General features: G+C 29.2%; 2 protein-coding genes across 4 annotated transcripts in view; both read left to right on the top strand.

Moving 5' to 3' along the window:
- LOC107448209 (nucleolar complex protein 4 homolog B) overlaps positions 1–23,238 on the top strand; it is a 26,405-nt gene extending 3,167 nt beyond the window's left edge. For both annotated transcript variants that reach the window (XM_043047448.2, XM_043047447.2), the window contains exons 3-14: positions 5,149–5,249; positions 5,332–5,436; positions 5,525–5,662; positions 8,425–8,515; positions 10,957–11,039; positions 11,126–11,237; positions 12,564–12,624; positions 12,710–12,820; positions 13,930–14,090; positions 16,997–17,079; positions 19,449–19,562; positions 23,065–23,238. In XM_043047448.2, coding sequence (XP_042903382.1) covers positions 5,149–5,249; positions 5,332–5,436; positions 5,525–5,662; positions 8,425–8,515; positions 10,957–11,039; positions 11,126–11,237; positions 12,564–12,624; positions 12,710–12,820; positions 13,930–14,090; positions 16,997–17,079; positions 19,449–19,562; positions 23,065–23,175 — 1,271 coding nt within the window. In that variant the 3' untranslated portion in view covers positions 23,176–23,238. The remainder of the gene's footprint in view (positions 1–5,148; positions 5,250–5,331; positions 5,437–5,524; positions 5,663–8,424; positions 8,516–10,956; positions 11,040–11,125; positions 11,238–12,563; positions 12,625–12,709; positions 12,821–13,929; positions 14,091–16,996; positions 17,080–19,448; positions 19,563–23,064) is intronic.
- Positions 23,239–35,744: 12,506 nt separating this feature from the next.
- On the top strand, positions 35,745–65,850 carry LOC107448210 (ataxin-2). Of its 2 annotated transcripts, none has more exons than XM_043047442.2 (19): positions 35,745–36,110; positions 37,890–38,030; positions 39,620–39,675; positions 40,279–40,321; positions 40,814–40,867; positions 40,946–41,017; positions 42,403–42,595; positions 44,162–44,289; positions 44,400–44,488; positions 45,838–46,014; positions 47,320–47,585; positions 48,481–48,663; positions 49,298–49,347; positions 49,436–49,642; positions 53,861–54,092; positions 55,554–55,738; positions 59,885–60,002; positions 62,204–62,728; positions 65,707–65,850. In XM_043047442.2, the coding sequence occupies exons 3-19, from the start codon at positions 39,632–39,634 to the stop codon at positions 65,712–65,714; spliced, it is 2,574 nt and encodes an 857-aa protein (XP_042903376.1). In that variant the 5' UTR covers positions 35,745–36,110; positions 37,890–38,030; positions 39,620–39,631; the 3' UTR covers positions 65,715–65,850. The 2 variants fall into 2 exon arrangements, with proteins under 2 accessions (XP_042903376.1, XP_015918817.2); XM_016063331.3 differs by having other exon boundaries at positions 35,766–36,110; positions 62,186–62,728.
- The last annotated feature ends 6,239 nt before the right edge of the window (positions 65,851–72,089 follow it).

Raw genomic sequence — 72,089 nt, 5'->3', positions numbered from 1 at the left:
TTATTGTTAAAGGTAAATCTGAAATATGACTTCTAAAAAAGACATTAAGCATAAAGTAAAAATGTATCACTGTTTTTTTTTTCCATGATACTATTGTAACATAATTTATGATTGAAAAAAATAAAAGTGTTTTTGGAAGCTTTATTAATTTAATAATGCTGACATTAAGTTTAAGAAATCAAACATTTATTTTTCTCACAGTTTCAGATGCCTGACCCTATTGTAATGTAAGATAGGTGACTGCAAACTATGAAATAATTCTATAAGTTTAATCCATGGAATAGTAGAAAGTTTGATTATATCCCCATAATTTTTAGTATTGTGCATGATGGAACTTGCAAGAAATAAATATGTTTCCCCTGTTCTGCTCATTTATAAAATTCTAGACAATATTGTTCAAAAATAATGTGAATATTTATTGCTCTACCCAATGCTAGAGTGCATTATGAACTTAAAAACACAGCTTTTTTAGGAAAATAATTTATTTCATCCTTCTGCTCCAATAATCCTGCTCATTTTCCGGTTGTTATACAGATTTTCTCATAATGTACTTTAACAATTCTTTTGGTTTGTAAACCAATCTCTCCCGCTATGTCAATTTAGGTGGTATAAATTTCCAAAATGTTTTGTTGATATGCGTTTCATTCATTATTTTCCCCCCATTAAATTTTGAAAAATCATTGAATGGGCATTTGCTCCAAAAATGAATTTGTACTGTTACTATAAATGGTCCTAAGGCGACTGTGTCTAGCAGTAAATCATCTGAAAGTAAGGCAGAAAGCATCTGTAGACTTAGGATTTACAAGTTCATGGAAAATAGCAGCTCTATCCACACCCAAATAAATTCCAATAATTTTGGATTTTGCTCAATCAGTGACTCAGTCTATTTGCAAAAGTGAAGGTTCTCTTGTCAAATCTTTAGCTTAAAATCACTTGCAAATAGTACAGTTGAAGAGAAATGCTTTCCTAGTCTTAATTATCTAAAACCTTTCTCTTAATATAATTTGCATTATTTGAATTCATGCATGGCAATTTTTACCATGGAAATTTTAAATCACTAACTCAGTAAATCCAAATTTTTCAGGTAATAATATGCGATTTAAAAATTTTTATCATCTCGGTTAAGTATTTTTATTTTTACAAGCAGAATACCTTTATCATTTATAAGAGTTTTGATATAATTTATTCTCAAAGTTTTCAATTTTAGACGATATTAGTTTAAAGATTTTACTTTCCTCGTAACCGACTTTGCAGTTATTTGCAAATCTATAAACTCATGCAAAAAATTCTAATCATTTTATCGTAAATTGTTTTATAGTTTAGAACACAAGGAAGTGGTGTACTTTCATAGATCAACTTTCTCTATTTTTGTCTTCTTCCTGTGCAGAAGAGCAGGGTATTTCACCAATAGGACATCTTTCCGGGCCTCTTACTAACCATGAGGTGCCTTTCCATTGAGATGGAATCATTTACTTTGCCAAACATCCACACGATAAAAAAAATTCAGCAATATTGATTTTACCAGGAACACATTTCTGAGGCTGGCCTCGTCTTAACACCCAGTTTTTTTTAAACCTATTTTCAACACAAGCAAACCAAAGACCTTGCTCTTTTATTCACCAAAGAGCTGTTGTAGAATTAAACCGAAATGTTACTTTTAAGTCTGGCAATATAAAAGCTTAATGGAATTCATTAGAGTAGAACGTATACATCACGGCATTAATTCCAATTTCGTATCAATGTCCGTTATATCTAACTATGATTAAACAGAATTTCCTGTCAGTAATTTCCCTACAATTTTTGCACCAATAATTCAATTTATGTTTCTCTTTCAAAGGAATCAGTAAAATATATTTAGTTTTATAAATTCATTTGAAATAAATTCTTAATTTAAAGAACAAAACCACAAATAATTTTTAGAGAAAACTTCAAAACTGCAAGCGAAGGTCTGCCTTTAGTTAATTACTTCAATTGAGAACATGTCATGTTCATTAGGTTTTGTTTCACTCCTCCCAAAGGACATGTGTGTAACTGTTTCATTTATAAGCAGCGAGACTCCAATTTGAATCATAATATTTTTACTGGCGTAACTACTTTGAGATCCAGAATCCATAGTGCAGCGAATAATTTTTTCACGACTTTGATACTGAATAACAATGTAAAGAGTCTGTAAATATACTATTTCGCCTTCTCAGCAATTAGAAAGTTATTGGTCTTTTGAAACAATTTTTAGCTCATTCTCTTTTGGTTTAGTACAAATATCAATGTTATTATTTTTACATTGAGAACAAGTTAATTCACTTTTAATGTTACAAAGCTTATGTGACCAGATTTTTTAAACAAGAAAAATATGCACCATTTTTTTTTAATAATAATTGCTGTTTATCTTCCAATGGCATATTTTTTTTTGACAAAGCATTTCACTGCAGTGTAATTTGTCACAAAAAAAAAAATTATACGCAGTGTTTTCATTACAGAATAAAAATGGGTGAGAATTTCTCACCCTTTCTCAAAAACAGGGTGAGATTTCAAAAAATTACGTGAGATTTCTAAAAATAAAAAACAAAAATAGACTTGGGAAAAAAATATTTCGTTAATTATAATAAATTTTTAAAGCATTAAATATTTTTGCTGCATCATTATATGGAAAAGTTCTATATCTACTTTTTCATCAGCTATTCTCATTAGGTTGCTCAAATGCTTATCAGTCAATCTGTTACGATATTTTGTCTTCATCCGGTTTTGGGTGGTAAATGACCTTGCAACAGATGCTGAATTATTCGGAATCACTAATTAAATTTGTAGCATTGTGCACACACTTTCCTATCCTCTACATCTGCCAGCATAGGTTCTTCACTTATTTCTGTTATGGAATAGTGAAGTTCGTTGAAGTTNGTCTTCATCCGGTTTTGGGTGCTAAATGACCTTGCAACAGATGCTAAATTATTCGAAAACAGTCGTTGAACAGTCGACTCAATTTCGAGTTTACGACTACTAATATTCAACTCCGTAGCCTTGTAATTTTGAATCCAATCTAGCAGTCCCTGGAGCAGATGAGGACCGTTATATTAATACTGTTTGTATAAATAAAAAGAACATTTCGTAAGCTGATATTATTTAATTGATGTTTATATTGAAAATATTTCTTCATTATTTTTGCTTTCTATTTAATTATTTTAAGTACATTTGCTAAATTTTTGTGCAAGAAATTTTTTTTCATTATTTATGTACATTTTTGACTTATATTTTTAAGGATTTATTAAAGGGTCTATTAAANTAGCGTCAAACTAATGAAAGCTTTATATCAATTAGCAATTAGTTTTAGATAATTACAATTGTAGAATAATTATCTTATTATAGAATGAAATGTTTTAAAAGACAAATATCTGTTAATTTTTAACTAATCAACGAAATCATCGAGAAAAAAAGGAACCAATATTGAAATCTAACGAATTTATTATTTTTAATTACTGATAAAGTTTGTGACAGAAAAAACAATTTAAAGCCTGATAGATTTCAGAATTTTAGAAACACCTTCTAGTTATACTATTACAATCAAATAGGTTTCGATGTCTTTCATCCCGGTCTCATTAATGATTCAGTATATTTCCATATCATTTTTGTTTCGTTCTTACTTAATATTAATTTGTTTGCGACAGTTAATTTGTATACCTCTTTTACCATTTCAAGGAGTTTAAAAATATAATATTGAGGATTTTAACTTTTTTGTATGCCTCTTTTATTACGTCATCATCACACCCACACGTAACTGTCTACACTAAATATTGCTATGTAGAATGAGATAGTAAAATAAACGTGTGTAGTTATTTAAATTCTTATTCAAAAGTATTAGTTAATTTTTTTTTTTTTTTACTGACAATTTCTGTACTTTTTTAGATATTTTAAAGTGCTATTTAAAACTGCTGCATATCACATGAAAGCATTAAATATATCATTTGTACAATTTTAAAGTAAAATAAAAGGGAATTCTGATCCTTAGAAACAGATATTAAATAGTCTGATGATCGAATGATGGGGCAAAAAAAAACTTTTTTACCTTTTAAACTAAAAAATTGTTTATTTGTAAATAATTTATTAATACTCAAATTGCTTGAAAGATGATATGTTCCCTTCTAATGACAACAAAGGTTTTTGTTTTATTCAGTCATTTATTTATATTTATTATGTCCGACAATGTAAAAAAGGGGAAAAAATGCATTTTTGGTTTCTGAGGGCCCCCAGCTCCAATTAAACCTTAAAAAAAAGAGGGGGGAAAGTAGGATCTGAGGGGCCCCAAGCTACAGCTTATTTAGCTTATACGTAAATCCGGCCCTGTTGAAACTATAAGTAAATTAACTAAGATAGTTATATGCTGAATTGTAGTACTAAAACTTTTTTACCTGAATATAATTCACCCTACAATGGGGAAGAAATTGTGAAGAAACCTCTATAATTTGACGAAAAACTTTTCTAAATGCTTTTATTTGCATAATTGTTTTCTTTCTTGAAAGCCCATTTGAAATGTTTAACAGCTTGCAGATTTATGAATTTTTTATTAATAAAACTTATACATTTAACTTCTTTAAAATTTCCATTGTTTTCCTCTTTATTAACAACTATTAAGGTGCTTTAAGGTGATAAAATATCATAATCGCAATTTAAAAATAGACTAATCTACTTAATCTACCAGAACTGCTTTCAAACTTTGCATGTTAGCAAAATTCCTTCAATTTGCTAGTGTTGGCAAATTACAATGAAAAAAAAAAATTTATATGAAGAAAAGTTAAGATTATAAATTTAAAATTATATCTTTCAAGTTCCAAAACCATGTTTTACTTGTCTAAAAACTCTCGGCAAATTGCCCTGGCGCGTTCTGGTCCCACTTTATCCTTGGTTATATGATGACAGTAACCTGACTTAAGAAAGGATGATATATCGAGATAACAGAAAAGACGCATGGCCTTTAAGCTTGCAACCCTCTTTGTTCTATTGATTAAAAAGTTATAAAATATATTTGAACCCTCTATCAAAACTTTGTGGGAAGTATCAAGTCTCATTGGAACATCAGTATGTGAAACTTAACTGCTTAATTTGTAGACAGTTGATATATAATGCAAAGTTTTGTAAAATTAACTTTTGTTTTTGTAGATACAAGTGAAGAAAAATTTAAAGATTGGCTACTAGCCAGATATGCTGATTTTGTTAGCCATTTGCTTGCTTATTTATCTCAATCCGAGAAAGAAATTCAGGTTTGTCAAGTAGGATCCGTAAATATCAATTATTATATTATGAAATCTAGATTTTTTTGTTTATTGAAATTTTCTATTTTAGATCAAATCACTTGAAGTTCTTTTAAAATTTATCACATTAGAAGCAAAATATCCACTGGCTAATGTTGAACAAGAAGATTGGTTCTTTCCAAAATTATTATTTAAGGTTGCTTATTTAAAATTTTCTTTATATTTTTTAAGCTATTACTAATAAATTTTAAAATTATTTCCTTAATGTTTTTTTTTCCTTCCAGAAAATAATCGCTGTATTTGTTTCTGAGGATCTTGACCAATGTGAAACGATTAAGCATTTCAAACAGTACTCATCATACGTTGATATTAAATTTTATACTTTACAAGCTGTTGCCAATATCTTATATCAAAAAGAAAAGGTTTGTGCATTTATTAGAAATAGTTCCTATTGCTGTTATAAGCAATGTGGATGAGTTTAAGAATTTTTTAATTAGTATTTATATATATGTAGTATTGTAGTAATTGTAGTTGCAATGCATTAGTCAACATCTAGTATTAGTTGAATATTTTAGTTGATTTTCTATTTTATGTGTAACTCTCCATGCTGTTTCTTATTTATTTTTAAATATAAGAAACCTTTAATTAAATTTTAAAAGAATATAACTGAGGAGTAGGACTGGGCAATATAAGAAATTCTATATTGTGATGCATCGTCAGTTTTGCATCGCGATATAGTATTTTTGAAATTCATTTACTTGTAAGGCGTAGAAAGTCGGATTTCTGTCAAAACTTCGTACTCAGATTGATTTAAATCAATTTATGAATTTGATATATATGTTTAGCTTAAGAAAGATATTAATATTTTCTAAAAATGATCGCGCAAATAACGAAAGATTTCTTAGTTTAAAAATAAATAATAAAAAAATTAATAAAATTGAAATTTGTCAATATATTTACCTAACAATATTGAAAGACAATTAAGAAACACGATTATGCTCTTTAATAAAACGAAGTACTAAGTGATTTTAAAAAAAGAAGTCGCAATCGCAAACATTACAAATTTTTTTGAATAAACGAAGTTGATTGACTTATGTCCAAATCCAAAAGAGGAAAAATAGGTTTTGTTATAATTTTGATATATATAATTTTATTTATAAAAATGAAAACAACTAAAGATTTATAAATTTAAAATCAGTAATAAAAACCCATTAAATTATTATTTTATCCAAAAAGTTTTTAATAAATTAAAATAAAGTAAAAAATAGCCTAACAAATTTAATTACTTTTTAATTTAATTCTTTATGGGCACCTTAAATTAGATTTCCGTTTGTAATAAATTCAATAATGTAAAATAATACTTAAACATATAATATCAAAATTAATTTTCACATTTAAAAATAAAAAAGAAAGTTTTGTTTCAAAAAAAAATTTACCTAATTAATTAAGAAACATTTCTTTATATATTCTTTTCAATAATAGATTATGTTCAGAACAAGGTAATGACGGCGATCACAAAGTCAGTCCCACTGAAAATAATCTACAAGAAGCGATATCAAGTCGCGACAAAGAAGAAAGAAAAAAAACTAAGAGGTGCGGAAACAAACATGCGAGATCACGATATATGTTCTCAAAACTGATTCTGGTTCTACCACTCATCAATCAAAGCCGTTTCGATATAACGATACGAACATCGTCTTCCCCAGCGCGGGTTGGCATCGGAACGTAAGAGATCCTTGCGTGTCTTGTATCGCTATATTGTTCGTCGTCTTTACTCGATGGCTTAAATCAGATTTCTGGTGCATCCCTTAGAACGAAAATCACTGTATCGGCCTGTTGATACAGGTGTTAAATCGATATGTCACGATATATCGATTTATAGCCCAGTCCTACTGAGGAGCTAAAGAAATTTTGAGTTTTTTTTTTTAAATGTTGGAGATTCCTTTGATATTTTCTTTTGAAGAATAGTAAAGTATTTGAGCAATCTATGACATGTTTTTCGTTAATAATATGTTAATGACTGAAATGACACTAAGATCTTTAACTTTGAAAAGTAATGAGAGGTATTTCCTTGTTTTAATGATTCTTTTAAACTTCTAGAACATTAAGTTAGCATATAATTACAAACATATAATAATGAATACTAATATGTTTTGCAAAATATTTTCATCTAAAGTACCACTGAAATAAATATGAAAGCTTACTAAGAAAAGAACTTAGATTTTAAATCATGAAAGCAAACTTTAATCACAAGTGATGCTAACTCTAAATTCAAGAGTTGCAACAGACATATTTTAAACATCAGCGTGACAATTTCTCATCATTATAATATGCCTAATGATTATTTTCTTGTGTTTTCAACTTTCTTTGCAAAGGTAACTGAATGAAAAAGCTTATTAAAGAAGCTTATCTCATTTAGTCAATTTTATACTTTTTCAATTTTGTAAATTAATGTTGAATGTCATAAAGTCAACTATAAAATTACTTTAGGAGATTTTTACCTGAAATCTATTTTATATTTATTTGAAAGCAAACAACAAAGTCATAATTTTAGATATAAGTGTTAAAAACATATTTTTTTAATGATAGCATTCATGTGGAATTTTAAATTTTCTTCTCCGCTATTTTGAATAACATTAATTTATTTCCGAAACCTGTAAATTCACAAATCAAAACAGAATTCAGAAGGGAATGTTATCAAAATCTATCGGATAAAGTAATGTGGAACTAAAAATCATTTAAAAATTCATTGTGTAAGGAAACAAAATTTTATCATACTGATTATTATTTATTACAAAATTTTTATAACATTTAAGCAGCTATCAATTTCAAATTTTGAATAAGAATCATGCCACAAAATATTCAATTTAAGGAAACATCTTTGATATGAATATGCACTAAGGTTTTACAAAAACTTGTACATTTCACGCATACTAATGAAAGTATCTAATGATTTTTATTCTCATATTGTAAAGGAGTTTTAAAAAGGTATAGTGATTAACTAGAGTTATGATAAAAGTGTTTATTTGTTAAAATGTTGTAAAAAAATATGTGATTAGTTTGCTGGTAATCTTAGTAGTTACTTAAAAAAAAAAATTATACTTTTGAAACCAAATCGGCAAGTGTATTTTAGAATGTACTTTTCATTTGCAATATAATTTACGAACATATTTACTTTCTGCAGGTAAATGATATTTTTCTATCAAATTGTTTTCATCTGTTAACATTATGTTGTCCGTCATCAGAAGATTCAACAACTCTACTTTCTACAGAAGGTAAAAAGTTTGTCAAAATCAAAATCTAACTTACTTCATTGGGACAAATGAGTCAATGCATTCTGTACAAATGAATATATGATTCGTCCATCCTAAAGAGGTTAAATGTTTTGCTGTATTTAGAAGTGGTTTTAAGTAGTGTGCTACAATTTTCAAAATAACTTGTAGTTCCTACTTTTTTTTCATATTTTGTAATCTAGTATGCTACTTTCTGAAGAAAAAAAAGTAATATAGTGTAATTATGCAATAAAAAAACAGTAATTTGTAGTGATTATGGCAATTACTTTTAATATAACTTTATAAAAAAATAAAAAAGTTCAAACGTAACTGAATTTTTCGAGTCTGGTTGATATGTATCTCTGGGGACTTGTCAGTGGACACAACAAGAATGCCTTTGTGGCCAAGCATTTATGAGAATATGTATTAATATGTTAACTAGTCATTGTGGATAATAGCTAATTTATCAATTTAGCTACATTTTTATCTTCACTTTTAGGAAACATTGGTTTTATTTCAATTGAGGGGAAGATTTTCTCTTTGTACTTTTCCTTGCAGTAATAAAAGAACGGTAAACACTTAACAAAATTGCAAATGCTTAATAATTCTAGCATTTCTTAAATTTAATATTTACTGTCTACAAAGGGCTAAAAAAATTTATGTTTAAGGAGCAAATTAATTAACAATGATTAAGAATAACATACTAGTTTAAAAATTTGATTTTTTTTTTTTTTTTTTTTTTATATTAAAAATTTTTGAATATGGGGGTAAATGTAAGTTTTCCAGCAATGTTGTTGTCTAAAAGTAACTGCATTTCAAAGTAGATTGTAGTCCTTACATTAAAAAAAAATAGTTTTAGTTAACTACATTTGTAATAAAGTAGTTAGTTGTAGTTAACTACAAAAGTAATATAGTTTACCCACCACTGACACTTGCTGTATCTGTGCATATATGTATGAAAATTGAGTGAATTCTGTTTTACTGGCAATGAGCAATGTATCAAATAAATAAAAAAATACCAAAATTATAAAAGGTCCTTTTTTTCCAGATTTGTGTAGCCGCATACTCATTTCTTTGTATTTTTTTTTCTTTTTCCCGCTTAAGCCTTTGTATACAATTAATATTAATGTAGTTTTTTTTTTTTAATTTTATTAAGAATGCTTGAATGCAGCTGTAGGGAGAAAAAGCACCACATAGATTTTTTTTTTAACCACTAGGTATTGTTGCTACTGGTAACTAAAAAGAGAACATCTGTCACTTTTTTTTATCTTGGACTACTATGGCAACTTTTTTTAGTTAAAAGGCATCTATTTTTTTTTAAAAAAATGTGCAATTTTTCCAACATCTAAGTGGATATCTACAAATATATTGTGGTATTGTGAAATGTGTGTAAGTTGACCACTTGTGGTGCTTTGTTATGGAGGTCCACTTGTAGAGGGAGAACAGTCGTTGTGTTTTTGTTTATTTTAACATAGCATATATTATTTTTATGTTTACCATATTATTCAAATATTTTTTACGTATTATCAATAAATTGAAAATGTAATTAAACTAAATGCAATTTAACATGACTTTAAAGTTTGCTATTTGTCAAATATTCCATGAATCTTATAATATGAGATTAGTTACAGAATGAATCACAATTTATTACATAAATTTAAACTGAATTAATTTAAGAAATAGATTTGTAATTTTGTTCGTAATTGTAAATACAATGTGTGGTTTGTAGCCTAAAGCAATGTATAATTTAATTACCATATTTTTAAAGTTCTTTATATAATTATAAAATAATAAAGTTTCACTTTACTCCTTTATGTAAAACATTGAAAGATATTTTTTTAACTATAAAAATTTATCTTAAATTTACTTTTTATTTTAATCAAGATAGTTATGAAAAGTATTTTGATTTTGGAGCATGATTGAGTTTGTAGTTGAATAAAAAAAAAAGTAGCGTGTTAGAAATAAAGTTTTGATTTTCTTCTAAATATGAGACTAATCTTGCTATGTTATAAGTTATTGTATTTCGCAGGTGTGCCGTGGAAATATTTTTCTTGTTGATATATTTTAATAATTATTCAAAAGGCTACTTCATGAAAAAAGGAAAAATAATTACTTTTCTGACAAGACTATTTCAGCTACTATTTTTTTTATTATTTAATGGTACTAAAACAACCGTTTTCGTGGATAATTGTAGTAGGAACCTTATTTAAGTTATAGTATCTGTTGGAGACAGTTTTAGCATATTAGTTACTTTTTGTCCAGTAATTAAATAAATTTATAAACCATGGATTTTTGCTATTTTAATTTTATGATACATATTTTTTAAATTTAGTTTTGACTTTCAAATATGTAACTTAAAAGAAACTAGTATGTATGTATATATATATCCTGGTTATTCTCTTTCTTTCCTGTACAATTGTTTGAAATGCATCTTTTTTTTCTAGGAATTGAAAAGCCTTTTGTCTTAAAAGGAAAGTGTTTCTCAAAACTCTTTTCAAATGTTTGGGAAACTTTTCTAAAATGTGAGGTAAGGTGGTGTTTCAGGTGCTTGAATGATTAATTTGTTTTTAAAATATTATTTATACTCTAAGTCCTTTTCAAATATTGTTTCAGCTTCCACCATCTCTTTTAAAAAAGGTTCTTGTATTCTTACCAAAGAAAGTTATGAAACATTTTTCAAATCCGTACTTATTGACAGATTTTTTTACTGAATTGTATAGCAGAGGTAAGTAGCTTTTTAAGCTAAAAAAATGAAATCATTTTATTCTTGAAACTTAGAAAGTATACTATTTTGTTTCTTATTTAGTGATTTATTTAGACCCACATTATTATTGTGTGCCTAGTTAGCGTTTTTGTTGTGATTTAAATTAATGGGTAATTTGGGTATGGTTATGGAATCTTTTTTTTTTAATCCAAAAGGTTAACATGTTTGCAGAATAAATTCTATAGATAAAAACAAAGAAAGTAAGTTTTGTATCATACTTATAATTGAAAACATATTTGTGACATTTAAATTTTATTTTCACACAACTAATTTAAGAATAATAATTTTCAATGAATAAAGTAATAAAATATACCATTTTTTTTAAAGCTGTTTTTATTTATTATTTTCCAAGAATGTTCCCAGTCAGTGTTAAAAAATTGCAATCTCAATACTTTTTAAGTATTTAAATATCTTTCCAGAAAGCTACAGTGCTTAAATTTCTACCAAATCTCTGAGTAAATTTAAGTTGTTACTTAACTGTTGCAAACAAATTTTGCCTAACAGAGAACCAAGCAAGAGAAAATAATTCAATTTTTATTGCACCTGAAACTTTGAAGCTTTTATAATAAACTTTTATCGCCGCTGAAAAATTATCTATGTATTTTGAAGATGATGTGCTTATACACTTTTAATTTTATTTCCAACAAAATATTTGAATTATTGGCTGCTTTTTGACACACAAAAAATTTCTTACATATTTATTTATACATATAATTTATTTCGTTGACTATTTTAAGATTTCAACAACAAATTTCGATATTTTTAAATCATGCAAATCTTTTGTTAACTTTTATTCATAATGATTATATGAGCAATAAATTGTTTGTTTTTTTTCCTCTCTCTTTCACACACCTGTAAAACCCTATGTTTCATGTCTGTACAAAAAAATAGTGGTCAGGTTTGTTTTTATCATTTATTTTATTTTTAAATGACTAATTTTTCTCTGCAATCTAAACCATATTAAGAGAATTATTACTTAAGCTCAGATCTATATTAAAAATAAATATTAACTTAATTCCAGAATTCTTTATTATTTTTTAATTAAAAAAAAAAAACAAAACAGTTGTGAGTTTTTTCCTCTTTGAGACTTGAAGATGACATGAAAGAACTAAAAACATTAGAGGTTTATTAAATTGACAAATTTGAACAAACTAATTTAGAAGTGTCTTTTCTTCTTCCCTTAAATTTTTTGTTACACTATGATCCTGATTACATCTTGTACATAATGTGATATGTCTTGATTAAATCCTTTATTTCACATTTATGACTATCATTTGCTAATCATAGGTGGTCTAACAAGTTTGTTGGCTCTAAGTGGATTATTTGAATTAATGCAAAAATACAATGTGTAAGTATTTTTTTTATTATTTTGTGTTTTTTGTTGTTTATTTCTATTTTAGTAAATATTAAAAAAAAATTATTTTTTTTTACAGAGAGTATCCTGATTTTTACATAAAATTATATTCTTTATTTGATGTGAATATTCTGAATAGCAAATTCAACTCAAGATTTTTTTATTTGTCAGATCTCTTTTTGTCTTCTACGTAAGTGTGATTTTCTGTATTACATTTTATTATTGGTGAAGATTGACCATTTATCTCTGTTTTAAATTTTTTTGTTGTAACATAATTTTTAAAATAATAAAGCTGTTTATGTACTTGCATGCATTGATTATTTGTGTAATTATATGTATTGTACTTTTGAGAAGTTTATGCCAAATCTTGCTTCACACCATTTTTGAACGAGCGTGTTTGAAAAATATTATGTGAACTTATTATGTTTTAGAATATTTAAATATGTAATTGGCAAATGATTATATTTTAATAATGATAGAAAAGAGAAATTTGACTCATTAAAAAACTTGTTCAATGAGTTCCTGCACATTAAATTAATTTTGTGTTATGTTTGGTGAGTGGTAATCTTAAACCAGATATGGTATTAATAGATTTTTCTTTAGAAAACTCTTTTGGGGGCCCATTTTTACATTTCATAAATTTTTTTAGCATGGCACAAGATGTACTATGTGCAAAATAAAAAACAGATCACCCAGAATAACTTTTGATCTGATGTTTGAATCTTCGCGTTCTTGGGCTCAATCTTAATGACTTAAGGAAGCAACTCCAAATATGCTAATAATTAATTAGTGCAGATGTTATTTTAACTTAATCAGACACAAAAATATACTTTCTCTAAATAAACTTGCATTTTTTTTCTTGGCAAATTTGGATTTCTTACCCTCAAAATATGGTGCTGAAAATTAGCTCAGGTCAGCAGCCCACAGTTTGAACCTCTTAATGTCAATTTTACCTTTTGCATATTTCGCCATGTCTCAAGAACTTTTTAATCTAATTGAAGCATTTTTACACTCAATTTTAAATTGTTTAACCAAAGACAATTCCATGCTAAAAATAGCTTTTAGTAAGTTTTATTTAATAATATTCCGAAAATTTTTTAACATCATTTCAAAGAATGTAATTTTACATAGCAAAATACAAAATGTGTGCAATAGTTTGGATTTAAAAATAATGACAATGAATGCTCGTTTCAAAATCCCTTTTGGTTCTTCAAAGTCTTTTTATAATAAATGAGTTTATAATTTTATTACTATTATTTCTATAATAATATTTTTAATAATAAAAATGTTTATTTTTAGCCATTTACCTGCATACCTGGTAGCTGCATTTGTCAAGAGACTCTCTAGAATCTCTTTAGCAGCAAGAACAGAGTGTGTATTAAAAATTATACCTCTCATTGTTAATTTGTTAATCCGTCATCCTGCATTAACTGTTTTGATACACAGAACTGATATTAAAGGTAAATTGACTTTATTTTGTTTAGAAAGTGGAAATATTTTATAAAAGCTTTTTAAGCGATAATTGCACTTGTTTAGTTTTTTCTGATTTTATTGCAAAAATAGTATTGAGGAAAGAACCCCTTTTAAGTGTGTTTTAGATTTACTTATTCTAAATTATTCAGCTTATCCAGTGCTCATAACAGTATTTTTTCCCCCTTTATTTATTTATTTTTTTTCTGTTTCACAATGGTTTTTATCTTTGAATTGAAATATTGAAAATTATGATACAATGTGAGAAATGAATTTCCCTTTTAAACAAAACAAAATATGTATTTGTCAGCTATCTCAACACCATTATTTTCTAAAATTAAATTTTTTCTTTAACCATTGGAATTACACCTCTTAATATTTTTTATTAAAAAATTGCATGTCCTGCCATTTTTCTCAACATATTTTACATGCAGAAGAAACATTTCACTAACTGTTAAAGATAATAAACTGTATAAGAGGAGTGCAAACCTTATCTCTTTGTTCCTATTTCCACACTCGAGCTGAGAACACACTCTAAAATTTTCCCTTTTTGGAAATTGAGAAAAACTTTTCTGACATTAATTTTTTAAGTTTCTTAGAATTAAAAATCTTTAGTGACAGTACCAAAAAAAACGTAAGAGAAATTTCAAAAATATCAGAAAATTCATTTTTATCAAAGAAACTTTCATTCGACAAAAATTTTTCCTGTTAAAAAAAAAACTTTTTCTTTTAAGAGAGTTAAAATGAAATTGTTAAAACCATTCTTCTCTCGACAAAAAATTTTAAAAACCGGACATGTGATTCTTCCGCCAATCTTAGCCCTTTGATTTTTAGTGACATTCCGCTTCTCAGTAATTTATTTTCTAACACAATTATCTCAGAGATCCACCAATCTAAACTTTAATTTTGTTACTTATGCAAAATCTCGTGAGCGAGGCATTTATTCCACCCTTACCAGCACCCTTTTTTTTTTTTTCTAAACTCTCATTCTCGCACAATAACGACTTCTTCTTTTTTTTTTTGCAGAGTTGTCAGACCTGCTTGGGGGGAAAAAATTTACTATAACATTGTCTAGAATTAATGAACTACTGTGGCAAACAAGAAAGTATAAAATTGATAACATTAAAAGCAATTCTGAAATGGCAAAAATTTAAATGATTGTTCACTAGAAAAAAATTGTGTTTTTCTCATTTTTTTTTTAAACTTATCTTTTAATTAGTAGCAATTTTGTTAAAAATTCCAATTTGTAACAGAATAATTATTTAATCATTTTTCCTCTTTTTTATTCGGCTGCAACTAGATCGAATTAATTTCTAATGTGATTATACGGCATTGAAATCTCAAATCAATTATTTCATTAATCACTTTTCAACGCGCTCAATATCATTGTAAATCCATGTTTTGATGTTATTATTAGATTTAAAAAATTCCTCCTCTCTGTAAATTTTATAAATGTTAGTTTTGTGCATAAAGATATAGCAGCCTCTTAAATATCTTCTGTTTACAAGAAGAAAAAAATTTTCAGATAATTTCTCCTTCTAGCAATCACATGTCTGAAAACTAAATTCTCATTTTATACAAACAATTTATTTTATTCGATTAAAAAGTATTTCCCCCTCCCAAAAGTATAAGCTAGCATCACACTGATAGGGGTGAAACTTTCTGTATCATAAAAGTAAATACGAGGGTTGTAAATTAAATAGTGGCAACGTAACCTTGAAACTCACAAAAGGGCACGCATGCGTAAATAGGGTATGGGTGCGGTGAGGTGGCGCTGTTGTCGATGTGTAGAGTGCAAAAAACAGTCGATTTGCTTAGAAGGGTAGTTGTTGCGTGGCGTTTAAGTGAGGAGCTTCGTTTCCATCGCTTTAAAGCATGTTGTGAAAAGGCTTAATGACGAATAAAGACGAGATGCTTGAATCCATCGTGCTACTGTCCTATATGGTAAAGCATTTGCTCCAAAGGCTTCCACTAATCCTCGATAGCATTCTGTTGCATTTTTGCTACGGGCAACCTCGATTGTAAGCCACGACCGCTGATCACCTTTTGAAAACATGCTTTAGAGCGATGGAAACAAAACTCCTCACTTTAACGCCACACAACAACTACACTTCTAAGCTAATCGACTTTTTTTTTGCACTCTACACATCGACAACAGCCCCACCTCACAGCTCCCATATCTAATTTGCGCATGCCCGTCCTGCTGTGAGTTTAAAGGTTAAGTTGCCACTATTTAATTTACAAACCTCGTAAAATAGTAAAGATGGTTACTTAACCCCTTGACATACGAAGATGTCTTGGAGACGTCATTTGTTTCTTATGTCAAAACAATAATTGATGTGTCTCAGCGTCTTCATCACAGAGATGCCAACTTGCTCCGGACAGCAAATAAATACTTTTAAAGTGGTACTTTATCAATTGTAATTCTTGGTTTAATAAATTCAATTTAGTAGATTTTTATCCATCACTATTTCTAAATAATTCGTAGGCATATATAATTTACCACTTTATAGTAGTTATGTCATGCTATACCTTTTAAAACGCAAACAAAAATAGTCAAATATTTGCACAATTTAGTTTGTGTTTATTTACTGATTTTTTTTTTTTTTTTTTTTTTTAATAATTATTTTGACATGTCTGGAGCAGTTGGCATCAGTCAAAATTCCGTTGCGAGTTGTTGTTTACAGTGCAATCAAGGATTATTTCTATATCAAGAAATGATATGTCAAGTGGTTAAACTAATAGTCCATTAGTTCATACCAACATTGCCTGAAAATAAATGCCCAAAAAGTGTTACTTATAATGTTAAATAAAAATTTTGTTTCTTAAGTGTACAATAGTTTTTTTGTCTGTTTATATTCATAAAAACTTTTACAATTAACTTTCTCATTTTAAGATCTTACTGATGATCCATATGATTTTGCTGCCATTGACCCTGCTGAAAGTAAAGCATTAGAAAGTTCCTTATGGGAAATAAAAGTATGTGCTTTTTTTATGCAAAGTTTTTCAATAAAATTAATATATTTAATATTTTCTTGTTTCAGAAGTTTCTAATTTTATTAATTTTAACTATTTTGTATGCTGAGCTCTGAAGTGATTCAAATTTGGCTGGAGAAGTATTGTTAATATGTAATTTCTTATATGTAAACTTCTTCAGTCACAATAAAAAAGGGAAAGGAGAGAGTCGAGAAAAAATAAATTTTTCTTAAGCTACTATGAAGTTCAAAAAGCAGAGCTTGAAAAATATCTACACTTTTACTTGTTAGATTATCTTTTTCAAATCTATAATAAAGAAAACATATGAATGCAACTTTTCATTTGAAGAAACTTATTACAGATTATTTAAGTTAGGACTGGTGCCAGTTGAAAGAAGCTCATTTAAAGTAATTAATTGCAAGTGATAAAAGCCTAAATGCTCTCAACAAGATTATCAATAATTATTTTCAGTAGAAAAACTAAGTAGTTAAAGTACTTCTTGATCATTTTTTATAAAAAATTATATTTATGTGTAGAAATTTTTATTTTTTAACTATTCAACATTCCTTTATTTTGCTATATCTTTTAATTCGGAAGATCACTAGAAATAGAACAAAAAACATTTCAGTGACAGCCTCTGACTGTTTTTAGAGTGTGGCCGAACAATCCTAGTGGATTTGGCAATAAACAGTTACTGAGTAACTTCAGATAACTTTTCCTTTGGCCGCAAATTAAAATGTGTAATGTGAATGCCGTGACGCCATCAGATTGAATCAGTTTTGTGTATTTATAAATTACACCAATTAAAAGCAGCTTGTAAGCAAGGAGAAGTCAAGGCATAACTTTCATTTCTTACCGTTAGTGAATAAACTTTTAATGCTCGTTTCTTCAAATTCACTAAAAGATGCCACTTAGATCATATATCCACTCAGATATTCACTTCTACAGTTTATCTGCTAACATATGAGTAACTGTCAGCAAATTCATTCTGAAGGAATGTGTTACTTTTTTTTACTAATTATTAATTATTTTTAAAATTGCAACCTGATTTTTGTCTTTTCGGAATTTTTATTGCTCTTAAATAATAATTTTTTGAACTTAATTGAATTAAATTTTACGCAGTGGGGCTTTGAGCTCTCTTTGGAAAGTGCTGCTTTTCTGTTACTGGTGGCAGCTTGAAACCGCCTTATCCATTGGTACCAACTCGTCTGGAAAGTTAAGATAGTCGGTGCACAATGCTGACCACATAGCCACCATATTTTACTAACATTTTTCTTTCATAAAATTGGATAAAGTGTCATATATATTTGCTTATTATATATATTTTTCTCATATATATTTACTTCTTTCACGTTTGGTGATAGATACAACCTCAGAAAAAAATTTTATGAATTCATATAAACTTAACTATGTATATGTATAGATGCCGCAAAGTCAGGAGAATGTCTTCTTTCACCAGTGATTGTTAACAATCTCATTGCCGCTTTGGTGGAATATTCGTTATATCTGATTTGATATTAATTTATTCATTGATATTATATTTATTCGATATTTTAATATCTGCTGAGGAGGGATTAGGATAAACATTAGTGTTCGAAGTACCGGTTAAATGCATACTGCAGTGACACTTGACCTTTAAAAAAAACACATTGATATAGGACATACCGGGCAGTGGCACCTAACTAGACCTATTATATATTTCAGACATTTACCAAAGCAGCTGTGATTGTCAGCATTCACCGGTGGAAGTCAACAACCACCAATTTCGGTCATTCACAGTGATATATATATATGTATATAATCTTTCTCCTTTCAATTTTAATAATTGGAATGCTGCCTGAGAAAAGAAAATTATGTTTGTTTGCAAATTTTATTTTTATGTAATATTTAAAGCCGTATTTTCTGATTTTAAAATTAAATATTGAATTATCTTTCTTCTTTGGAAAATAAAGCTAAACTTTTGAATAAAAATTTACATTTTTTTTTACTTTTTAATAAATAAAAAAATATTTGAAAGTAAATTGAAAAATATGAGAAAGTGAAATTAGCAAGCATATTTAAACTGTTATAAACAGTGTTTTTACTGTTGCAACTGAGATTGAAATGTGATTTTAAAACATATCAATTCAATCTAAAAGGTAATGTTTGTTTTAGGCTTGACTGTCAATTTGATTATTGAGCTATAATTTGTTTTAAAATTATACTTTTTAATAGTTATATTCAATCAGTACTTCTTTTCTAATTGCATTTAGTTAGATTTCTTAAGTTCACTAGATGTACTTTATACTTTTCACCCTTGAGAATTATTTGGTTATTTAATAGCATGCTTAAAATTGAATAATAACTTATTTTGTTTTCAAATTTTCTTTAAGACACTCCAAAGTCATTATCATCCAGAAGTTTCTAGGAAGGCCAAGATTATTGATAAAGAACTGCCAAAACTTGAGTTAGATTTTACAAGTTCTCTAGATATATCAGAGGAAGATGTAAGTATATTTATATATTTTATTGTTTTTAAAAGTCAGTTTATTTAAGAAAAGGACAAAAGAAAAGAGTTTGTCAAAACTATAATGCAAGTATTTGTCAAAGAAACTTATGTAAAGAATTATTTACCTGTGGAATATATTTATATTATTTACTTAACTGTAGAAAAATATTTAAAATTATTATTAGGGAAAATTATTAAATCAACCTGAATAAAAATTGTATTTAGATTCAATGCTGTAGATAACTTTATTTAAAATAAGTAATTAGAATAAGCAGACTTGTGCATCCTTAAATCAATCGTATCTTCATTAACTTGTAAAGGTAATAAATTTCCCTTCTAAAAATAAAATCTAAACAATTCTTAATCTCTTAGAATCTCTTGGTCTTGTGAAACATGACACGGTCTGAATCATCTTAGTAAGATAACTAGATATGGTTGCATGCAAAATGTTATTCCAATACTTAAATTCAAAACTTTTTACAATTATGTAATCAAACTTTTTTCTGCAAAAAATAAATAATTTTGTTTTAGTGGGTAATTGATGTAAAACTACAGCTGTAATTTTTACCGTTTCATTTTAGATTATAATTTTCAAAAATAACATTTGAACTTTTAATGTTTAGACAGACAGTTGGGAACAAAAGTTTGAATATTAATATTGCCCTGTTACGGTTGGGTATAGAATAAAAATGAAAAAGTTGCAAAAATGATAACAATTTAGAAAGTAAAAAAATTAAAAATTAATGGCCGGGTGAAACATAGTTAGTGGTACATTTACGAAGTTTGGCTAACCCAGAAAAATAGTAAATTTTCTTCTTCAAAAATACGTTCCAGAAGATAACAAGTATATTCAAAAAACATACCTTCTTCTCCATAAAAAAGATATCCAGTTTAGGATGAAACAACCCGAAAAATCCTTGGCTAGTGAAAAAGGAATTAGTCCAGTTCTTTTTTTAAAAAAATCATTGTGGTTTTATTGGAGAAAACAAGTTAAACAAATCATTATGTTGAGGCACCTCAGGTAAGGAATCATCAATGGCCAATCCTAATATTGTGGTAACTAGTGATAACTGGAATAAGCAGGAGATATTCCTATCATGAAGTTAGAAAATGACTGTGAACGATTTCCATCACTGTCGGTGGCTGGTCAGAGGGTCATCTTAAAAAAGCTGGAGATTTATAAGCAGGAGAAATCTTTAGTAGGCATTAATCCGATTTATCAGGAACATTCTTTAGTAGGCATTCATCAGCGACAATGACAAGGACAGCAGATTTTTAACATGGCGGTAGATGAGTTATTTTCAGTGAACAAAGCCAAACATCAAATAAAGATGGCGCAAGGAAGCCATCCTTCGAAAAAAAAGGTTCTCCACCTTAGGGAGGTGGGAGCAAAAAAATATTAAAAAACTCCGTTAAGCGGAGGGCAGTTAGTTTTCAGAGAACATCAAATTATCGAAAGCTATTCGTCTTTCGCGCTCCTCCTTTTTATAAGATACAAAAACTGAAAGTTGAAGTTGTAGTGCATGTTGTGCAAGTTAAAGTTAAATTATCTAAAAATCACGAGTTGAGACGAAAAATTGATTATGCGTTAAAAGTTACGGTTGAGAAACACAACAAACACGCGGAGATGAAAGATGCCGACGACCAGTGGAATTCTCAGAAAAAAAAGGGTGGAAACTTCTCGAAAGAAAGGGGCTCTTTAAGGAGCTGGTAAGGAATTTTAGGGGGAGAATGTCCAAATTGCGCTACCGCTTAAGGGGCTAAAGAAATATGATGAAATAAAAAAATGTATTACAAAATTATAAATTAAGTCAAAAGAATTAGTATTATTGATTAAAAAACAGGATATTTATAAATTAGGCTGTGACCTAATGTCACAAATATGTTTTTCTGTTCTAACTTTTTCTGTTAGAAAAGTTTCTTAATGATGTAAATTAATTTATAGCTTTAGTCCTTCTACTTGGGAAGCAACTAATAATAGACTTGAAAATGATTAATTTAACAAACATTAGACAAGAATTTAAAAAACTGAAATCAGAAGTTTTGAGATAGTCTAACTCAATTCATGTTTCTAACTCAAGTCTTCTCAATTCATGTTTATACTTAACTTAATTGTATGTAATAATTTCTCTCACAAAAGTGCTTCTATAGCTCAGTGTTTAAAGTAGAGGAATTCCATGTAAAATGTGTGTGTTTGGATCCAATTCTTAACTTTTAAATAATGATTTTATTATTTTCTTTTTTATTTAGAGTATACAAACGGTTTTATACTTTCGATAACTTTGCGAAGATATGCGAATTAGCTTTACGTATTATGTTCCTAGTAAGTTTAAGAATATGCAATGCTTCATTTACTACGCTTGGAAATCAATCGGCTAGGTTGTTGCTGGTGAAATTAACTTACAGCCACGTCATTATATGCAAAACTCGTTTAATCCTTATGGCATTAGAGTTATATTTAAGTGAAAATATTGGTGTGAATTGTATCAGTTTCAGTATGAAGATATTGAAAAACACTACTTTTGCCTCTTGTCTTATGATTATTAAAGAAGCTGAGGAAATTAATTCATATTCTGCTATTGTCATCAAGAGTGGAATTCTATAATCAACTGTTAGTTACTAAGTAAGGAAATGGAAGGAAACATGTTAGAAGTGAAGCATGGACAAATAAATATTGGAAGATCCTTTAGATTGGTGAATACTAATTCTTCTTTTTTTCCTGGCCGATGTTTTATTTGTCGTCCAAAAGGCACCAGAATAGATCCTTGCTACTTACAGTGAAACACGGAAACTGATCAGACACACATCAATCACCTCTTTGTACACATCAATGGGACTATAGATCAATGTTTATAGAAACGCTTTTGACGTTCATGTGCTATTGTATGCTCATAAAAAAAAAGGTGTTTCTTGGATGGATTTTTCAGCAGTATACCGATCCTAAGCACACCGCCAACATTGTGACAAGTTGGTTTAAGGCTAAGAAGGTTAAAAATTTTAATTGGCCTGGGCAATCACATGGTCTGAATCCAATAGAACACTCTTTGGAATTCATTGAAAATAAGTCATGGAAGCATTCTTCAAATGCAGAACTCGTTCAGGATCTTTGTCCGAAATGGGCGAAAAATCCATTCAAAAAAGGCTTCTTAATTGCATGCCCAGACGGCCTGCTGCAATCATTAAAACAAAACGTTTGGAGAAATAGAATGATTGCAAAAAAATTTTTTGTTTCAATTATTCGAATTAAGAAATTTTGCTGCAAAAAAAGTTAGGGAACATGTAGGCCCCGGCAGATTTAACGTGCACCAGTCACCATTTACTACAAGGGGAGTCTTCGGCCAACTGAATTCGAACTCACATTCTCACAAACCTGACTCCCATTAATAAGGTTAAAGAAAAAGTTTTATTCAATTATTTTTATTTGCCAATTGATTCTTTTTATGCATAAAGCAATATTTTTATTTCATTTTTAACGTTGACATAATTTACATTTTTTATAGGTTTTTAGAAAAGAATTCAAACGAAGTTTCACTGAAGCACATACTTTGATAGAAAATGTTACAACTCAAAAAAATATGTTTGTTATATCTAATAAACATTTTAAATGTTAAAGTTTATGCTGTCAATTTTTTTTAATAAAAATATTGTAAAATAAAGTATTTTATTTATAAGAAGCTACTTTTTTTTATTTCCATTAACTTAGAATATGTATTTGTATTAAACATCTATCAGAGTCTTAGTTAAGCAATATAAGCTAATTTTGAAAAGAATTTCTCATTTTTAAAAAAGTTTAGCTGTTTTCAAGGCCATAAGGAAGTCCCAGGGCTTGATCAAATTTACTTACAAAAATGCTATGTTTTTAATAGGTTAATTTTAAAGGAAATGCTAGAAATTTCTGTATATTTGACATGTGCTTGGTACCTACCCAGTTACTTTACTTACTTGGACCTGATGTTTAGTTTCAAATGTTAGGCGGGTAATAATCATTTAAGTTCCACTCGACCATATTTAGTGACCTTAAAACTATTCATATGAATAATGAGTTTTGAAAATCTATGTATCATGTCAGTTTCTTAATATTCAAGCTAAAGTAACTAGTTCAGACACAACATATTTAACTCTTGAGTAGAATTTTAATTCAAGGAAATTCTAGTGAAGTGAGTACCTTTGAAACAGAGAAATATATTTACCTTAGAGAATTGCTTGGTTTGTTATAACCTGCAGTAAACAGAGTTAACTACTGCCAATTTTCAGCTCTGTAGCAATTTTTGCTGGCCTAGCAGTCGGTGTGCCTGACTGTGAAGCCTCTGGTTGTGGGTTCAAATTCCGCTCGGGGCATAGATGTTTCTCTCTGTTGTGTTAATGTGGCTGACGCTATAAACGGGTAACTGTTACAGTATAGCGTGGGTAAAGTTGCTCGCCTCCGTGATTTGGATTCACAGGCAGTGCCGTAACTTCACCCCTCGCCCTTTCGCTGAGGCCCTTTCAAAAACTTTCACTACTCCATCTCTAATCGTCATTTTAGCTATTTATGTATTATGTTAGCGAATATGTTTATGAAAACAAGTTATTTGTTCGCATATAAACTGGATAACAAAACATTGTAAGTTTTCCACATGGCAAAATACAAAATTTCAGCGAAATCGATTAATCCTGAGAAATTAAATTTTAAAAAAGTCGTACTTATAAAACTCAATTTCTCAAGAACTAATCAAGCAATTTCGCTCAAATTTTGTATTTTCCATGTGGAATTAGATACTTTAAAATGATAAAAAAAAAAAAAATATGCCTTGCGATTCAAACGTTTTCAGACTATTATTGTCCCGTAGTGGACTGATCGTTAAGACACGGTTCCCAGCAGATCACCGAAGTCAATCCTCACGGCTGCTGTCAGTGTGCGGGTGTGTGATCACTTGGATCAGTCTGCGCAGGGACCGAGGGTGTGGTATTGGTCCTCGTTAAACTGTTCTACCATAAAATGCTCGACTTAGGCGTGCAGGTCGCCAGGCTACCGGAGCGAGGGTGCCATTCCCTCTTCAGAGGATCAAACCTCAAGGGATGTTTCCCAGACCGTCGCCAATAGCCTATTGTGCAGCACTAGTGCGACGTAAATGATCAACATCAGACTATTATTAAATAANATGATGACAGTTGTCAAACTATTCCTCTCCTGGCTTTACCAGGAGTTGTACTCATACCTGGTCAAACATTGCCACTTCAACTCTTCAATCCTTCTACTATAGAAATGATGATCCATGTTATCAATTCTGATCGGACATTTGGATTAATAAATTCTAGGTAAAATTACTTTTGTGTACTTTTTTTATACATTCTATATTATATTTATCTATATATTATTTCTTTTTTGTATTGGCAATAAAGAACTGAAATATCTCGCATGGGTACAGTCATAAGCCTGAAACATAAAAACAAACAAATATGAAAATTATATATAAAAGCAAATAAATATTGAATAAAAAAGACACTTTTGAATAATAACATCGAATGTAAGCATAAATACTGTCCATTTCGACATTCCTTCTCAATTAAAGTACTGATTTTGAGTCCTGTTTTTAAATTATTATTTCAATGTATCAGTTTTAAAACTGATATTGTTTGAATGGTGACAGTCCAATTGTAAAATTGATTTTTAAATTGCATAGAGGGGAATGCTATTGATGTAATAGGGTGTGTAGCGTTTTTAAAAGTACTTAAAGGTGCTTATTTTCGATCTTCGTTTTTTAAAAGCCCTTAAAGGTGCTTTTTTCATTGTGTTTTTAAAAAGTGCTTAATTTTACCTTTTCCAAATTGAGATTTTTCCTTTACCATGTTGATTTTCGCTGCGAATTATGCAGAAAAACCCTGTTCACATTGTTCTATTCAAGGTTTTCACAATTAATTTAACCCCAATCTATTTTGGTCCATCGTCAGTTCGTAGCATATGATAGGTCATTCGATTTACATAATTCAAAAATTTTGACAATTGTCAAAACCAATGCCAAAAGAAAATTTTTTTTGACATTACGGTTAAAACCAGATAAAACCGTCAATTGTCAAAAACTTTCCAACCCTGCCTAATTATGATATTTTTTTAAGTGCTTAAAAATATTTTTTGAGTGCTTTAAAGGTGCTTATTTTTTGTTGAATAATTTGGCTGCGCACTCTGACTTGGTAACTGCCCAGATAACTTTACTACCGCTTGCTTGGATCTGTTGTTTAGTTTCAAATGTTAGGGGAGTAGTAATCATTTCTGTTCCATTCGACCGTATTTAGATTTTCTTAAAACTATTCATAAGAATAATGAGTTTTGAAAATCTACGTATCGTGTCAGCTTCTTAATAATCAAGCTAAAGCAACTAGTTCAGACACAACATATTTAACTCTTGAGTAGAATTGTAATTCAAGGAAATCTTAGTGAAGTGAACACCTTTGAAACAGAGAAATATATTTACCTTAAGAGAGGTGCTTGGTTTGTTATAACCTGCAGTAAACAGCCGACCCAATTCAGAGTTTACTACTGCCAATTCTCAGCTCTGTAGCAATTTTTACCGGCCTAGCTGTCGGTTCAAATTCCGCTCAGGGCATAGATGTTTCTCTCTGTTGTGTGAATGTGGCCCACCTCCTTGACTAAGGTTCACCAAGTAAACAAATGAGCAGCACTTACGGCATCTTCTGAAATGAAGAACAAATGTTCGGTGCTTGCCGTAGAGAGAAAAAAATCATTGTAGTTTTAAACTCAGCCCAGAAGACGAGATCTCCTGAATCAAATATTTTATAACCGTCGCTGAACAGCTGACTTAATTTTTTGAATGTTCAACTCCATAGCCTTGTAATTTTAAGCACAATCCAGAAGACAAAGGAACTCCTGAATCAAGTATTGGGAGAAATTCACCTTCAATAAGGACTTTTTTGATGGAATTAGTCCTCATTTGCGTTACACAGTGAAAAAAAACTTCCCCGGTTAGCCTTACGGCAAGGTGATTCTAACCCATGATCTATCTACCACTGAGAATATTTTATGTCAGCATTGCGGAATTTATTTCGAACAGACATGTCTGGTATTCGAAACTGGTTCACCTCATTAGAAGGCGATCGCTCTATCTCCGAAGCCACCACGTCTCTGAGTTAAATATGGAAGACTTTTTGATAGAAATAACCCGCATTTGCGTTACGTGTAGAGGAAAACCTCCAGTTAGAACATCAAGGTGACTCTGACCCGTGATGATCTGTCTACCTCTAAGGGATATTGTACGTCGGCACTGTATGAATTCTGCACTGGTCGGAATTCATCGCTGGGTCGCCTCATTTTATTTTATTTTATAACCGTCGTTGAACAGCATTCATGGGTTTACGACTACTTACGTTCAACTCCGTAGCCTTGTAATTTTGAACCAATCCAGAAGACAAGGAAACTCCTGGATCAGTACCCCCAGAGGTATTGATTTGTTGTGGGAACATGGAGGACTTTGAGACTCGACAGATTTAACGTGCATCAGTCACCATTTACTACACGGGGAGTCTTCGGCCGGCGAGGATCGAACCCACGACCTCTTGGATATGGGCCCCTCATTAGGAGGAGAGCTCTCTATACCCCAAACTCCGTGAAAATGGCTACTTTCAATATTACACGTGGTTTTGCTTGGGTTTTATTATCACGCCGAATCAATTTTCGGATTAGATTTAATGGCTGTTTGCAACAAACGCCGTTCGTGGAGACTTTTTAACTATTATGAAAATAGAAAAACAAAAATCTGCCTCTTCAAAGAAAGTTAGTCTTTTACGAATAACCGATGAAAAAAGATATTCGTTTTTACGCCTTTTCCGATCAATGCAAACGTGATTTAAAATTACATTCACATGATTATAATCAAGCGTTGCAATTCCTAACGTGTTTCGTATTTTCACAATTTTGCATCAAATATCGCGTTTTGTAACCAGGAGATAAAAATGCCGCTTTTATGATTCGTGTTCAAATACCCAACCGGGTAATAAATCCGATTTTTTTCCGGGTACAAACGAACTGGTAACAGATCCAATTTTCACAGGATACCCGGACTTGGCAAAATTTTAAGACTTGGTACATCTCTATCTACACAAAAACTACAATTTTGAATAAAAGGGCCGTGTTGGCTCAGGGGATAGAGCATTAGCCTTCCGTATTTCTCTCAAAGAAAAAAAATCTTTGGTTAGTTTTATCCAAAGAAAAAGTTTTACTTAACTTTAACAATAAAAACGGAAACAACAAAACGCTTGCTGATAACCATTGACACATCAACTGCATTAGATTTTTAAAAAATAAAATGTCTAACAACTATTTTATTTTATTGTAACTGTCCAATTTTTTGAAAACTAGTGATATATTTCTCACCGATTAGTTTTGCAATTAGCATGTGTGCTACATTATAATTATTGTGAAACGCGGCCGTCTCTCGAAGCTCTGGCATTACAGTGGGCTAGTCTTGTTATTTACAGTAAGAAATTCTTATTTAAAACTGCGCTGGGAGACTTTTAAAATATAAAAATATGCCTTTTTGTTATTTATATATATTTGTGGCAAATTAAGCGCTGGAAAAATTTTTAGACGTTAAAATCTTTAAAAGGGCACTTTCTCTCTTACATAAATTGCGTAAAGAAACTAATGCAGTTAATCTAGGAAAATCGGTCCTTTACGAGACTATGCCTAAGTGGCCGGTGTGAAGAAGTGTAGCCACTGACCACTGTGACCCTTTTTTTCACACAAATAAAACATTATTTATTTATATACATATATACATAATTACTTCTATTTCGATACGGCAGTTTTGTCTTTGATCACAGTGAATTCCGTCTTAAGGTAATTAGCAAATCTGTTTTACGTAAAAATAAAAAAAATTGAAAATAAAACTATCACTACTGAAATCAGCTTAAAGAAATCTCACAGAGCAGCAAACACTACATCTCTAAAAGGTTAGATAAAAGTTATCGTCTCTGCATGCACCGATAAAAACAAGTAAAATGAGGAAAGTTTTTTCTTTTTCTTTTTTTCTTTTTTTTTTTTTTTTTTTGGAAGTAAAACCTACACTGCCGGGCAATTGAAAAACCATAAGTGCTTCAGAAAAGATTTCGAAAAAAAACGACCAACAGCTATTTTTCTTGACATTTCAATACTACCGATTCAAAATTCAGTCAAACTTCGTTAACGTGAACTCGAATCCATCTCATTCTCTACTATCTAAGTATCCAGTGTTTCCCAAAGTGTAGTGCGCGAACCCCCAGGGGTACAGGAACAGTTAGAGGGGGTACGCATTCTTCTGCGAAATATCTTGCAACAAACGAAAATTTTATTCAAAAACAAAGCTAGTAATGAAAATTTACGATTACGTATTTTTCTATTGGCTATTTTTTGCAGAGTAACAGTTAATATTTAGTGGTGTCAACACAGCCAGTTGTGATTTTTAACTATTGTGCAATTTTTTATAGTAAAAAATACATTCATTTTTTTATCAGTGGTACACAGAGTTACGAAAAAATTTTAAGAGGTACACAAAAGTCATGAGTTGGGGAAACACTGATGTAGGCTATCTACTTTCATTTTCTAATCTTAAGTTTCTATTGTAAATATGTAAATTATTCCTTTCAATAAATGTTTTTATTTTGCGCTTTATATTAAATTTATAGCCTTCATTCATCGTTGATCACAATGAATTCCATCTTAAAGCAATTAATAAATCTGTTTTAAGTAATAAAAAAAATAGAGAGAACAAAACTATTACTTCTAAAATCAACTTAAAACAATCTCACAGAACAGCAAATACTACATCTCTAAAATGTTAGATAAAAGTAATCTTCTCTGTGTATACACCGATAAAAACAAGTAAAGACAGGGACGTTTTATTTATTTTTTTAAAGCAAAACCTACATCACCGTGCAATTGAAAAAACATAAGTGCTTCAAAAAAGATTTCGAGGAAAACGACTAAAAGCCATTTTTCTTGACATTTTATTACTATCGATTCAAAATTCAGTCAAACTTCGCCAACTTCAACTCGAAGGGGGACCGAAAATTTGTTCAAATTAAAAGTAGTTCATGCTATCAGTTCAGAAATTTTTTTTGATGAAAATCGTACAATAGTCTGCCATTTTCTTTTATCTATATATGCTATCCAACTGCATTTTCCAATCTTAAATTTCTATTATAAATATGTAAATTATTCATTTCAATAAATGTTTTAAATTTATGCTTTATATTAAATTAATGACCTTCATCTCATGACAAATACAACCAATTACTACAAAAATTTAGTCATGAAGAAATAAAAAATATTATAATTCAGACGAGATTAAAAAGTGGACTTATTTTCGGTACTCTATTATTTTTCAATTCTGTAGAAAGCAAATAAAAAATTAACGAAAATTAACTAATAGGAATAAACTTGCACAAATTAGAGAGGATTACTAACGAAATATTTTGTAATAGCTTGCTGTTTGGTTTTTTATTCGCACATACTTTTCAAATGTCTTCTACCTTTTCAACCGTATCCAAAAAATAATTCCAATTTTTCTTCTTCTTTCCATTACAAAAGAATTGATTGCGTCCTTCAGAGTAAAGTAAACCAAAGATTTCGCTAGTGGAATTTAAGAAAAATTTCAGCTACTAGAAATTAGTAGAAATGAAATTCTTCACTATCAATTACGACGTTTGAGAGTGCGGGAGAAATCACTATCTAAATGGAACAAAAAATCAATATGGGCGATCATTTCTCAGGAAAAAATGTTTCATTACGTTCACACTCATGAGACATTGCACGAGGTATAAAAACTCTATTCACTTTAGAGTAGGTAGGTACTTTACTTCCGTCGCACTAGAGCTGCACAGTGGTTATTAGCGACTGTCTGGGAAACATCCCTGAGAATGATCCGAAAGCGTGTACATCCTAATTTTGATCATCTGCAGAGTGGGTGGCTCCCCTGCTTTGGTAGCCCCCGACGACCTGCGAGCGAAGTCAAGCACTTTATGATAGAACAGTTTAAATAGGACCGATACCGCGATCCCTTGGTCCCTACGCAGGCTGATCAAAGTGGTCACTCACCCACACACTGACCGCAGCCAGTGATGCTTGACTTCGGTGTTCTAATGGGAACCGTGTCTTTACGATCAGCCCCCCTCAACAAGTTTAATTCATACATCCCTTTCATTTGAATGCTGTAATTTTACAATTATCAAAGCATTCAAAAAAAAAAAACTACTCTTTTAGATGTATTATCTCCTGTCATAGGGGAACTAATTTTTCTGTTCCCCTTAAACGTAAAATTTCTCCATGAATATTAAAATTCGATTCACCTTAACAGATATTTTGCATTAACAGTGTTCATTTTAAAAGTGCTTTAAGATTTCACTCAAAGTTTGTATTTTGCCATGTAAAACTACATTATTTAATATGATTAACAGCTATTTTTCGTATGGAATTATCTTTAGATAAATGATTTTTAACTAAAACTGATTTTTAGTTAAAACTAAAACGCTAAACGGACTCTCTTCGGAGTATTAAGAAAATATTAAATGATTATTGCTATCAAGTAGTTTTTGGAGAACGTTAGATATTTTCTACCCAGACTAATATAGGTTTATAAAATTAAAATAAATAAAAATCTACGTGCAACGTAAATTGTAGCAACATTAAAGTTTAGATAGATCTAATGAATTAAGAAATTATCGATCTGGCTATTAGCAAATATTTTTAGAGAAAAGGGAGTCTTACTTTAGTTTCCCTGAAAATCTTTTGATAACTATTTTAAATATATATCAAAAAACAAACTATGTAAATCTTTTAAGAATTAATCGATGTTTTTCGTTGCTAACATAAAATTTACTAAGATCTTGAGAATCTTAACTAATTATCTCAGAAATTAACCTTTCTGTCTTGTTTCTAAATAGCCCCTCAAAAAATTCGCTGAAATTTAGATGAAAAACACTAAAATTACATTTTGGGTTGAAATAAAAGTATTTTCTAAAAAATATTAAGGTTTTAATAAATAAAAAAATGATAACATATTAAGAGAGCATTTGACACACACCCTCAAGTTTACTAATAAATATAGTAAAATAATGAATGACGTCATCAATTACGTGAGACATACATTAGTAAAAAGCACTCAATTACGATTTATTTTTATTTAAAAAGTTAATTAAAGTAAAATTTTAAAAAAAAAACATTTCTGATTGTTTACCTAAATTCGAAAGTGATGTTAAATTTAAAAAAATAATCTTACCTATATTCATAAAACTAACATGACATAACACTAAATTGAAAAAAATGAATCGAATACTAAATTAAAAGAAACCAAAGTCCACGTGGTCATCCTCTAAGGTCACCCCACCCTCTGTTTATGTCCTGCATTACCTCTTTGGGAACATTGGCGAGTAGCTTAAACAAAATTTTTACATAGAGAACATTTATTTACAGAGAAAGTTAGTCTAAGAACATAAAATTTAAAAAATAACAAAATATAAGTGTATTTTTAAAACATATAATATTTTTTAAAAAAAAAGGAGGAAATGAATAATTTAGTGAACATTAAATCTGAGTCGCGTTCAACGCCCCCGTAACCTGGCTCAATGACGATCGCTGGTCTTACCCGCCCTTCCGCTCCGCCGGTCCTGACTGCAATACTGAATTACAGAAAACAATTGCTTGTAATCGTGATTACAACTCTTCACAATTTTCATTATACCTGTAATCGTGATTACACTTATCGATTAGAGAGTAATCAATTTGTAATCCTGATTAAAATTCACCATAATTTTGATTACTACTGTAATCTTAATTTCAAGCAATCGTGATTACTTGTAATCACTGCAAAAAACGATTACGGGTAATTATGATTACCAATAATCGAATTTTACGATTACTTGTAATCGTAATTTCAAGTAGTTGTAATTACATGTAATCTAAATATACAATCGCAATTAATTACAATTGCATATTATATGTAAATACAGTATGTAGGTGCATACACATTTTTATGTGCGTAGAATGCACTTACGTCTATTAATACTATTTACTATTGTATGATGCAATGCTTGTCTGTATGTATAGATATAAATATAAGTAGAATGCGTAGGTATGTACAGTGAGCAAAAAAAAAAAAAAATTTAAATAAATAAACGGACCACCCTGAATTGTTTTTGATCCTAATGATCGAATCATCACACTCAAGGAGTCAATAAAAATGGTTAAAGAAAGTGACTTCAAATGGGCTAATTAATTAGTGCAGACGATATTTTCAGTTACGAAATCAGACATAAAAACGTACATTTACTGAATAAAAATACCTTTTTTTTGTTGTTGCTGGATTTAGAATTTACAGATCCAAAATATAGGGGGTAGCCGCAGTCTAGGAAATATGGTTCAAATTCCCCTTACTATTAAATTTACTGCTTGCGTACTTCGTCATATTCGGACAACTTTTTAAGAAAATACGAAAGAATTTCCACACAATTATAAAATTTGTTTATCCAAACATACACGCGAAAAATAGCTTTTAATGTATATTTATTACTTCTATTGTTTCGTTTGATAATAGTCGAAAACATTTTGATTTGTAAGGTATACATTTTTTTTTTACATCCTTTTAAAAAATATATTTTTACATGACAAACTGGGAAATTTTACCAAAATTGGTCAAATAGTTCTTGAGTAATCGAATTTAGAAAAATGCCATATATTTAAAATTCGATTTCTCTTACTCTTCGTTTGATTTTATTCAAATTTTATATTTTGCTATCTAAAATTACATTTTAAAACATTGTAAAAAAATTGTATAACTCGCATTTCAAATTTTTTCGACTATTATTAAACAAAATGCTAATCAATAATAAATATTTACTAAAAGTTATTTTTTTGCATGGAATTATCGTTGGATAAATAAGTTTTATTATTGTGTTCAATTTTTTTTTGTTTTTTTGATCCGCTTAAAAAGTTTGTGAGCTATGACGAAATACTCAAAATGTAAAATTAACATTAAGGGGTCCAAACCTTGGCTCGCTTTTCTAACCAAACTATTAGGACTATATTTATTTCCCAGATTACAGCTACCCCTATATTTTAGGGGTCAAAAATCCGAATTAGTCTGGAAAAAAGTTATGTTTATTCAGGGAAAGTATGTTTTTGTGTCTGATTTCGTAACTTAAAATACCGTATACACTAATTAGTTAGCACATTTCAAGCCACCCTCTCGAACCATTGGGATTGAGTCTTGGTACGTGAAGATTCGATCATTAAAGTGATTAGATCAAAAGTTATTCAATGTGGCCCGCTTAATTTTTTTGCTCATTGTTACTGCATAGACATATTTTGTGCTCATACAATGTTTGTACCTATTTCTGTACCTACAATGCTTGTATGTACACATGAATATACAATATATGTATGAATGCGAATACAACATACATACGTACTTATCTGTTTACATGTACAAACATACACAAACGTTATTTGTAATTAAAATATATGCATATAATTATGCATACGCGATGTTAATTTGTATGGAAAGGCAATATATGTATGTTTGCATATATATGTGTGTATATAATTTATATACTTATGTATGAATTTAAGTACGCAAGTACATACATTATATGAATGTACGCTAATAATTTGTACATACATGTGAGTATGCATATACTTATTTGTATGTATATATTAATCTTGGCGTAATACGTATTTGTGTTAAAACGTTGCTTATACATACAATATGTAAACATACTAAAAGTGCATGTAAGTATGTATCTGCGCTTACATGCACATACATATATGGTTGTACCTGCAATCTAGGTGCTCATGTATGTACGTAGATATCTGTATACTTTGTAAATACATATTTTCATTAAGTCTATTCTCAATAGACAAATTAATTAATAATGTGTATTTGTAAAAATATCAGCAGAATCCTTATATCCGAAGCTCTGCCACCCAGAAGTTTACTAGCAAAAACAAATTAATTTTAATGTGCAGTAACAAATTTTTGTTTATTCTTCTTCTCTATTTATGAAACAGGTATCATACTTAATCTACTCAATTAATAAAGTAAAATATCAAGAATTTCTAATATTAATCATTACAAACATTATATTTAAGGAGAGAGCGCACTCACCCAATATAATATTTTATTGGACTTTTTACAGGAATATTATCAAAACCTGACTTAAACATTTCAAAAGGTTTGGTCCAAATATATGAAAATAAATTAATTTTACTCTTATTAGACCAAATACATCAATAATAATGCGTATTTGTAAGAATATTACCAAATACCTTACATCAGAAGCTCTGCCACCCAGAAGTTTATTAACAAAAACAAAGAATGATTTTAAAGTAGTACAATAAACGAGAAATTGGTCATTATTCTGCTCTGTTTATGACGTAAGTGTTATACTTAACCTACTTACTTAATATCTATAAAAATCAAGAACTATTTTTTTAAATGAATAATAATAAACAAGATCTGTAAGGAGAGACAGAACTCACTACCCCATAAAAATCATCATTTTTTTCATATAAAGAATATCACAATTTACCCAAACCTTGCTCAATAGTTTTTTAAAGCTCTACATGAAAATTGACCGTTAATACTTAAAAAAAAAATGTTTAATTTTCACAATTTTTTAAAAAAGACATAAAAATCCCGTAGAATTTCACGATTCCCAGCAGATCACCGAAGTCAAGCATCACTGGCTGCGGTCAGCGTGCGGGTGAGTGACCACTTGAATTAGTCTGCGTAGGGACCGAGGGTGTGCGATATTGGTCCTCGTTAAACTGTTCTACTGTAATGTGCTCGACTTCACGTGCAGGTCGTAGGGCTGCCGAAGCGGAGGTGCCATCTCCTCTGCAGAGGATCAAAATTGTGATGGCATGTCTTCGGATCATCCTCAGGGATGTTTCCGAGACCGTCGCCAATAGCCCATTGTGCAGCACTAGTGCGACGTAAATTAACTACAACAGCAACCCATAGAATTTCATTAGTGAATTTGCCATCTAATTGATTGCGAACAAAGCACTCGACGTCACGCGCTCGTGCGCCATAGCCTGAAGAAGTTCTCTTTCTGTCTTGGCGACAATCGGAGGTGTGAATCTTATGCAGTCAGAATGGCCTTTTAATAACTTTTACACGGTGGCCTAGACTTGCAGACTTAATAGAAACTTACATACCTCAAATTAGGCTTCAGAATTTGGCAATATTGAATTCATGTAGTTTGTTGACGCCATAGATCCTAAAATTACTGTTTTTACATTTGATTCATTCGGATGTAGGTCGTTAATTGAATCTCTGTGGCCTTGCAAGGCCATGTAGAGACTCTTTAATAATTTTTATATTTTAAAAAAATCTAGGTATTTTAAAACAAATTTTTCATTATTTATTTTACGTCTTTGAAATATTCGCGATATTTGATCTGTGATATATGTTTGCCTTCACAACTTACTTTTTCGATAAGTAGGGTAAACAATTGTATAAATAACATCACGAACTGGACAGATTCTCTAATGAAGAACCAAAGGTTTTAGCATTGGGTATGGTTTTTTGATTTTTGACGCGATTATATGTATTAAAAATGAATTTAGAGTTTGACATACCTATTGTGACTAGCCAATAGTTAGGGTGCATATATTGCATTATCTCACTATTGTGATTAATATCTACATATTTTAATTATTTGATCAGTTTGTTCAAGTTTATAATTTATTTGATGACTTAGAAATGATTATTGAGTATTATATTTCTGAAATCGGAGAACACGTTGAAAATGGTACGTGTTGTCATTGGCCTTGGTACTCATTTTCATCTGGTTTTTTTTTTATAATCGATATTTATTCATGCTTATTAAAATTTAAAATGCATCGTACTTAAATGTGAATAGTTTTTCTGTGTTAACCTATCATTCTGTTTGGATTTTTGCTTTTTTTATGTAAATCAACGTAGCTACAGCAATTTTTCGCGCTTTATATTTTAATTGTTTTCTTCATTCTTGAAGTGATTTAATATTTAATTGGTTGTTTCAAATAACAGTTATGTATGTTTTTATTAACAATGTCTTAAAGATGATTAAATTGAGGTCATTTCATGAATTGAAGTAGTCTGAAACATATAAATGTAAATTTCTTTTATAGTTGTTTTATTTAGTTTGTCTAAAGTGTTATCTTTGTTAAGAGTTATGTATTATTTTCGATATAAATCTACAGTTTGTTGCTTAATGAAAAATTGGGACATATATAATGATGAAATTGAAATCATATTAGCTTATAATCTTTATACTAAGAAATAGCTCATGATTACCGTAACGCTTTAAGCATAATTTTATTAATGCAGTAAGGTTAAAATTATGTGTTTTTTTTTGGATTCCAGTGATTAATCTCTGAACACTAATCAGGGATCTGTCTAGGTTTTTCTGAGAGGTACCTATTTTGTGAAAATTAAGACATAATTTGTGAAAAATTGAAAATTATATTAAAAAATCAACTCAAAAATATGATCAAAATATGGATTTATCGTTTCTTAAGTATACAAAAATAAAATTTTAAGAAAAAGTATTTTGTGAAACTGCCGTTTTTCCTAAAGTTGAATTTGTGAAGGTACTGCTAAATGGTAGTAAATTCGGCCTGGACAGGTCCCTGCTTATCTTAAAGATATATGATGTAGGTAACATATTTATAAACCAACTGTGGTCATTGAATGTTTAATTAGCAGCACTTTGCCTTTTAACCCAAATTTAATTCCCTAATAATCTATGATTAGAAATTTTACAATTGGAGACTACCAAATGATTACCAAGTTTTCTTGATAATCTGGTAGGAGTTAGTGAGAAACTAACAGAAAAAAAAATCTGACAAAATTGAATAATCTTGACAGGTGTAATACATATTGATTTGTGCTATCTGTTATAAATTTTTTCAAATTTTTCCGAGCAAAATACTAGGGAATTTTTCTTTAGCGTGAATAGGTATCAGCATGGAAATATTTCTTACTACTGCTTAATTTAATTAAACTGAAAAAGACATTGAAGTATCAACAAATTTTAAACCGTTGACATCTTTTTAATGAAGTTTTTCTTGAAAAAGCGATTGGTTTGCACGAATGTAGGACTTTTAAGATATAAGGTGTAAGTAATTGTATTTTAATATTAACTACTTTAATTTATTTTAAGTTTTGAATGCAATAAACTAATCAATATATATTACTATTAATTGAGATTGTTTTCCTTTGTTAATTTTCATCTGCATTTGTTTGATGGATATTTTATTACAACTGATAAGGTTTATAATTTTTTCTTATCATTGTTTCTTTTTTTACAGTGTGCTTGGATAAATTGAATCAGCTCTCAAGATGTATTGATTGATATTAGGAAAAATGACTAAGCCTTTCCTTAGGCGTATTATTTTAGAAATGAAGTTCACATTTAAATTATTGTAAATTGCATTACAAAAGCATACAAAGTAAGTAAAAATTTAAAAATTTATTGGAATTTATAATTTTTTAGTAAGTGATGTTTAAAATTTTTTTATATATTTTTTTATATTATGGTTAATAATTTATAAACAAATTTTTTTGAATTTTTATCATCTGTAAGTAAAAAACTCAATAAAAATTACTTTACTGGATTAAAAAAGTAATTGTATAAATTTTTTTTTTAATGTTTTAGTAATTTGTTATTAATTCAGGTAATAACTTTGGAAATAATTTTTGAAATATTGTTCATCTAATATTGATAAATATTAGTAAATTAATATGCTGAATTTAATGAGGACATGATAAATTAATGAAAAGAAAAGTTAGTAATCCATCTTTAGTCATAAAAAAATAAAAAGTAATCATTACAAAATGTCTTCTAGTCACTATTCTGATTGCAAAAATAAAAGAGGGTTATTTTAGAAGAAACTTTGAATTGTTGAAGGAGAAAATCCAAATATCGTTTATTTTTTTGTGACAGAATTTTGAACATTCATGTTTTTTTTATAATAAATATTAATTAGTGTATAATAAAGATTTTTTTTTTTTCATTGAACCTTTTGGGGCAATTCCATAATTACAACTTTTTTAACTTTTTTTTTTCATTGATAAATATTTAAAAGAATTATTTGAGATGTTTTTCAATTGCGTAATATTATTAGTACNTTATGGTCAGATTTTAATGTAGTTTGTGACAGAATTTTGAACATTCATGGTTTTTTTATTTTTTTATAATAAATATTAATTAGTGTATAATAAAGAATTTTTTTTTTCATTGAACCTTTTGGGGCAATTCCATAATTACAACTTTTTTAACTTTTTTTTTTCATTGATATATATTTAAAAGAATTATTTGAGATGTTTTTCAATTGCGTAATATTATTAGTACTATGTAAGAAAAATAGAAGACGATTATAAATGTTTTATTTAGAATAAAAATATAAAATGTGACTGGCATTACATGAAAAAGAAATGGAATAAAACATTTTTATTTTGAAATTCTTTTATAAGCAATAATGAGATTAGTTTTTTAAAACTTAATTTAAAAAAAACTTCATGCTATCTTTAAAAACTTCATTAAAAAGCTCCTGTGCCTGATGTTATTATTTCTATGTAACTAATGTTACAAATATTTACTATATTAAAAGTTTAACAAACATTTTTTACTATTATTTCTGCAATTTAAAATTTACAACTACAATTTTCATTGTTATACCTACTAAAATAGTTAATAAAAAAACTAAGAAATTGTTAATGAAGGGATGGTACTGGTATTAATGTTTATTTATTTATTTTCTCATTTTTTATCATGCAAAAGCTTTGAGGTCATACCTATAGCTGTGGTGTTTATAATTATTTGCAGATTTTTTTTTTTAAATGTTTGCAACTGAACTAGTTTTTTTTCTAAGTTGACATTCGTTGGTTGTTTCACCTCCAAACTATAAAAGCATATTTTATTTTTAAGACATAAGTCTAAATTCTTACACAAAATTGTGTTTTGCATGATGTTTACAATTTTAATGTTATTGTAAAGATTAATTATTGAAATTATCCTTTATTATGAAATTATTTTCAGACAGTCATCAATATGATGCAAAGCAACAGAAGAAAAGGCAGGGCTGCCACAAATAGGTATTTAAAAAAAAATTATTTTTAATTTTTTAAAACAGGACTGCACTTATCTATAACTATTATTATTCTATAATATTACAAGTTATTATGGTCAGATTTCCATATCAGAATCAGGAGTTGTTCCTTAATTCCATTCAGCAATGTATGAGAAACTAAAATAAACAGGACAAAAAGGGTTTAACTCGAGCAAACCCCCAAGTGAACCTCATCATGTATTTTTTTAAAAATCCATTTGGTTTTAGGTAATTGTAGTTGATGTGACATGCCACGGTATGGAAATATCCATATTATTATCATTTGCTCTTGTTGTTATCGTTTTATTCTAAAATTCTGGAGTTAATTTTTCATTAATTTCCTTTTTAATTTCCTCCCATATTTAAAGGTTGATTAGTTGAACATTTATATGGTGATATTAGCTAATAAACATATTTTTATGCATGTTATGAATGATTACAACAAATGAAATTTAAGTCACATAATACATTGTGTATATAATAATACATTATGTATTGTATTCACTTATCAAAAACTGTACTAATTATGATGTATATGGATATATATGTTATAGAAATTAATATTTAGTATTTTTTTTTTTTTCTCCAGCAAACCTGGGAAATCCAAAGCATATAATGATAAAAGTGTTCCGGTAAGTATTTTTGCTATTTGTAATTTTATGTAGTCAAAGCTAATTTCTTTAATGAATATGTAAGAACCATAACTATTTGTAAATAAAAGAAAAGGTGACCTTAGCAAGAAAATAAATGTATCAGCGCAATAATGATTTTTTGTATACGAAAAAAATAATAATTTTGTTTTAAGGTGTTTGCTTCTTTTATTGAATATTTCTGTCAAAGTAAGATTTCAGGGAAGTACCTTAGCTGTTTATACAATCATAATAATGTCACAGTATAAGATAATTCAAATAGCTTTATTTCGAAATTATTTAACTTATTTATTTTATGAAAGTGGTTTTAGGTTTAATATGTTAATCATTTATTCTACCTGGATCTATTAAATATATATATATTTTAATTTAAAATGTATTAAATTATATTGTGCTAAATAAGTTAGAAAACTGCATATATGAGTGAATTTTTCAATTCCTATAGTTATAAATCATGTGGTCTTTATATTTTAGTATGAAGGCATTTTCAGCAATACAAAATTGATGCATTCAACAATCTCCTTAGTGGTATGTGTTGAAAATTACACCATTTTTGAAATATATAATCTAATTTAACCTTAATAATTATTCTAAATTCTATCTTAGGGCTCTGTTGTTCAAGTACAAGTACGAACTGGAGAGATGTTTGAAGGCATTTTCTTAACTTTTTCAAAAGAGGTAAATTAAAAGAAAAAACATTGTTATGTACTGTAATTTCCTTTCTATCATCCTCAGTCAAGTATGATCTGGAAGCGTCGGTCTTAGCCTAGAAGAGAAAATTTTCAGTGTAGAATCTGCGCAGCTGTATAGTCCGCAGATTGTAAGGTGGTTCATTTGGTGCAGCTATCTACTTTTATTTATGATGACAATAACTTAAATACATGAGTTCCTTCTTCCAATAGAAACTATGTCATGTGTAAGTAAGTCTACATCATAAATGAACCAGTGGGCATCTGTAAGAAAGAAGCGAGTAGACACGTGCATGTTTAAGAGGTATTCACACTGGATGCAAAAAATTGCACACACAAATTCAGAGATGCAGGGATCCGGATTTTTCGCTAACAGTGATCCGGAAGTTTCCGGAGATCGAAGGTCCAAACATTTAAAAAAAATCATTGATCACGGAAGTTTCCAGAAATCAAATTTTCAAAGGTGGAACTTAAAAACACAGTTTATTTTATTTGTTTGTAAGGAAAAGCCAACTGCTTTATAAGACATATTCTAAACTTAATTACTTCTCCAGGTCATCATAGGTATGTGTAAATGGTACAGGTATATGTAAAATTTTAAATAAACTAAGAAATATTAAGAAAAAGGAAGAAAAAAACCTTGTTTAAATTTGTTTCAATTTAAGCTGTTTCTTTTGTTGTTATTTTTTTTAACTCAAGAAATTTTCTGGAATTTTGACTTGGGCTCACAATCACCCCTGTAGATGTGAACAAGAACCTGATTGGTGAGCTTTTTGCTAGTAAATATATTTCATCTGCACGTTTTTTTTTTTTGTATACACAAATTTTTTGCATCCAGTGTGAATGATCTTTTACGATAGGAAATTCATGCTGTTTGGTACCAAGAAAATAGTTTTTGTAGATTATATGTTATGACAATTAAAAATTTGAAAAAAAAATTTGGTAATCCAAAGATTATATACAAGAAATTATGGTAGCAATAAAGTAAAAGTGTTTTCTTAAACTTTGCCATTTTACTTACCTAAAATATTCTTATACAAAATGGTTGTTGGTAGACATTGATAAAAAAAAAAGGTTAAAATTTAAAGAAAAAAATAATAATACGCTACATAATTATTTTCTGAAGTGTGTCCTTAACACTACAAAAGAAATTAAGAATAATTTGTTTACTGATTTATTAAGCATTATGACATTTGATGATAGCATTTTGTAAAAAATAGGTTTAAATATATTTATTTTAATATTAGAGCTCAGTAAAGTTAAAACACACTTGAGTATACATTTTTGATTATTTTATTCATTTTTAATCCCTTAAAATATGAATTATCTGTTTTGTAATAGTTTATTTATTATTATTATTATTTTTTTTTGCAGCTTGACTTGGTGCTAGAAACAGCACATAAAGTGAGTTCAAATAGTTTGACATCAAAAAATCTGAGCAGTGCAGTTAGTAACTTACTAGAATCCTTTCCGTTTGAAGAGGGGGTTAAAGGAAAAGTTATTTTTAAGTTCAAAGATGTTGTCCAGGTATTTGCTGGAAATATTGATACTGATTTTGCAGTCAAAGGTAAGCTTCATTTGAAAATAGTTACATGCTCATTTGTTTCAATTTTATTCAATTAAATGCTTGAATATGATTAAAATTCTTTAATGTTATACTATATTGCATCATCAACCAACAATGGTCAATCACTTATGTTTTCTGCACATTTACAGACTATCTGTGCAGTTGAAACGTCTGGACACTTTTTTACAATCGAAATACATTTCTTACTCTTTTTTTTTTAATGTTTTGTTTGTTAAAAAATATATTAATATGTACTTTTGTCTTTCTCAATATCTAAATATTTATTCTGCTTCAATAAGCACACTTAAATAGTTGTTGAAAAGATGAGTTAAAGAAAAACAAACTTTGGTGTAAAGAATTAACATTGAATGTTAATGAAGCTAAATTTTAATAGTGTTTAAAAAGAAAAACCTACGCATAAACTTTTTTTTCTTTTAATTATAAATGTTTTTATGAACAAAACCTGCTCAATTCTGTTCTTGTTTTATATTATTATTTTTTATTATTAGATGTGATTAATTTACTTTTGGAATCAGAGGCTTTTTTTAAATTTTTATCTGATTATCTGCCCCTCTAATTCTTCACATCGAATTGAAAAAAAAAACAAACAAACTTGCTTTTATTTTGTGAAAGAGAAAATTAAAATTATTGTCTGCTCGTTTTTTTTTTTTGTGTGTGACTAAGTAAATGTTATATGAAATTGACATTAATTGTCATGATTATCATAGATTAGTTATTTTTTAAATTTGAATAACACATATTATGTTTGTTCACCTGAAATCAAGATTATCCAGATTTGCTAAGTCCTAATAATTTCAGATACTGGACTTTTTCTTGAATTTTTATTCACGGATTTTAATGATTTTTAACTATAATAGATATTACATGTTTTCTGGAAGTAATATATGTTTTTTGTTTAATCTCTTTCATTGTGTGTTGAATTTTTTAAATTAAAGAGTTTAATAACCCATTTCTTTCCCCTTTTCTAAGTAAAATTTGTTTCTTCAATCGATTATGATAATGAGACCATTTGATGGATAAAGTTGGTATTTTAACAAGAGTCTTAAGAAGAATTGATGCTTACTAAAAAACAAACCTTTTTCAATTCTATGAGCATTAACATATTGAAAAGACCCTTGTGCATTAGTTGGAAACCTGGACAAATCATAATAATAAAAACTAACTTCTTATAAGGTATTTTAACATGATTCCATTTTTAAGGGTCAAAGCAATGTTATATAGTAGGGGATATTTTTTTGTTACACTATTAAAACTAAATATTTTCAATGATTTACTTTGTATTTAATTTTGTTATGTGTATATTTGTGAGCATTTTTATTTTAAGAAATAAAAAATAAACTTTTCACTTCAGCTAAATCTGGTATTTTATATAATCTTGCTATAAATCTGTTTTATAAATATTACTGTTATAACAAGGCATAACATGAAATAAATATAAGACTATCTAACTGTGTTACTTTTTAAAAAAATTGATTTATGCAGTTTTGGAAGAGGTGGAAAACATAGAACTTTGTTACTTATTTAGTTTACATTTATTTTTTTTAGATAATTTTACTGACACTGCCATCAGTAAATATAATGGACAAATTTTAGCAGAAAGAGAACTTGAACCTTGGGAAGGAGCGTCTAGTGACAATGAAACTCTAGCTTTGGGTGGTGATGATGATGGAGCTGTAAGTTGATTTTTTAATGGAATATAATTTTTAAATGTTTCGTTCGTTTTTTTGTAAACCTGCAATCATATTGTTTGGATGAGTAATTGTTTGGGTTTTTTAACTTTTAGAATGGATGGGATGCAAATGATATGTTTCGATTAAATGCGGAGAAGTATGGTGTCACATCTAGCTATGATAAATCGCTTCATGAATATACGTAAGTATTTATGTAAAAAATAATGTTTGTAAATTAATATTTGTCACAGAAGTGCCAACCAGTATGATTAGTTTGTAATTATTGCAATTTCATAGTCAAGATTAGTTTTACGGCTCAGTAATAAAAATTTTGGTTTCTGATAATTTCCGCAATATTCTGTTTAAAATAAATTTCTTTGCCCCATAACTACCAAGAGTTATGAAATTTTGTTGTTTGCTGCTAATGTAAACAAACTATATTACTTAAACAACTCTTGAAACTATAAAAACTATAAATAAGCAAGGCAAAAAAGCTAGTTCTATTTTAAGCAAATATTAGAACATTAAAGTGAAGTTTAATATTTCAGTGTTATATACATTTTAATTTAGTGCCTTTTTATCTATATTTTTTTAATAGTAAATTCATGCATAATTTTATTACTATTGTATACCTACATAGAATTAAGTAGTATATACGCCTTAAATGTTGCTAGTTTGAATTTCATAAACGTGTATTCAGACCTGCCAACTTTAGTGCCAAATCTCAGGGTCTAGGCTATCTAAGTATTTTCTCAAGCTTTTTTCTAATTGCTGTTATGAATCGGAGGAACACTGAATATTTTACATGAACTCAACTTTAACCTCACTAAACTTTACTTGAAATCTGGGATTTTGCAGTTTAAGCGTATTGAGTTTATCATTAATTCAACTATTAAATATTTTTCAACTTAAACAATTCTGAAAACAATACACAAACTAGACAATGAGAGCTAATTCTATTCAGTTATTCGTAGTATTACACATTTCGATAAATTTTTACAGTGTTTAGTGAGTGCCCTTTCAAAACTCAAGGTGCCTTGTTTTTAGGAAGTGATCTGCCCTTTTTTATTCCTAAGGGGAACTTTCCTATGGTGATATGTAAAGTGGTTTTAGCTAGCTTAATTGTGCATTAAACTTGCGTGCCATGCTTCTGACCAGCTTATTTTCTTTTGGTTAATGTTAAGTTAAAAATAATTGTCTTTCATTAAAAAAAGAAAAAGACGCTATTCTACTTAGCATAGTGACTAAGTATTTTTGCATTAATCATTTACCTTGAAATGTGTAACGTGTGTTTATAATTATATGGAAAAGGGGGTAAGAAGTGGAACTCTGTTATATGAGACTTTTGTGCAATCTGCCCTACCTTTCCTTCACATCAGACCGGATAGTCAAACAATAATTATATTGTTCCTATTCTAAAAATCAGAGTTAAGGCTGAGTTAAATCTTGTTTTATATGAAGCATGGTATTAAAAAATGACATTTTAATTTTTTAAATGAAATCACTATGATTGTCTCAGTTTCAAACCACGCTCACTGATAATTTTTTTAGTGTTCCACTCAATAAAAAAGATACTGATGAATATAAACTGAAAGAAGCTCAAGCAATGAAAATAGCTGGAGAAATTGAAAAGAACAACTCATATCAAGAAAGAATTCAACTTGAAAATGGAGATGAAGAAGATAGATTTAGTGCAGTTGTCAGACCAGAAAATACATCTTCTTCAAAGTAAGATTTGAATATTTAAGAAGAAAATATTTTTGAACTAACTTTTTTTCTATAAAGAAGTACTTATAATTATTGCTATTCTTTTTGTCTTTTCTCAATTTTAAAATTCATGTCTTCTCAGTTTCATTTTCTCTTTTTCAAGATTAAATTTTAACTCACCCGGTACTAAAAAAGCGTCTTCTGGTTATAAGTAAGGGTTTATCTATTAAGTAAAGAACCAAATATGAGATCTTTTTATGTATGTGATGTCAAATATCTTTTTCTGTAAGTTCATTAAATAGCTTATGGGCAAGGATTTTCTATATAGTGATAAAATTTTAAACATGATTTTTATGTAATATTTTAAGACAACTAAATTAATAGAGGACATCGATGTTTTCTATTTCAAATTTAATGGAGGCAGAATAAAATCTACAGCATTATTAAATATCAGAAAGAATTAAGTTTTATTATTGGAATATTAAAAATTATTTCAAAGTGATTTCTGGCAAGATTACCAGTCACCTTGAAAATTGGCTTAAATACAATAATGCCAAATGATTCTGTTTATAACAGGATGGTGTGATGTAGATAAAGATTAAAAATTACAAAATACAGGGTGCATAGCGTTTTTAAAAAGTGCTTAACGGTGCTTATTTTTGTTTTTTAGAAGCCCTTAAAGGTGCTTTTTTTTCATGTTTTTTAAAAATTGCTTAAAGGTGCTTATTTTCGTTTTTTAAGAGCCCTTAAAGGTGATATTTCCATTGGGTGTTTTTAAAAATTGCTTAATTTTCCCTTTTCCAAATTGAGATTTTTCGTTTACAATGTTGGTTATCGCTACAAATTATGCAGAAAGACACAGTTCACATTGTTCTATTCAACGTTTTCACAATTAATTTAACCCCAATCTATTTCAGCGCATCGTCAGTCCGTAGGGTATGAAAACGCCATTTCAAAACGTGACTCAAGAATTTTAACAATTGTCAAAAACAACGCCAAAAGGTCTTTTTTCTTTTGACATGACGGTTAAAACCAGATAAAACCGTCAATTGTTAAAAGCGTTCCAACCCTACCCAATTATGATATTTTTTTTTTAGTGCTTAAAAATATTATTTGAGTGCTTGAAAAGGGCTTAAGCACTCAAATAATATTATTAAGTCTTTGCTTATTTTTTTGTTGACTAATTTGGCTACGCAACCTGTAATAGGCTTAAAAAATTCAAATCACAAGTTTACAACCCAAGCACATATTTTTTATTGCTTTTCTAAAATTAAAATCACAATCATAATTTTTTTTCTTCATTTCATTCTATATTTTTTTCTCTAGGTATGTCTTGCCTCAAAAACGAAGAAACTTAACAGGACCTAAAAGGCAAAATTCGACAACTTCATTGTCTCCAGTCCATGCCACTGGTTCTAAGCCTTATCCAGCGCCGCACACATCCGCCAATACTCTTCCTGGCAAACAGTACTTGCACTCCCACAGTACTGAAAACAAACCTCCCTCTCCATCATTCCCTCCCAATACTGGCTCAAGTTCCATGTCTCTGCCGCCTGTGCCAAAAGATTCCTCTGACAAATCTCTCAATGGAGGTAATTTTATCTTATCAAATTTATTTGCATTTAAATAACATTTTCAATTCATTTTCAATTTGAACTAAATGTAGAAAAAATAGACATGCCATTTTTTTTAAAAATCCATTCACTAGAAAATTCTTCATCTTTCATCTAATTTCCATCATTAACTTTTCTAACATTTTTAAAATTTGATATGTTGAATTGGAACTCCATGGACTGATTGTACAAAAATGATTGACATATTTATTCTACCCAATATATTGTTTTTATATTTTTGACTTGATTAATATGATATAAAGTTTTTTAAAAAAAACTGAAATTTTCTTAATTTGGAGTTTTATATTGATGAATTCGGATCATATACTTATTTACTATTCTTAGAAGATTAAATCAAATCTTGTATGATAGAGATAAATTGTTTTAAAAGTTTGAATTGTTCTCTTTTTTTGTCAGGTATGCTAATTGTCAATTTAATATGCACCAAAATTTTAAGAATGCAATGGTAAACTGAGGGATCCTTTACAAATTGGTTTTTAATGTTCTCTAATTAAAATCACTCGAATTAAAAATTTTAAACTGAATTCGAATTTTCATTAGATCATTAAATCTTCCAAGTGTCTCTTAGTATGAAATTATTCCAGCTATGATTTTAACAGAGAGTGGCATTTTGAAACAATTCACAATCTATAGTTTGAAGTAAATTAACTCAATGTTTTAAAAAATCTATTTTTTAATAAATTTTTATTGTAGTTTTATTTGTAACTTTAAAACCTTTTTACTAAAGTTTTGTTACCGCACAAAGTTCAGTGCTTTTTCCAAAACTGCTGTTGCATATCTGATACTATTATCACCAAAAATTAAAGATTTAAATTTAAGGGAAGTTGAAATCACAAGATTGTCAATTTTATAGATGGACAATCTGGAAAGGAAATGACAAAATCTATGTCTGTAGAAAGTGTTCCTCCGTCAGGACCTCCTGTTTTGAATAAACAACAGCAGCAGCACCATGTGATGTGCCCACCTTCTTCCCAGACTTTGCCTCCAAGGATAGAAAGGAGACGGGAAAGTGAGAAAAAACTTTTGAAACAAAAAGGTATTTCTTCAATTTTCTTATTGAGTTCTGTTTTTTCTTTTTTTTTAAACTGATAAGCCTGGCTCTAGTTTTCTTTTTTTTCTTTCTAATTTAAATATTTCAAAAATAAATATACTGTTTAAAGCAGATGAGATCATCTCAGCTTGAACTTCTTGGAATATTAAATGCAATATAAATAATATTAAATACAATCCTAAAAACATGTAGCAATTGAAAAATGTATTATTTTTTACATATTCATTTTATTGTGTCCTCTTTTTAGGACTTTTCATACAAAATAATCATAAACATTAATCTATTTTTCTTTATACAAGTTATATAATTTTTATCACATATTATTTATTTTCCATTTGCTGTAATTAAATGTTTGCTGCTTTAACTATTTTTTACTATTTTCTCAAATAAATTCATTCTTCATTTTCATAGTTGTATTTTTTGTTTTATTGGAGAGACCTATTCTCTGTATTAGTTATTTAATGATAAAATAATTCCCTGCAAGCAAAGAATTTTTTTGTCAATATTGATACATATTGGAGCTTAAATATTTATTTACATGTCTGTTTTTTTCATGTTTATTTACACTGAAGAGTGTTTTTCAATTTATTCTGAATGAAGTTTAAATTTGATTTTTCAGGAAGAAATGATGAAATAGCAGAATTTAAGAAATTTAGTTCTAATTTTAAGGTAAATTTTTTTTCCTGTCTGGTTCAATGTCTTTTACAGTTATATTATCTTTGCATTGAAGTTAACAAATATATTTTGTCTTTTCCAGTTGACAGAAGAAAATAAAGATTGTAATGATATTCGAGAAGAATTTATTAGTAGTGAGAACAAAAGTGAACAAAATATGTTAGCTAACAAATTATCGGAACAAGTTAAAATAGACTCTGAAGATAAAACTACAGATATATCGAAATCTACTTTGAATCCGAATGCAAAGGAATTTGTATTTAATCCAAATGCAAAATCATTCACTCCGGTAATTGAATTTTATATATTTGAAAGTTTTCTGTCTTGTTTCAGTGTTTTGTGAAATTCTAGTATTCCTTAAAAGGCTTGGGACAATAGAGTAATAAGCCAAATTTTTCTAAAGGTTGCATTTCTGTATCAAACTACCTCGGTGGGGTTTCCAGCTAAGTATTTTACAAATCTTCAGCTTTTCCACCAGATCTCTGTTTCCCAATAATTGGTTTGCGATCTTTTTAAGTGTTCGAAAGGGATTTGCGAAAATACTTTTTTAATGGTAGAATTCAAGATAGCTAACTTAAAAAAACTAATAAAACATTACATTTACATGCATCTATTTGCTGTACTGGTACTAATTAAAATATGTATTAACTTTCTGAATTTTTTTTCTTCGTGTTTTACTGTATTTTATGTGTTTTGGCTACAAAAACTTTTATACTTCGCTTACATCTTTTGTAAATTAAATGAGAAAAATTTTTCATATTGAGGCACAATATGCTTGGTAAATTTAACGCCAAGGTAAAAAATTTAAACGTGGGATCCAATGTCTGGTGATAAATTAGCAGAGGTTGATTCTTTTGACAAATTTTCATGCAAAAGTTATTTTTCATATTTGGGGATTTCTCAAATTTTTATTAACAAAATAGTTTATTCAGTTATGCTGTAACAGTTTATAAAAACTATTACTTATAGAATATCAATATTTAATCATCTATGTGTTAAAAGTGCAGTTTAGAATAATAAAAATCATTTAATTTATCTTATTGAGTTATAAGTAGATTGTTAAATTTTTGTTACTGGTTGCATTATTATTTAAACATGAACTTATCTGCAAGATAAATGCAGAGATAATTTAAGACTAAAACTGCAACACATTGAGCTTTGTTCAGCTAAATAGCCACAAATATCCCATTTAGAATTTTTTTTTAATTCAACAACGGAGAGTGTTGAATTAATTTTATATCTTTTTCTTTATCATTTTAAGTATATAATTGTTAAAATGCTTTTGTTAATATTCATTGTTTTGAACTAGATTGTAGCATTGTAAAAATGACTAAATTTTATTGTTCTCTTACCTTTTTAACTACTAATTTCACAATGAATTTTAAAAAGAGGGTAGTGTAGAAAAAAAGAAAATTGAGAAAAGCGGCGCTAAATAATAGCTCAATACAGATCTTATTGGCCGCATTAAAATCATCTTTAAAAATGCTTGTCTGAGCAATTAAAAAATATGGCTTACTATTATATCGCTCCAAGCCTTTTATTTATAATGAGAGACAAATGCTAAATGATTAATAGTTATGCTATGCAAAAAGTAATTCTATACTGTATAAAAATTATTTTGTTAGTGCTTGGAGGTTGTATGTTAAAGAAATTTATTATGATGAAGAAATTCCTTACAATGATAAAATTTTCATTAATGGCTGATGTTGCAATCTATCTCTTAAAATAATTTGTCATGGCTCATTTTCTTCCCTTACGCTACTTTATAATTTGAAAAGAATTTCTACTTTTGGCATTTTTCAAAGCATAAAGCAAAGAATACTGTTCAATGTCATGCTTTACGTTTTGATTCTTCCCCAAGTTAATATAAGAAGTTCTTTATTAAGACGGAATTTGAATGTCGGAATTTTATTAGCTATGTGAAAAAGGCCTAAAAAATTATAAGTTGCCTTTAAAAATTTGCCATGTAATCGTTAAATTTCAAGTGAACAGTTTTAAAAAAGTAATAACTCAAGTTTGAAATTTGCATGTTGTATAACATCTTATTAAAAATATCGTACTTTGAATATCCATGGGGGAATGACCAATATAGGTCAGTACTCCACATGGATTTACAATTAAATAGGTGCAAATAGACTGTTCTTCAATTAAAAAAAATTAGGGCGTGTAGGTTCAGAGAATATGCAAGTCGGAGATTCTTCATCTGAGCAACTGAGGGGCAATCAGGTGACCCACCGCTATTTTTTATTGCCGACATAATTTTTTTTATGAAAGAATTCTGCACCTCATGGGATACACATACCTGCCACATCTCTTGTTTTTTAATGAAGACTCCTGTATTTTACGACTATTTCCTGTTTATCCATATATTCTCAAATTTCTCCGTATTTCTTGAAGAAATTTTTTTAAAAACATTTTTTGGCAATATAATATTCGCTGATAGCAAAAATACTTCTCTTATTCCTCAACAGATAGTGATATTGTCAGTACTGCAGTATGTTTAGTGTTAATAGTTTAAGTACCCCTTGCAGTCAGGCTTACCGCGGGATATTTTCGTTGTTTTCCTTTCCATGTTACGCAAATGCAGGTTAGTTCCATCAAAAAGTCCTCCACCATGGCAAATTTCTCCCAGTACTTGATTGTACCAGGAGTTTCCTTGTCTTCTGTATTGGGTTCAAAATTTTAAAGCTGCGGAGTGGAACATTAGTAGTCTTAAGCCCAAAATTGGATCTGCTATTTAATAATTTTTATAAGATAATTTAAGTAATTAAAAATACTGGTTTAAAAAATCTTTAATTAAAGTTTGTATTTTTACATATTTTTTGCTAAATTTAAATGCTTATATTATTTCCGATTTTGAATTTCTCTTTTTGACTTGCATGATGTATGAAAACTTTACTCGTAGACAAAAAAATGTCACTAGTAAAATCTCCGCTATTTTATTTCTCCAATATTGGCAGATATGGATACAAAATAACTTATTTTTCGCGTCCCTTCAAAGAAATTTTGGCATATTTGCAGCATTTTGGTATGTAAACAGAATGACTGATTGCCTCTTTTTTAATTGGTTTAAAGTTTTGAAATCTTTGAGCATGTTTTTCGTGAAGCTCTTTTATGCTATTTAAAATTGGTTTTTATTTATAAAGGGTTACCTCAGGATTTGGGAAACCTAGAGTTGTTGGTGGGGAGGGAGAAAAAAAAGCAAATTTTTGAGGGTTACATTTAGAAAATGCATATAGACAGTTTTTGTTTTATACAGGATAGGGTTCTCACTATATCAGGACAACCTGGATTTGTGAAGGAATTAGATTTGGGGGGGGGGAGGTCAATGGAAAGTCAATGAATACTGCAGTTTTTTAGTAAAATCTAGGAAGATGATACATTTTTAAATTCATAGTTACAATAAGAAACCAATAAGATTATTATTGGTTCTTCTATGAAACTACTAATTCCCCCCATCTCAATGCTAAAATCTATATAATAAACCTTCGCCTACTAATTTTTTTTATTAGAAAATGTAAAACATATTTTCTCTCAAAGTAGCTTTAATTGCTGACATAAAAAAAACATATTTTCAAAATGATATTATCATGTATAGATAATATGGTAATTTTTTTTTCTCATCTCTTTGCAAAGTATTGCTATTTTTAATGTTATTCTAAAATCTACGTAATAAACTTTTTCCTATTGGATTTTTTTTTTATTACAAAAGCAAATTTTAATATTTGACACATTTTCTATCTAAAAATTACTTTAGTTGCTTATAGAATTAAAAAAAAAAGTATTATATTTCTGAAATGATATTATGATGCATAGTAAAAATGTAATCTAAAATGTTCTTGAAATTTTTCTGGAATATTTTATTTCTATTATTGAGTGGGAGCCATGTTATATCAATAATAAAAATCCTGGCAGGTTAGCATATCTCAGGGCTAAAGAGAATAGAAGGGCTNAGCCATGTTATATCAATAATAAAAATCCTGGCAGGTTAGCATATCTACTAATTTACAGTAATTTCCTGTAGAAAGACCACACTGTCGTGTATGCTGCTAATGCTAAATTTTTCGATTGTCATTGCATAGGTCACAGGCCACTTGCATAGGTAGCACTTTTAAGAGGGTGTCATACCGTGGAATAAAATATTTGTCCCAAATTTTCTTTCTCCTTCATTACTAAATTAAAGGAAAGAAAAAGCAAGTTCAGGCAAACCTAGAGTGAAGCTTCAGTTGCTGAAAATAATACTTCAAAGTATTAAAATGCAAAAAAATTATTAGAAGAGAACTTCACCATTGTGTAATAAGTTAACTTCTCATAATTTATTTTCATTTCTATATTTTAAAATTTTCATTTCAGTATTTTAAACTTCATGGCTTTCTCTGCCTGAATTAGCCTCTTAATTTTAGTCATGATACTTTTTGGGCGCTGTTATGGAAATTATACGGTTACTTAAATTTATGTACTTGGTTGCTTATGCATTTTGCTAAAACTGGTTTCTTCCTCTGTTTAGCGCTCGATGTCTGTGACAAGTCCCCATACACCAGTACCTGTTCAGCCCCAACGAATGCAGGCTCAAAGTCCAGTAATTACGATTCCTCCATCTCAGGTTATACCGGGCATGCCACAGCCAATATTCACTGCAATGGCTCCACAATATGTTATGCAGGCTACTCCTGTTAGTATGGCCATTTCAACTCCATTCAGTGCAGCATCTTTGACTCAAGCACCAAGATTCAGGAAAGGTACACAAATTTCTCTTTTTTATGATCATTTTTATTATTTATGACTGGGGTTCACTCCAGTACGGCGTCAGTATTCGCCAAATGTTCTACGAATGTCGCTAAAATCATACGCATGGGCGGCAAATTTGTCGTCTTGAAATATGTTTGGAATTTACAAAATAATTTTTTTGCATTGAATTTCATGCCTTAAAAAAAATTACTGTACTTATTTTATTGTTCAGTTTATTTGGTATGGAATTCTAATGTGTTTGATTCAAATGAATTTAACTGAAAGTGTCGGGTACAAAAAAACTTTGAATGATATCGGGAAATTTCAAATTCACATGTTGTGCTCAAGGCCCGACTTAGACTTATTTGGGTCCGGGGCAAAAACTTAATTGGGGCCCCCCTCTGCTTCAGTACTGAAGAACCGAACTTTAGGAAGGTATTTAAGATTTTTCACCTCATTATAGATGACAAGAAAGACATTATAGATGAAGTTCTATGACAAGAAAATTGACTAGAATCTAAAATGGCTCTAAAGTCCCCCTTCTTCCAATGGTCAGATGAAGTATTGTTCTGTCCATTTTATTGATTTTGTGACAATTCTATGTTCATCATGCCGAATGCAGTTTTCTGCTTGTTAATTTTGTCATCTAGCTGCGAAAAATTCATATCGTTGCTGACATTAAGGTGCAATTTGTAAACATATTGCCTTTTGCAATGTGTAAAAATACAGGCTGTTCATCGGCCGAATTTGCCCATCGTAATTGCAAAAATGTAGCTGAATTCCGCCCTAAAAAGCCATGGATTTATGAAAGATAGATTTGTTGTGTTCATACGATAGATTAATGACAGGGATGTGATTCTTCCGCGGATGCGCTGATTTCCGCTTTTTTCAGATTTTTCCATATCTTCCGCTCTTTTTTCATAAATTTCCGCGCGGAAAAAATTTTTATGCAGTAAATGATATTTTGTTGAATTTTTTTTTCTTTTGTTGAAAATCAATTCCCATTCACGCAATTTAAAAATTCAATATNGTATGTGTATCGAGACAGTTATTTCTTTAGGTCTCTTATTATTTTCTAAATAAGCAAAATCAAGATTTCATTTCATTAACCCCTTCACGGCTGGCATATGGAGAAAGAAGTGCTTTCCACACACCAAGCATGTATGTACTGGAGAGAGCTTGCCTGCTATGATACGCAAGTACCGTAATCAAATCATGTTCATGTGATCCTCAGCTGCCAGAGCCCGGAATACTCTTCTCGTAATGATAAACCACATATATGTAATCTTGATCCTAAAGAAGTTAATAAACTTGTTTTAATACATTTATATGTTATATGAAATTTTAAGAAAAAATTTTTAAATTGAAATTCTTGTAGAGTTAATACCCTTTATGTCATCATTATCCTGGTTCTATAACTACTGCATGCTTTCCAGGTAAGGTATCAAGTTTCTTTTTGTTTCTATTTTTAGTGCCCATAACTATGCAACCAAGACACGACATTACACCATCGATGCACGTGGCGGCAGCAACTGGACAGCCAATTTTAGCACCTGCAGCAATGCCTACTCCTTCACAGCTAACAATGCAGTATGCTAATGCTCCAAGAGTGATCCATACTTCAGGGCCTCCTCAGCAGGCAATGGGATACCCTCAAGTAATAATCATTAACCAATACTGATCATGATGTTAATATATATAATCGTTAACCAAAACTGATCATAATGTGTGTTTGTATAATGTGTATGGCTTAAGCTGCTATGCATGAAGTCTATTCAAATAAGAAATACAAAACCACAATGACACTTCTCTTATTGTGAAGTACTAGCGTGCTATCTCCAGGGTTGACTTGATGCCCACCCAGCTTCAAACTGATGGGTACTAGCTTGCCTAGGAAGTTAGTACACTCTGTGCTATGTGAAAAGCTACCAACTCTACTGAATTTTACCAGTTTCTCCTGATCTACTGGTTTAATCGATATTCTCCTGATTTTTGTAAATTTTTTCAAAATTTTCTAAAATTGATGAAGTTTTCTGAAAAAATCCCTATTGAAATAGAATCTTTGCACAGATTACTTGCTTGAATATTTAAATAAATGATATTAATACATGATGAAATGAGCCTTATTTATTAAAATCAGTTTAAAGCTTTTTTGTTCCAAAATTATGAGTTTATTTTTATTCAGAATTCCCCTTTTTAATTAATTAAAAATCTTTTAACTATCTTAGATGAATTAAATGCGTATTACTATTCAAAATTATGAGTAAACATAATGCATTACATTTTAAGTTTATTTAATGTTAATCATGACAAGAAAATGATGCAGTTTTTTTTATTTTGGAAAAAAAAAAAAAAATTCTTAAAAATTTTTTTATGTGTAAAATACTTAGTAGAAGACAAGTAGTTTCATAATGTGTGAAATATTTAGTAAATTTTGAACAATTATTATGAAATTAATATTTTGAAAAATCTACTGGATATTTTTCCCATCCACGTTGGTGTCTTGGTCATGAAATTGGTTAGACCCTTAACCTGTGTGACCCCCTTACTGACGGCTGATTCTGGAAATGCTGTTTTTTTTTATTAAAATTAATGCTGAAACTAGTTCAGTCCTTTGCCAAGTATTTTATTTACTTGCTCTTAAGTCAGTAATTGTGAATTACCTTTATTTTTACTTATACATATTTAATTCATTAATTCCTGAATTTTTTTACACTTAATATTCTGCTTGATTATTGTAAAATATTTAAAAAATTAAACTTTAGAAAAAATATTTATTTTACAGGGATGAGATTTTTCCGCTTTTTTCACTTTTATCTCTTGAATTTCAGCTTTTTTATCAAAAATTCAGATTTTTCTAAAAATTTCACTTTTTTTTTATAAATATTCCGCTTTTTCAGAAAATTCACCGATTTTCAAAGAGATACAGAAAATTCAAACTACATAGCTACCAATCCTTTCTCATTTTTACTTATTTTACCTATTATCTCCCCTTTTACACGCAGCNTTTCTCCCCTTTTACTCGCAGCAGANTCTGGAAATGCTGTTTTTTTTTATTAAAATTAATGCTGAAACTAGTTCAGTCCTTTGCCAAGTATTTTATTTACTTGCTCTTAAGTCAGTAATTGTGAATTACCTTTATTTTTACTTATACATATTTAATTCATTAATTCCTGAATTTTTTTACACTTAATATTCTGCTTGATTATTGTAAAATATTTAAAAAATTAAACTTTAGAAAAAATATTTATTTTATAAAAATAAAATGTGCCCCAATTTTGTGATGCTAGGCACGAATAGGTACAGGTGTTTTCCCATTAAAAGATGAATCCAATTTTAAATACAAACAAGTTATAACATGTTAATTATTGTTGAATAGTAAGATTAAATCTTTTTCAGTAAAATAAGGATTTTAATTTCTTTAGGAAAAACAAAATTAAATTATTTTGCATGGAAATTTCGTACAGTGTAATTTTGATTTCTGCATCGTTTCCCATGACTTCTGTAGCTTAACCACATTTTTATTCACCTGGATAAAGTGGTTTATACCATCGTATCAGATGAAATCTTACATATTTTAGTAATACAGGGTTGCCAGCTACTAAAAAAAAATTTACAAAATATTTTATAGTCTTAGATAGTTAAAAACTTAATCTTTCAAAATTTTTTTAGTTTTGCCAGTATTTTAGAAGCCTCCGCACAAGATAGCTAGAAAAATAGATGCTATATATATTTTAATCATTTACAGTGTTGAAGGTAACTTTAAATCAAATTTACAAAGCAAAGAATTATTTATTAGAACATTAACTTAGCCATTAGAAAAAGTTTCCCGAAAAGCATAGAAAGTTGGCAGCTTTGGTGATTGATCTACCTCGAGCAGGCAAATTTATCTTTGATGATACATTTAGCATATTTCATGTTTGATGCTTAAGAAATCCTATAGTTTTGAAGAAGATGATCACAAACATATGCCCACCACCATTTCTTAGACCATATGGAACAACGATATGAATTTACAGAAAAAAAAAAATAAGCCTTCAAAATCCAACATATGAAACATTAATTTCAAGTTTCATACTATATTACATACAGATAATTCAGTTTTTAAATTTAAAAATATGAAATATTTTCGTAATTTTCTCTTTCTCCATTGATATGGTTTGCTTTGAAATATTTTTTTATGCGTAATATAGTTATTTTATTATGAAACTTTTTGGAAAATGTTGCTCAAATTTGTCCAAAAATATTTACTACTCTCAATAAAAGAAAGTAAAGTTCATGAGGCAAGTATGCACATATATATATAGTTAAGAAAATTAAACATTTATTTTAATATTTGCACATTTTGGTATACATGTTTGAATGAATTCCTTAAATTAAAGACACCATTCAGATAAAACATTGTTCTAATGCACTGAGAGCGTGGGGAGAATCATGTACCCTTTCGTGTCTACCTTTCCAAAATAGGGACAATATATAAATGCTCAAAAAATAACAAATATAAAAAAATATCCAAAAATACATATTCTAAATTCAGAAAAATGATCGATGAAAATTAAAATGATTGATGAAAAATAAATGCAATATCTTAACGTTTCATGTCTCCATATTTTATCAGAAGAATTAACACTTGGGTTTTCATCAAACATTTGTTTTACTATATTAAGTCTGTCAACGTGTTGCCATTTATGGATGTATGTTTATTAAGTGCAAACACTCAGAATATGTATTGTATATTTTTTGAAAAGTTCTGACTAATATTGTTCCCTTGCAAAATTTGTGAATAAAGCATCCCAAAGTTAGGTCACCTGGCTCAATTGGGTTAATTAAGTACTCTAATTCTTTTGCATTTTATTTTCATTTATCTCACATTTATATAGCCTGGGCAAGGGGAATTGAAGTCAATATGTGTGAACTATTTATTATATTACTTTATTTAGCATGAATTTTTAATAGTGTTTTTCCCCACTTATTTTAATCCTTTCTTGAAGCTAGGAGTTTTTCCTTTTACATATATAATTTTCCTAAGTATGCTTTTGATCAAAGAATATGTAGCTTAATAATATACATCCTTAAAAATATTCATAACTCCTTATTTTGACCAAAAATGTAAATTTTTAAAAAAAAACTAATTAAAAACAAGTTTATTAAGGAGAAAAATATTTCAAGTAGTAAAATCAAGCTAGTTATACATTTAATCACTTATAATTTATATAAAGTGACCTTTTTAAAAGTAAAATACATATAGTTTATGATGCATATAATGATCCATGTAATCCAAGCTGAATGGAGTTGTATAACGCTATTGTAAGCATGCAAAAAATATGTTTGGAGTGTACAAAAATAACCTAAATAACTACTCATTACCAATAAATGTTGGGATAGTTTTACTAGAAGCATGCTATACTTAAAGAAAAATTGAGACGCTGACAATCATGCATCCACAGGATGTAATCTATATTTCACTGACTTTTGCACCATAGAGAACGATCGCCTAGAATAAGAATCTGGAGCTTTGTCTATCTTCCTTTGGTTTTAATACAATTCTGATTTGATGTGCGGTAAAAAAATCAACATTTTGTACTCTGTGTTGAAATTCTAATGAACTTTAAAATAATATTACATCTGTGGAATACCAAACAAGACTTTCTAGTTAAAATGGAAGGGTTGCTGTTGTGAATGGTAGTACTAAAGAGCATCTTTTTTGTTTAAATGTTTCAGCTTTTTTTTCATTAAAAAAAAATTGTTTTGTGTATAATTATTTTTTGTTTATACGTTTAAAAATGTTGAAATTTTTTTCTAGATGAATTTTGTTGTTGGACCTTCAAGGGTTGTTCCTCAACAGCAAGTCGGTGTAGTGCCTACATCTCACTCAGTTTCCTACTGCGACACTTCCCAGCTTCAAACCCATCATCTACTGAGTGAGTTTTATATCTTATTTCTCTAAATATACAATACTAAAGCATGAATGATTATTTGAGAAAAATATAGAAATTAATATTTAAAAGAAAGTGCTTTTTTAGTGTTGATAAAATGTGTCAATATCAGGTAGCCTCAGAATAGGAAAATTGCTTCAAATTTCTGAGAAAAGTGCTCAGTTTCAGGTACCAACTCAATTTTAGTCAAATTTATATCAGTAAATAAATACAGAGTTGCCATTGGCAACTAAATAAATAGATACAGGGCCACCATTGGCAACTTAAACTATTTTGAAGAAAAGGCTACTGTTCATTATTCATATTTAATCCTTGTGTACAGGTTTTTTTCTTCTCTCCATTGGACCAATGCAACTACAATGGAATGTTTCATACCACTGTAGTGCTAAGAACTATTGCAGAAAAGAACACTCTTTGAACCTGTTAGGGTTTACTTTTGACAGTTGAATGTTAGTATATAATTAAATTTAACTTTTTAAGAGAGTACAGTTGAGTTTTCTTGGCCTTTTAATCTTAATATGGTAGCAAAATTTTAAGATTTTTTTTTAGAAAAAAATAAATTATGTATCTAGTGACAATTCATTAGTAAAAGATATTCAACATCATTTTAATTTTGCTGTATTTTGAATTTAGTAATTCATTGTTTTAATACATTACTACTCTAATTTTGTACTATATATTTACCATTACTACGTTTCATAAAAATGTTTCTGTGCTACAACACTAACACATCTTCATATATATAACATGATAACTATAGCATATCTAAATTAGTTTGATTTGATATTGTAATTTAATTTAATTTCTGCTGATTTGAAATCTAATAACAATAAATTATAATAGTAAGCATTCGTCTTGTAAAAATTTGTTAAAAGACCCTTTCAATTCCTTGTAACTAGTTGGCACCTATAATGAATGCATCCTTGATTACTTCATGTATCCAAATGATCTGTTCAGATGCCCATATTCTCCAATAGAGATTTTATAACCGTGGTTGAAGGTTTAATTAAAAAAAAAAATTCTTGTTGATGCTGGTAACAAAATAGGCAGCAACACTACTATATAAGCACTGATACTAGGCAATAATGTCTTGGTAATTTTATGGTTGAATGATATGCATTTGTGTGATTAATAAAGAAAATTTGTCTTATATGTTTGTTATCTGTAATTGAAGGGTAAAGCAGAGAAAAACTTGTCCAATTTTTTGTATTATCAAGCCTGTTCTTTGTTGTGGTTTGAAAATCTATTGCGCTAAAGTAAAATAGATTTTTGTGATTACGTTATCATACACAGGAAATTTCGAATCGTACATTTGTAGCCCTCATATTTGATGATTTTATTGTCCATGTTTTGTTCGCATTTTTAACAGTTTGGTATTTTCGCATAGTTTTTAAAGTTTAGATTTTATTTTTAATATAATATTATTGCAATCATAAAATTCCAAATCGCACTTTTGAATAATTACTTAATGACCCACTTTAGTCGTGGCAATTTCATTTTAAATTCATGTTTTTTTTTGTTTTTTTTTTCTTTCTTCAAAAATGTGAAATTTTTTGCACTTTTGAAGTTAAGAGTGTGATTCTTGACAATATTGATCCATATGTGCGAGACGTAAGAAAAAATGCTAGTTTTTTCTCGCTATAGTGAAATAGTGGATTTTGTTTCCATAATATCCAAGTTTTTTTAAAATTTATTATAGTAAAAAACTGATTAAATTAAACAATAATCAAAATTCTAATAAAATTCATAAACAAGCAGAAAAGCAGAGGATTCTCATATCTGCAATTTTTTTTTAAAGATCAAAAGTGTAAAAAGGGAAAAGAGTTTCGTTTATTTTGATTTTTAAGTTTCTGGAAAAGAGACCCTTCCTGTAAACGAATTCCGGATAAGGAACTTTTTATTAATCCATTAACATTTTCGCCAAAATATAATATATATTTTCCCTTCCAAGTTTTGTTTTCTGCCCAGTATCAATATGACTTTCATTTCCTGGATTTCTTAGCTTTGTCACATTAAAAAAAAATCTTAAATTGTGCTTGCTTTTATGGTTAAGGTTTTTCTCCTATACCCTTCAATTCTGATTGTTAATGTGCATGCAAGTAGTCTAAGTATTTGGGATTAAGGGTTTTTGGTTCGTTAATACGTTTCTTTTTATCTTCTATATGAAGATAAATATTTTATTGCAGTGTCTGCCCATCCAGGAGCAGGCATGCCCGGGTCAGCTGCCCACTCTCTACAGCAAGGTGGACAGCATTCCAATCACCACCCACCTCAGTCCCAAACTCCAGGCGTGCATCCATCACCGTCACCTGTACACCAGGTCCCCACGCCACACGGAAACCACTCTCAGCCACCAACACCCACTACCGTAATGTATCCTGCTGGTGCTATGGGTCAGCACCCACTGCAAAGTGTCTCACACCCCAGCCACAATCAGCCTATGAACCATCCATTGCATCAAGCTCACCATCCAGGATTTCCAAGTGGGCCCCAGCCAGTGGTGTTGATGCAACAGCAACAGCCACCGACCCACCATGGGCACCAGCCTGGTGCTGCCCACCATGCTTTGCATATGCATTCTCTACACAGCCAGAATCATGGTAACCATATGGGAGGGCCTGCTCACATTCTCCCACAAATGACAATAATCCCAACAAGTGCTGCTATGCCTGCTACAATATCTACTCCTCCATACGTTCAACATCCTCAAGGTACGTTTTGCTTAAACTGTTGATTGAGCAACTCGCAAATAACAAAATTGTTTCTTTTGCCTTTTCCAAATAAATAGTTTTTTGTTTTGTATAGGTTTTTCAACCATTCAAAAAGTTTGAGTTATTTTTTATTCTTCCTTTATTTGGTTATTGGTTCACTTATTAAAAAAAAGATGTTCGTTTAACCCTTAATGAACTGATGCCGTCATATAAGCTGCATGGCACTTTTACTTGGTCCGATGATGCGCATAATTCGGTCATGAAAAACCTTTTGTTAGTTTTGACGCTTATATTGTCTTATTTTAAATTAATTTGGTTATAATAAAATTAAATAATTTTATTTTATGATAATTTCATCTGATGGGAAGTAAATTTGAATTACTTTCGGACCATTAAAATTTAAAATTGCAGCAATTAACAAATATCTTGTTTCAAAAATACTGGATAATGAAAGTTTTTGTTAATATGAAACTAAAGTATTTAAGACTGAAAATATCAATTTGTATTTTTAGATTATATTTTAGGAAATAATTTGTAATTATGGTCTGGGAAAAGAGCCTCTTCAACTGGAGAAAATTTTGCTTGTTGATATTTTTTTTGCAATCCTTCCTTAATAGATTTAAATTAATTAAGCTTCTAAATACCTTTTTATGACATTTTATTAATCCTTTTTTTATTGTATTAAGTTTCTACCAAGGTAGTTGGTCAAAATGAATATCTGTTCAATAAATAATTATATCATAATAGTGTGCAAGTTAAGAGAGTAAATAAAGATAGGATAGGGCAAACAAAATGTATAATTTCTTGCAAAAATAGCGATAGCATCTGTAATCAAAGCTAAACTATTTGTAGAAAAAAAATTTTAAATTCAATAAACTACCTAAGTTTATTGATTTTAAAATTGCTGGAAGCAGGCATAAGCTCACCAATTTAAAAGCCTAGTGCAGTGCCATACTGATTGTGGCCAAGTTCGAGCCAAACATGAGTGTGGATTTTTTTTTGTTGGTGTTTTTCTACTAATCAGGGCTAGGATAATGATAACCTAAATATTTTATGCCCAAAATTGTCGATTGTAAAAAGTTCTGTTCAATATCAACGCCTGTTATTAGGGGATATTTAAAATAAAAAGATCTAATACAAAATTTAAAATAATTTATGCTGAAAAAATTTGATTCACAAGCAAATATGTTTTTAAAGGTAAAAGTATAATTTAAACTTCATGAAAAAAATTGTAAAAAAATCTGAAATTTAAAAAAAAAAATGACCAACCAAAAAAAAAGCATGAATAATGCTGTGTAAATGGGGGGGGGATAGCAAATATGCAAAAAAGAGAAGATACCATCAATATCTTAGCCCTAATAATAAGTAATTGAGCCGTCTCATTACGATCACCGCTGGCTTGAACCAGCCTGTTTGTTTTAACACTTTGAGTGAACAAGTATTCCCTTTCAGTTCATGATTGGTGTTGGTATCTGTTTTTCAAGATGAAAATAACAAAATTCATTAGGCTAGAAGAATATGTGAATGATTTCGTGAACATTCACACTACTAATTACATCTTGGTTGGCCTGCAATGTCACCTAATTTGAACCCCATAGTAAATCTGTGGGATGTGTCATAACAGCAGGTAAAGCGTCTTCATAAGCACCCCGGTAGGTTTGTGTGATCAGCAACAAGTGACTTACTGCATGTGATGTAACTGCAAAACCATGTGGGCTCACTTCTTTACTAAAACCTGGCAGTTATCGACTCCTAGGATGTAGTTGTATCATTTCCCTAGAGGTTACTGGTAATCATTTTGATTTTATCCCATGAGCTTATAATTAAAACATCAAAGAAGATTTGATGACTATTAAAGAGTAGTCTAGTCCTTAGGAGTTACCTTTTTTAAACGGAAGTAAAAAAGGTCAGTAAAAAGTAAAAGATTTTAGTAACATCTCTCAAAAAAAAATTTAGAAATGCTCTTTATGCTAACACAAGCTGCTACTGTTAATTTATAATTAAAATGAATATAACAGCATATATCAAAACAAGTACAGTAAAGTCTCTATAATTCGAGGTGGATATCTTGAATTATCGAAAACTTAAAATTTAAGAAATATTTAAATGAATGGAAGCAAAGCAGTTTTTAAATTTCAGTAGTTAATTGAAATATGTTTTATATTTAAAGAAAATTTATTTACATTAGATGATCAGGGCACATTTACTGCATTACACCAAGTTACAATATTCATTATCTTACTGCATCAGGTTAATTGTACTTTAAAATAATTGTCTAATATTTTTTGTTTAAACGCACTGTTCACATGTTTCAGTGTTTATTATACAAACTTGTTTTTCAATATTCAGCCGTAGTAATCGTCGTAAAACCAATCGTAATAATTGTTCCACGTGTTGTGTGTGCATTGGTCATTGTTTAAGAGCAAGACTGATTTTTTTTCACTAGCTCGGATTTAACCCTTTGACTACTAACAGGACTCATTTGTCCCAACAAATGTTTAAAAATTACTAATAGACATATATATCCCACCATTAAGTATGACCGGGACATATATGTCCCAGCCTCTAAATTGATAACCGCTTGTCAGAAAAATCCCAAATGCTAAATATGCCTTATTTGTGACCTACTTGGTCCTTTTGAATAATAAACGGGACAAAAAAAATCATTTTTTAGAATTTGTAGTCAAAGGGTTAAAGGAAACTCGAATAATCGAGACTCGAACTATCCTGACTCTACTGTAAATGCATGAGCAACATTCAGATACAGTAATTAAATGATGCGATGTTGCTTTCATCCCAACTAGCAGAACTGTTGCCTAATACTGACCAACGGAACTGTTTATATTTTAATCTTGCTCTCTTTTACTGGTTCTTTAAAATTATTTTTAAATCAGCTGTGATATTGCAAATAAAAAAACTTGTTTCATTGTTCAATATTTTCGTGTTTCAGAGCTGTAATATATTTCTTTCTTTTGCAGGAGTATGAACACAAATATTTTTAAAAGAAATGTTGAAGAATAATGACAACATTAGTTCATTTTATTTATTTCGATGAGGAAGCTCAGACAAAAGTTAAAGATAATTCTTTAGCTAATAGACAAATAAAAAATTCCTTTATTGTATTGTTGTTTGATTTATATCTTTATAACAATAAAAGAAACCCATGCTTTAAACCATATTGAGAATTACATTAACATTGCATTTACATGCTAGAGAAATATTTGACAAACTTTATTCGGCCCCTTGTGACTGACTTGATTGCGAAATGACGAATATTTGCCATGTGAATAAATGTGTGTTAATGCTCAAGTATTTCTAAAAACTGCAGGTTTTTATATGAATTATGTTTAAATAAATTCTCGAATTTAACACAGAATAATAATTATCATAGGATGATTTAATTCAAAAATTTGACCCAGTTTTACTGTACATCAAAAGCTTAAAATTACAAAACACTCGAAATCCGTGATTTATTAGATTATTTGTTGAATTTATATTTTTGATATGGCAAACCCACAAAGTGAGGGTGGCGCGTCAAAAGCATATTTTAAATAGGCAATTCTGTAGTAATAATATATAGGCTGATCCGTAACTTTTGAAACTTAGAAAGCAGAATTTTTCATTGGTCTTAACATTAGTAATCAACGTCATGAAAGGTAATAGATTTATTTTCCTGTTTACTACTATAGGTGGTGTTTTCTACACTGCAAACTCTTTACTGCCAGGGTGTTCTGGAGCCATTTGGCTCACAACGTGATTATTGTGTTTTGAGACTCTTTAGTATTATTTTTTGTGTTTGTTACCTAAGTTATTATTTGTGTTTTAAAATTTAAGCTTAATGATTGATTGTAAAATGAACTTAATCTTGCTGCTCAAACAATATGCTAACACTGATGTATGATGATGCACAGCTTGCAACAAGAACAAACACTAGTAAACAAATAAAAAGAGCTCAAATCAGGACTGCAAGAAAAAAGCCAGTTTTTTTCTAAATCTAGTAACCTTGTCACCTTTTTTAACTATTTATGCTTGCTTGCTTCGTATGCCTGTTAAGCCAGAGGGGTGCGATTATTCTTGTTTTCCAGTGGCGTCATCTATGACCAAGAATTCGACTTCTGTCGCACCCGTTAATAGGGTGGACCTATTCATTCATCCGTAGAACGTAATTTTGACCTGATCAATCTCCAATTTAGTACCCCCAGAGGTATTGATTTGTTATGGGAACATGGAGGACTTTTGCGACTCGACAGATTTAACGTGCATCAGTCACCATTTACTATACGGGAAGTATTCGGCTGGCGGGGTTTGGACATGAGCCCAGCGCCCTACCGACCTGGCTATCCCGGCCTTTAACTATCTATTAATAAGGAAACCAAATTTTTTTCACTTCAAACTCACCTGGAATTTACCATTTGAATTCTGAAATTATATAATTTATTTCTTTTGTTAAAAGCAAAATTATCAGTTTGAAAATATCGCCTCGCAGAATAAGCTGTAGTAATCAAGCTGTATACTTTCCAACCGAAAGTAGAGCAAGAGCTCAAGATTGTAAATTGTTTGCATTCATATTAAAAACACCATCCACTGTTCTAAGAGTTTTTTTAAAGGAAATATTAAGCTTGTAAATATATATATATTTACTTGTTAGTTTAGAGGTACAATATTTAAATGAAAGGATTGGCCACTGTCCAACTGTAGCATTTTCAACAGCTGCCACTTTTTCATAAGTTAAAAATTTTAAGTCGCATGAAAGTTAGGAAATTTTTAATAAGATTTATGGATGCAAAATATTAGACAGGTTGAAAAAAAGTAAGCAAAAGCTTTTTACGAGACAAAATGACCAACAGTATTTCACATATCGTATTTGGTGAAATGAAAAGCAATAGAAATTGATGAATTGAGAGTTCGTTCATATTGTGTAAGCTTGTCATACAAATGAGTGAATAAAATCTGAGCCCGTTTGTTCAGTTTTGCAAAGCGTAATGGAAAAAACGATCGCGAAACTTAACGCTTTGTCAATTTCCTGGATCTACATCAATGATGAGTGCATCAGGTAACTTTTACAATGCTGGTAGTAAATAAAATCGAAACGCTCTAGTTGATAAATTTAAACGCGAAGAAATGATAATTATAATTCTGCTATAATTCCTCCATCAGTATTTATAATTTCAGTATTAAAATTTTCAAAAATGTACCCTTCAATCTCAGAAAAATGATACACGAAAAAAGTTCTCAAAAAGTTAAGTAGCGCAAAATAATTACTATGATTTCCTATAAGATTTTGTTTAAAAAAAAAAAAAAAAAAAAAAAAACTCTATATAAATTGCGCTTAATGACCCCCCCCTCATTAAAAAAATCTGACGGAAACAAATTATCCCCTTCTTAAATATGTTTTCTTTTCTTCTAATTAAAGCAGCTTTTATTAAAATTTTATGGAATTTTTTAATTGTGTTAAAAATATTTCTTCGTCATTTTAATTGTTTAAAGTATAATTTTAGGTTATATTTTTGCATTGGAATAAAAATTACCCTTATTTATATAAAGGATATTTTCTATAGTTTATTTCAAATAAGAGAGAAGAAATGAGTAACGGACTTAGTGTTTCAGCTCTTCTCTGAATAATGTGGTTATCATATAAGATGAGAATAAAATACTCAATTTAAAAGAAGATAAATTGCGTTTTCAACCCAATCGTGTTATTTCCTTGCTTATTTTTAAAGAATCGATATAAGAAAGTATCATATAAAAGTAGAGAGACTATTCGAAATAACGAAGTAAAATGTATTTTTCCACGAACTTTATTTTTTAGTGTCTGAAAAATAGTGACTTTTTTATTTAAACTAAAATTAAAGACATATTTTCAGTTATTCTCAACGAAACAATATTCATAGCTTTTTTTTTTAAATTATAAGGGATTTTTTTTTCCGTCATATATATAAAATTAGAGGTTGCACTTCATTTTTGAATGAAATCATTGTTTAAAACCATAAAAAAATTCTAATTTTAAAAATTTGTAGGTCTTAGTAATTTTAAAAATATAAAATAAGAACAAAACCTATACACACAATAAACTGTAAAATCATGAACTAATGTATTATATAAATGAATTAGATAAACGAACATAAAAATAATTTTTTATCTGACCATTCATATAAAAACTAACAGTACATAAATATACAATTTTTAATGTATCAAATTATATAATGCAAACATTTACGTACCTTATTAGAAAGCAATTTATTTTTAGTTTTCTTGTTGTCCAAAGAAAAACTTGCTTAAGAATGCGAATTATTGATGACTCGATTTATATTTAAAAGAAAGCAGTTGCAAATAATTTTTATTAAATTTAAATTTTAAAAATTGAACAAAATAAATAAAAGTTGACTAAAAATTTACATTTGAATTTAAAATAGTTAATTTAGATGATACAATTAAATGAGCTTAAAAAATTAAAATTTAACAGAGTGATAAGAACGTTTGTCTCAGAAAAAGCCTCTTGACAAAAGAGCCAAATTAAATGTCTACAGGAGTCATCCCCTTAGGTCCCTTAAAAGTTTACTTCTGTTTTCCTAGAACATCTAGATAATTGAGCTACGCGAAGGTACCCCTCGAAAGTGAGAAAAATCTAACTCAAACTGCATTCGTTTGACCACAAATGACCACCTTTTAATTTTTTTTTTGTCCATCCTTATTTCGGACATAATACTAAAAATTAAATTTGGGGGCTAACCTCGGACTTCTCCCAAGTCTTATTTTTAGGATTACGGCGTAAATAAGGGTGGTAAAAAAACAAGCTAAAAGGTGGTCATTTGTGGTCAAACGAATACAATTTAAAAATTGGATTTTTATTTATTTGGCATAAAAATGCGAAGTTAGCCCCCGAATTTAATTTTTTGGATTATGTCCAAAACAAGGATGGTAAAAAATTAAAGGGTGGGTCATTTGTGGTCAAACGAATGCAGTTTGAATTTTTGATTTTCCTCATTTTCGGGGGCTATCTTCGCATAGCTAGATAATTGCTTGTTTAAGACAATTTATGAATAGATATCCAACAAATAGATGGTTCTGAGAATATGACATTTTATAAAAGGACAAAAGAGCCCAGAGCCATAAATATGGTAAAGGCAATTTAAAGAAGCAAAAGAACGTTTTACAATAATATAAAATGAGATGGCTATTTTTTGAGAAGTCAAGTTACTATAGGGTATGAAGAAAGGTGTTTAAAGTGAAGGGTTGCTTTAAATTATATCTATTTGTCAGTGAAAGATGCATTTTATAGGCGATCGCAACGCTCGAATAAGCCATCGGGGGAGAAGACCGGTTCAAAGTTCTGACCCTTCCCTCTCCTCTTTTCAGTTGCATAGAAATGTACTGCGATATTTTCCCCTTTCTTAATATTTTTATATTGTCACAAATATATTGTTACTACACTATTGTTACTATAATACACTTTCTTATATTGTCACAAATATTTTTAAAATTTCCATGACGCTTTCTTTTAGAACTATGTTTAATGTAGTTTTTAGTTCCATACAGTTTCCAAACTTAAAAGATTTTAATCTATTTGAAAATCAAGACAAAAGCTAACGTATTTTTCTATGATTCCTTTTTCTATGACTCTCCACACGCCAAAGGTGAAAGCATGCCAAGTGTTGCCATAGGTATACCTTACCTATGGCATGAATGGGCTACAAATGGAGTAAAGAAGAACTCTTTATAAAGAGTTCTTTACTCCATTTGTAGCCCATTTCGTTCGCCAATTGCTCTATCCAGGGAAGGGTAAAAGAGTGGTAATTATTTTAGTTTTCTAAATACTTGTTTTATTTTTTTATGCTGATCCTCTTTTTTGTGTGTTTTGGTTTTTTAAAAATATATTTTTAAATTTTAATATATTAAAAGTTGTCATATGAAGAAAAAAAAAATTAAGCCTAACAGAAGTATTTGTCTCTGGGTAAAAAAAAAGTTTTCTATTTGGATAGTAGCTCGAAGTTTTCAAAAACAGTAGCTTTTTCTAAAGTTACCAATTCTATTTTACTTAATTGTAGCGAATGTCAAAGTTTCAGAAAAGGGGACGCATATTATACCTCCCTCAATCAAATTTCAGAGGAAAATAAAGTTTTCTATTTGGAAAATAAGTTTAAGGTTGAAGAAAGAGTTAAATAGTAATTTTACTTATAACTTTATTTTGCGAATGTCTGAATTTCAGAAAGGGATAAATAAAATTTTTGCTCCCTCATTTTAATTTGAGAGGAAAATAACGTTTTCTATTCGGAAAATAGCTTTCAAGTTGAAAGAAATCGTTTTTTTTTTTTTCCTTTTAAAATTGCCAATTTTACTTGACTTTGTCTTGGCAAATGTCAAAATATCAGAAGGGGCGAAACACATTATTAACACACTTAAATTTTAGAAGAATATAAAGCTTTGCATTTGAAAATAGCTTTAAAATTGAAAAATATTTTTTTTAAAATTACCAATTTCACTTGACCTCATTTTTGTGTCTAAATTTCAAGAGAGGCGAAACACATTGTTTGCCCCCTCACTTAAAATTTTAGAGGGGATGGTTGTCCCCTTTACCCTCCGGTTGTCATGCTACTGGGTCTGACTAGATAGTGGATGAAACAACTACGTCAGTCAGAAGTACAATATACAGAATGTGTTAACAATCAACTTCATGCAGTTATAGCCTTTTCCCCTCTCTGCGAAGCGTTTTTGTTATTTTGAGGGAGGAAAATAATTCTTGAAAAAAGTCTTTTCACTGTTTTTTACTCTTCCCTTTATGCTAAAGTAGATATGCAATTACAAAAAAAAAATTCTGCAATTTCATCTTCACACAATGTCTTTCCTACTTATAAAAAAAAAGAGAAATTTAATTCTGAAAGAATGAGATGTGGTCCCTTCAAATAGGGCCCCAACTACCTTGGCGTAGTTACATCCCTAAGTGTGTCCTTTTGCTTAAGTTATGCTTACGAGGCGATGTGTAAGTAAGCTTTAATATTACAGAAAATTTCATTACTGTGATTTTTGATGAAATTTCCACAAACTTTTACCAGTCATAAGAGTTTTCTGTAGTTTATAAATTTTAATGGGTCATCTGCTTAAAACAAATTAGGAAAATTAATATCATAATATAAATAAAGTATAAGGTTTGCTATGTTTTGAGTGTTATCTCTCAACCTTCATTTGGCTATAATCGTGTAAAATATCGCCGGGTATTTTGCTTTTTGTGTAGCATACTTGTGACCAAATTCATTTGTTGAAAGATGAATTGAAGGTACGAGTAATATTGTAAACATTACAAGTTTAATAATAATAAATGGCCCTCTTTTCTAAGCTTAGACGTAAAAATCAATCGGAAGCAGTA

Source organism: Parasteatoda tepidariorum, chromosome 2 (assembly GCF_043381705.1).
Source record: "Parasteatoda tepidariorum isolate YZ-2023 chromosome 2, CAS_Ptep_4.0, whole genome shotgun sequence".
In the NCBI taxonomy this organism is placed as follows: Eukaryota; Metazoa; Arthropoda; class Arachnida; order Araneae; family Theridiidae; genus Parasteatoda; species Parasteatoda tepidariorum.
This window is presented reverse-complemented; position numbering and strand designations above follow the sequence as displayed.

Coding starts and splice junctions, on each gene's coding strand:
- LOC107448210 (XM_016063331.3), top strand. CDS start 39,632: ATGATGCAAAGCAACAGAAGAAAAGGCAGGGCTGCCACAAATAG. Junction 46,015..47,319: donor GAAAATACATCTTCTTCAAA/GTAAGATTTGAA, acceptor TTTTTTCTCTAG/GTATGTCTTGCCTCAAAAAC. Junction 60,003..62,185: donor TCAAACCCATCATCTACTGA/GTGAGTTTTATA, acceptor TTCTATATGAAG/ATAAATATTTTATTGCAGTG.